A 71,575-nucleotide genomic window follows, 5' to 3' on the forward strand; every position below is an offset into this window, starting at 1 on the left:
CTTCCCACTTGGGTGTTTGTTGTATATATTCTGTATAGGAAACATTCCTGTATGTTGCACAGAGATACTCCAGAAACACTCCAGTGCAAGAAGAAAATGTGACCCTGCAGAGGAGGTGGTCACAGGTTCAGATGTTTCTGGAGTGGCACTGGCAGCATTTAAACCTTGAGGTGCCTGTGAAACTTCCATGGCTGTGGTTTCAGAGTTGAACAGCGTAAATGTGTTGCTTTTGTCAGCCCAGCTGGCAGGCTGCTCCATTTGAAAGCCTTTCTGTGTGCTTGTTCAGGTGTATGGATGGGGATGGGCCATGTCGTTGCTTTGGGAGTTTTTGTGGACTTGCAGAAGCTTCAGTGGGTGTCTTTAGGGGGGTTGGGGGGAGAGAAAAAAGAATGTTTTATTACAGCAATGTGTATTTGCAGGGCAGGGGCTGCTGGAGTGCTTAGCTGAGAGCTGCACCTTTTGAATGTTTATCCTGTTTGAATATAAATGTACTTTGTAGTTAGGTAAAAGTTACAAAAATTTAACATTAAAAAAAAAAATTATCCAGATGCATTTCTGTGAAGGAGAAGGGATGCAGAGTGCTGATGTTGCTTCTGGGACCAATTCTGGATCAGAAAGCAAAATAATTTATCCCCTGAGAAAGCATGTGACTGACAGAGTGAAGGTGTTTGCAAACAAAACCTGGAGCTCACCTGATTCTGGTATTTTGGTCTGCAGGAAGCATTGCTGTGTGTCTTGGTCCCTCAGCCAGTATCAAGGTGATTGCTGAGATACCAGAGAACAAATAAGGGGTGTCTTCAATGCTACCTTGTATTTCTGTGACAGGATATTTGCAGTTTTTTCTGCTGAACATTTACACACAGTAAGTGTGAGGCTTTAAGGAGTTAATTTTGAGGTGACTTAAAAAAATTACTTGTTCAATGCACATAATCAATATCAATATAAAACAGGATTTCATATCTTTTCCCATGCAAAAATTACAAAAGCTGTTGTACTGCCCTTCAAATTTGCTTTGGCAACTCTAACCCAACCCTGTTTTATTAAACAGCTCTCTTTCCTCCTAATATACACAGAAATGTTTGCTGTATAAACATTTTAACTAGACATCTGCTTTTCCCCAGATATAGAACACAGTTAACTTTTTGCCCTGTTCACTGAGGCTGATCACTTTTTTCTGCTGGCCAGATGAAATAAAATTGGGTTTTGCAGCAGATGCAGCCCAGTTCAGTTTTGCATGACGCAGGTGTTCCCCCAGCTGGGAAGTGTGGAATTGTGCCATTTTGCTGAGATGATGGGGAGGTTTAGATATGTGAGGGCGTTAAAAATAATTCTCTGTGTTAACAGTGGGCTTTGTCCCTGGTGGGCTCCATATGCTCAACAGCTGACTGGGGCAGCAGCTGTTCTATATTTTATTAGGAGACTTATAAAGTTAGAAACACGGATGATCACTCAAAACACAAGCAACTCTTTGCAGCCATGGAAACGGGATTCAACAACAAACTTGCATTTGTGAGCCTTCCAAGCAAAATAATCCCACTGCACTGTGTTCAGGTGGTCCTGGGGAAGTGAATGAACTTGCATTTTGATTTCCTTAAGTTCTGTTTACTCAGTCCCATTTTTTCCCTCTCTTTTCTCCCTGTTTTCTGTTTCTGAGAAGATACTAAACTTTGCATGTGATCTTGATTTAGATTCTTCTCCAACATTGACAGATTTACATGAGAATCCTTCCTGGAGTGTGCTTTTGGTAATGGTCATGGCAGTGGGACACAGAGAAGGCTGAGCAAACACTCTGCTCTCATATAATTTCTTGGGATTTTAGTGCCCCTTATAATCCAAGTAGCTCTTCAAACTCTTGTTACATGTTTGTTGCACTTGTGTACAATTTGTAGGGAGCAGGTGAAGCTCTGCTTGCCTGGAGAACCAGAGAACCTGTAGGTTTCCCTCCTAAAAACATGCAGGTTTTTTGGTGTACAAAAGCTCTCCTTGTTCAGGCTCTGAACCATCTTCTCATTCTGTGGGCTCCTTTCATGCTCAGTCATGTACCCCACCCCTACCCAAAACAAAACCAGCCACCCCCTGCCAGTTTCTGCTCAGCTCAGCTCCTGTTTTGGTTTGGAGGGGCTGCTGTTATTCCAGCTCCTGGCTCTCATGGAAGTGCTGCCCACACCCTGTGACCTCCTTCAGGCTCAGCCAGCCTGCAGAGCAGTGGCACATGGCTGGATCTGCCCTCCTGAGCTGTGTGACAACCTCTTTGGGATCTCAGTGGTCTGCTGGACACCTGGATGTTGCAGACAGACAGGGAACAGTTGTGTGTAAAAGGGATTGAGCCCAGAGTCCTGCACAGTGAGGTGTGCAGGACACTGCAGGCTGAGGATGACCTGGGCATGTGTGTGAGGTGCAGCTGCCTCTGCTGCTTCTGCCCTTTGAGAAGTGTGTAAATATTTTTATATAAAATGGTCAATTTTGAGTTACTGTCAGATGAGCAGTTTTAAAAGGAAAGCTTAAAAGGGCTGTTGGTGAAACTGATATAAAAACCGGTAGAGTAAATCCTTGGGGCAGAGTTTGGCAGCTTGGAGACTTCAGGGATGATTTGTGATTCCTTAATTTGCTCCAGGGACCAGACTGGTGCCCTTCAAGTCTGGGGTCTTATGGAGGCAAAGCCACATGAGCCTCTTCTTGGCACCTCTCAAGAGAGAATTGCCCATAAAAGCATCAAAACTGATTTTCTTGGAGTGTGGGAAATGCTGAATCACACAATTTGGAAGTTAAAAGTTGGTGTAAAAGAACAGTGCTGATGTTGGGGGTGGAGGGGAGTGCCTGAGGGGCAGCACAGCTCGTGAGGAGAGACAAAGTTAATTAAAGGATGTGTAGAGGTGAGCATGTGCCATTTGCCACGGGAATTGCATGGAGGCATCTTGCTGAGTGCTTGTGTGGAATGAGGAGCTGCCTTTCAGACCGAGTGGATTTGTAGCCATGAATGGGGAGGAAGGAGCTCCCTACAAGCCAAACTCTGTAGCAGAGACTTTTCACCATGGCACACCCCAGTTCAATCCCACTACAGAGCAACTGGATTTGTCCTGGTGAGCCCCTCCCTGCTGGGAGGGTGAGGAGTGCCAGGGGTCTCACCCACTGCTTCGGGCCCCAGGCAAAGGAACGTGACCCAGCACCAATTCCTGGCCTGTGCTGCAGCCACGTGCTTTGAGCCTTTTGGCAGATGAAGTGTTTGTTTAAAGCCACAAATGACTTCCTGAAGGAATGATCATTGGATAATGGGGTCCTGCTCTGCAGTCTGCCCGGGCAGGGGGATGCGTTGCCCCCAACCACGGTGGTTGTGGCCTGCTCTAAGTTTTGTTCTGGAGCGAACTTTTATCGTCAGTAAAACTAAATCTTAGTAGGCAGCAGGCTTGTTCTTCTATAAAGGAATTATGTTGTGAGTCTTCCAAGAACTCATCCTGTACAGGCTGAGATCTGGATCCCTCTGACTGCTCAGACCTCAACACGGCTTTGCCAGCTCCCACAGTACGTGACAATAACAGCAGTAGTAACAAACTTCCTCAGAAGAGACCAAATACAATATGGTAAGAGATCTTTATTAAAAATTTTGTACATCAAAGGATTAGCTACTACATTTTAAACAAGAAATAAGATTTTACATATTACAAAAGATGCTATTAGTTCTTGAATTAGAAATAAATTTTATGAACACTGTACATGATACATCTGAGTTGTAAGAGCAAGAACAGGACCGAGTGCCTGAAAGTGATATAACTTAATAAGAAAATGCACTCAATTCTTAGTATACAACATAATATTTCTGGAAAATAGTATGTTAACTTCAGTCTGAAAATGCTGCCTCCCTCTGAGCAGTAACTACCAACAGTGTTCTCATGGACATTTGTGCCCTGCCTGGTGATTTCCCATTTGGAATTTCTTTCTTTGTTGGAGATGTTTTCTTCCTATTTTTCTTGGAGAGAGCATAATGTTATTCCATGGTATGGTTAACACACTCTGCATACAAAAACCTGATGCAAAGCATTTCTCACAATGTCACTTTACCTCCAACCCAGATTAGAAAAACCAACTGTGATAGCACATAAATGTCTACAGAAATAGATTTTTTTATTTACTGTTACCTTTTGTTACAAAGTAGTTAAAAATGAGAAATATATTTTAGCTTATCAGATAACCGTTACTTTGTGTATCATTCATACTACATAATTTTTTTCTTTTTTGAGATTCAGTGTAGCTGCATTAGAATTTAAAATAAAAACAAAACAGAAGATCACTTTAAAATTGCATGACCTATTTGGCTAGGAAGGGTGTGTGAAGCTTTACAGGATAGTATGAACATACAGTTCTCATATAAAAGCATAGTATGTATCTAGTCCAAGGAAGGTAATAAAAAAAAAGATTTAAATCTTTATACAGAAAGTGACAATGCCCATGTTATACTATGGAACACATCTACTAATTTGGAATTACAGGTGTAACGTGTGAATAAGAGCGATCAACTTACTAAACAAATTCTTTTAAAAAAGAGAGCAAAATCTATAAATAAAAGTAGTGCGTGCTTCCTTTCCGGTGCTATCCTTTGGCCGCTGCTGCGGTGCCAGCCCTAGAAGGCGTAGGGCCCCACGATGATGGTTAGCCTGAGCACCGAGCTCGTGCGGTAGTTCAGGCTGTTCACCGTCAGCATCTCCAGGTCCACGATGTGCTCCCGGGGGCCCGACAGCGACTTCACCAGCACCAGCATGGCGCTCACCGCGCTGGTTTGCTGCAACAACAACCACAACAGCAGAGCCCAGCTCAGCGCAGCTCCAGCGGCATCCCTGCTGCTGTGGCACTGCTCTGAACACTTCCACAGGGCCATGGCTAATCTCACACCTGGCTGTGCTGCGGGGAGAACTCCACCTGAGTGAGGCCCACAGGAATAAACTGTGCTGCAGGATCTGCTCCTGATTAGGCTGACTCCCCCAGAGGATGTGGGAAGTGGTAATCTATCCCAAGATGGTCTTTGTTTTAACCCCATCTACCAGGTTTTAAAATAGAGAACAAGTAAAACAAGAGCCCTAATGTCTTTAACAGTGAGGTAGTTTGTTCAGTGGAAGGAAATTCAAAAGTCTGTCTTGTGGCTCATACTCCAGAAGTTGTGCTGTCCTTGTAAATGCTGGGGATTTTTGTTTGTGATGTGTGCCTATTGCCATCCCCATCTTGTTTTGCTTCAAAGCTCTTTTCCCAATCTGGGGTTATGCTGATGATTTGTCAAACAGCTTTGCCTTTTCCAGATGCTCATATAAGGGTCAACTCCATTTCTCCTTTTGCCCACTACAAATATTTTCTCCCCATGTCACATGAGTTGGGTGCACAGATGAATCCAATCCATCTGCTGCATCCAGCTCAGCATTTTACTACAACAGTAGGAATAGCTTCCAAGTAAGCTTTTGTTTATCACAGTCCCCTGGCAGGAATAAACATGTGCTTCCTCATTCAAGGCCTGTGATTTCTTGTTGGGTGGCAACAAGAGGTGGGAATTGTTACTCCAAGGGTCAGTCTGAGGGCCACGCTGAGGTCTAACCCAAGTAGGACCTGCAGTGATCTTGCTTTTCAGCAAACAGATGTTTGTATTTTGGGGATAGTTAGGGGGTTTTGATGTGTAACCTGTAATCCAGTGTTTTCCCCTGGATTTGTTATGTCACAACAAATGATATATGGATGAGCAGTTCCCTGTTCCCACCTTGGGTAAACATGGTGTAAATGGCAATACCACAGCTTGGTACACTTGTTGTGCTATCAAAAGCCCAGAATCTCCTGATTTGAAGGAAAATAATGAAACATTAAAATCTCCTAATTACTGTATTTTTGATAGAAGACTTTTGTGCTGAATCTGTTTTACTGCGTGTAAAGCCACATATGAAGGAAGGATTTCCCAGGAATTTGTAAATATTATAGGGGTTCAAGAAAATGAGATTTCTTCCCAAAACAACCCTTAAAAAGCAGATGTTCTAGACACTCCCATTCATGTGTATCTACTTGAAGGTGTCCCACTAACAGGAAATACTGCTATCCCAAGTATTTTGAACTTCCTTGGTTTTTCCTATGGGAAATAAAGGTTTAGTTACGTGTCAACACCACTCTAAGTTGGCCTGAGCTTAGCTTGGGATGGGGCAATGATTTCTGGAATGATTTTATTGATTTCTTCTTTTGCAAAATGAGAAATGTAACTAATGTAATTGTACAAGGAATCTTTATATAATTGTGTCCTAAATAGATTTATCTGAGGGGTTGGTACAGAGAGGTATTTTGTGTGAATCTGACATAGGTGTCCCAGGATTGCTAAATATTCCTGATTTGAAAGAAACAGTTGGAGTCACAGTTTAGGGTTTTCAGGTAGGACAGTAAAAGGTTTGTTAAAAACTGGAAATGGAGAAACTTGGTAAGGAAACACCAAAAAGCTGCTGAACTTTGGGGTGCTGTGGAAGCCTGATGGGGAGCTTGGGGGTTGGTGTGGAGGCAGGGTCTGAGTGCCCCCAGTACTCACCCTCAGGTAGAACTCCCCGTTCTCATTGCCAGACTTGATCCTGAAGGTGTTGATGGTATTGGGGTAGATGGTGGTGGCCTGGATCTGGAAGATGTCGGAGGGCACGGTGCGGTCGGAGCGGATGCTCATGTACTTGTACACCACCGAGTAGGGCAGCTCCCGGCAAATGGCGTTGGACACCGGGCACACGCAGCGGCTGCCACACACACAGGGGGAGGAGCACAGGGAAAGGCATTAAATACAGTGTTCTGCCTCATTCCATCGTGCCCCCTCTTCAGGATGAGCCTAAAACACAGGATTTAATTTTTCCCTTACTTCTCCGAGGTAAGGACGTAGGGCTCTTGGCAAGGATTTCTGGGGTAGCAACGGAACCCTCCGTGGTAATTCCAGCAGATTTCATCCTCTCTGCATTCATTAGTGGTCTCGCACTCGTTTATATCTAGGAGGAAGGAGAAAAGACTGTGCTAAAGCAGATGGAAACAGGGTTGCTGTAAAGGTACTACAAAAAACCTGCTTGTCTGTTGAAACCCATCAGCTTTCCTTGTCTTGTTTTCTGGGACCTGGCTATAAAGGGTTTCTCTGTGCAGAAGTGGAATAAACTTGCTTATTGGGTGTTGAGCGAGACTGAATGTTTTTAGCTGAGTGGAGATGCACATTAATCATATATAATGCAACTGTGGAAGTGCTGTCAAGTTTATAATTAGCAAAGAATGACTTTGCAGCCGAAGATGTCCTGGAGACAGAGGAAAAAGGTCTCAAGGAAGAATTGTGATTACCTGCCTTTTGCAGCTTCTCAGTTGTTACAACTTGTGTTTCATGGTTTAAGGTGCTTCATTAATGGCTACATTTTCACCAAAATAGCTTTAGAAGGAATAGTGAAAACTCATTTATTGTTCAAAGTAGAGCTTCTTTTGCCTGGGAAAAGAACCCTGAAGGGAGGTGGAGACTGTGAGCCTTGCACTGTATTAATGCTCTATCTCCTGTCAGTGCCAGAGCCCCACTGTGTACCCACACGGTCTCCTAAATTTCATACAGGCACAGAAAGGCTTTATGCAAATGTAATCTCTTGGAAGGCACAAACAGGTTTTTAGATGCTTAAATCAACCATCCTGCAATGCTCACTGTCAGCTGCTGTTCTTCAAAAGGGAAAGAAGTTAATCAGGATTTTGTAAGACAAAATACTGCTAAAGAAAATAACTCTTCTCATGCTTTCTGGCCCTAATTATCACACCTCTTTATTTCTAAAAACATGTTCTGTTCAATCCACTTCTGCTTTACAGAAGCAATAGCTCTTGCACTTAATATATTGTTCTCCAATATTATCTAATAAGATGCAGAGACTTTTAGCACCACTGAGAAAAAACCACAAACTTGAAAATTCTGGCATTTGACGGCACCTGGCCAGAACATTTATTTTTCTACACATGAATTATCTAAGCTGCTGAAGGCTTGCATTTTTTTCTCCTTTATCAGAAGAAACATATCTTTAATTTTTACTGTGACAGGATTTAGGAATCTCTCTGAAAAGAAACACGATATAAAGCCATGTTTCATGTCTGTAAAAAATGACCTGGATTTATTCAGGGACGTTGATCTCAAATTTAGAGTCACTACCTTGAGATCCAATGCAAGTTTTACCTGAGGGCTGCAAAAACTGAAATTTTGTCCTAGGAATCCAAAGGACTTGGAGTTTGAGCTGAAGGATTCAAATGAGATTAGAAGATATTTAATGAATCATCAAGAGCTTTATTAACATATCTTCTGCTATCAGCACAGTAATCCTGTCATGCAATACAACCATTAGCTAGCAATCACCCTTAGCCTGAAGTGGTGTAAATGCAGCAGGGCTGAGCCTGCCAAGGGGAGGGCACTCACCTTGGCATGTCCTGCCTCCTACTACCTGGTATCCTTCAGGGCACACGCAGGAGAACTTCCCTGGCTCGTTCACACACTGGTACTGACATAGGTAACTTGAGGTTCTGCATTCATCAGTGTCTGCAGAGAGCAAAAGAGCTTTGTGTTATTGGCTTTTAAAATGTACCTTGTTACAGAACTCAATATAATAGCTAAATGCTTGGGGGAAAAAGAAATGTAAAAAGAACTATCCAAGACCTGAGAAGTGCTGCTTAACCTTGAGAATGGAAGGGTGAGCTCTGCTGGGTTTTTGTTAGTAATCCTCCAAAAGAAGGAGTTTGGATTTGAGGAAGCAGAAGCTAAATTAGACTTCAGAACAGGTTTGGGAAAATAACTCTTGAAATTGTGTATACTTGCAGTATTCCAAAATGTGATGACTTTGAGGAAAAAACCCACAGCTGTGAGATTAGTTAGTAAGGCAAAAATGTTGCCTTTGTACTTATGCCCTACGCTCATGGAGTAGCTCTCTGGGAAAGAGGGAAAGGTTTTTTTTTTTCCCCCCTTCTAATAATAATCAGTTGATACCATTCTCCTGCTTCTTTATCCTTGTGTATCCATCAGTCCCTCGTGAGGGAAGCCTGGTGTGAAACAGAACTGAGCAGTGTATGCCATCAACAGGAAATGAATTTCAACCCATCAAGAGGAGGGGTTGGCTTGGAAAGCACAGACCTCCCTCCTCCTACCTCTGAGCTGAGCCCAGCTCTTGGGCTGGGCTCAGGGATGTCCTCAGAGGCTGCATGCTTGCTGTTCCCTGTTCTGTTCAAACAGGATTAGGTTAAGCAGCTTGGCTTAGCACAGGGAGCATCTGTAACAGCTCCTCCAGCTCACTGGGGAGGGCAGTGCTGAAGCAGGGACCCCTCTGCCTTCAAGGCTGGTAGAAAGGATGAGGGCTCTAAGGGTGAGGTCATCATGTGTCCAAAAGGAGATTAGGGCACCCCTGTGGAGCCTCTGGCAGAGGAAATAAAGTGTTGATTGTATAATGGTACAGGAGGCATGCTGTTTGTGTACACAGGCTGCAAAGCACCTCAAAAGCACACTGGTGCCCCCCTTAAAATCAGGAATTGGAGGTTTTGTTTTCAGAGGAGCCTAACAACACACAAAATTGCCCTTGTTTTTGGTGTGCATTCCTTTCCAATTCATTTAATGATCATCAGCATTAGACCACCCACAATTCCAGGGAGTTTGTGCAATCAGGGTTCAGAAACCTCTTTCTTCCCACTTGGGACCTGAAGTGCAGCAATCTGTCTTGTTTTGCACTTGCTATAGAGAGACCCATTCCTACCTGTACCTGAAAGCAGCTGCAGCTACTCAGGTGTGAATTAGGCTCCTTTGTACCACAAAAAATAAATATATTAAGGGTTTTGGCTACAAACTCTACCCACAGTGTGTCTCCACTTCTATTCTGTCCCTTAGTTCACAGAAAGGCTTCAGGGCAAACAAAACCAAAAAAAAATTGGTTTTTCAAGACAAATAAAAAGTCTCACCTTCACAGTTGATTCTGTCACTGCTTAGCTCAAAGCCTGGATTACACTGGCAAATGAAAGAACCCAGGATATTGTAGCACTGCTGTGCACATGGGTTGTTGGCATCACATTCATTTATGTCTGAAAGGAAAAATGAGATGTTTTTCTTGTGCAGGTGGTAATTAGGCTTGGTGGATTAGACTTTAGGCTGGGCCTGTTGCTCAGCAGAAGCTCAGTTTGCTCTATCAATATAGATCTGCAGACACTGGAGCAATGTTAGATCTGTCCTTTACATTCCATGTAAAAACCAGTATTTTTCCAGGAATGAGAGTTATTCTAATGTGTGATGAATTCTCCCAAAAATGTTTAATGTGGCTATTAAGCTCCACATTCCAGCGCCTTTTTTTCAGGTATGAAATGCCAAGTCTCTATAAATAATTGATATAAGGAACACATACTGATAAGACCTCTCAGCATGCAGTGGTTAAGATTTATTTGAGCTATTTATTACTCTGAAAATTTGTTCTTTTAAATTCCATTGCAATTATAACATGAGCCTTTGAGGCCAGTAGAGTTCTGCAGAGCTCTAAGGCCTAGACCATATTGGGGGAAGGTATTTTTCTGTGCTACATTTTCCATGGTGTTGCCCATCCCAAGAACATTTTGAGGACACTGGTATGAGAAGAGAAGCAATTTTTAATGGGAAGTTTATATAAGTCTAATCACCTCTGGAATCTATAGCCCTTGTTTGGCACAGACTGTTGATTAACTGCTGCTCCTGTCAGTCTGTGGATTTTAGTGTTTTCCCTTGTAGTTCCATCCTGCATGTTTTCAATTCATATTTGTGTTTATCAGATATTTCCATGAGCAGAGAGCTGTGCTTGGAGAAAAACCTTTGAGTTCATGGCTTATAAATGTCAACAACATTGTAAATTTACAGATACACCTAAAAACTGACAGAGATGAGGCACTCAGAAAAATGAAACCAATGAAGAGGATATGAATTCTCTGCATAATCAACCTCCTAGTCCTGAAAATGAATGATAACAGGGAAAACTCATCACAAAGTCTTTTTTTTCCTCTGAGTTCATTTCTGGCAACTGTGCAAAGGATGTACATCATTCCTCCTCCAATACTACCAGGAGGAGTAAATTCGGTGGCCAAAGCCCCAGTTCTGTTCATTTTCCAAGAAATATTGACCCATTTTCAATACAAGCAGAAGTCATGACACAAATGTAATAGCTACAGCTGTCAAGTGCTGCTGTGGCAGATGGGAGAGTTTGTCTTGATGCAGCAGCCATCCATTCATAAATCTTCTCCTCAAGCTTTCTTCCCCTTTACCTGGTAGAAAAGTGCCTGGTGAGGCTGGAAAGGCAGGAAAGGGGTGTTTGGTGAAGTGCTGAAAGAATCCACCTTCCATTTGAGCCATGGAAAGGGACAAGCCAGTGACTTTGTCACGTGGTTCTGTTGTGTCCATGGGCAGTTTTTAAAATCCTATGATTTGGTGAGAACCAAGCGATTCCTGTCTCAGTGCAGAGCTGTGCAGTGTGCCAGGGGCTTGATGAGGGCTGGCAATGCTTGGAAGGGGTGGTGGAAGCTGGAAAACACAGCCTGATTTTCCTATGTCTATAATATAGATTTTATATACACAAATGACATCTATAAAGAGCTGACCATCTCCAGCACCAGTCTCTTGATTTTATAGCCATTCCCTCTGTGCTTCTGCAGACAGAGTTACCTTTTGTTATTACTCTCATCCTTCTAGAACAGATGTTGTGATTTCAAACTGGACATCATTCTTAAAGTTTTACTGTGCAGCTTCCCTTAGTGTTTTATTTCTAAGGGCAACATCACAGCTGAAAGGTCACTCTTAGCGACCCTTGTTTCAATTTTTAATTTTTTCTAGATATTCAAATGTGTTCTAAAGACTTTCTTTTCCATGTGCTGAGGGTAATTACCTTAACTGCAGAGGTACAGTACTGATTCCTTTGATTCCCAGTTCTGGCCTGTGTTGTGTTAACTGGAAATAATATCAGGAAATAATAAAGCAGAACTGAAAGAATAATTCAATCTAGGATTAAATACTGAATATAAAGCTTTGGATGTTCCTTGCAAATCTGCTATGCCAACAAAATAACAGACATTCGAGAAAGCTCTAAATTCTTCTCCAACCCCCCTGTAACTCCCTGAGAGAGCCTCTCAGTGCAGTGTTTTCCTGGTTGGTGTTGATTCCCTTTCAGTTTGTGCAGGGCAGTGTGTGCTGGTGCCTGGGGCGTCCTTCCCAGCCCTTACCTACGCAGGTGTGGTTGTTGGATGCCAGCTGGAAGCCAGCGTTGCACTGGCAGTAGTAGGAGCCGGGCGTGTTCACGCAGCGGTGGTGGCAGTACGGGGGCAGGGTGCACTCGTCGATGTCTGGGGCACCAAAAAACACCAGTTAGCTCACATGGAAGCACAGCACTTCCCTGCTGCTCTCGTCTCTGAGGAGAGTTAATTGCGTTTGGTTAAAAGCAGGAGGAAAGCTTATGTGAGCTGGGCACTGCTTCCCTGGGTATTACAAGATACACTTGAACTTTTCCTGTAAGCGACTGTTTTGTAACAAGTTTTATGCTCCTTGTCTTCAGTGTGCATTCCAACTCTATTTTATTGACTCAGTCCTGCAGTAGTGCTTGGTCTGCTTTATTTTGTGTAGGTAAAACTCAGTGTTTTGTTCAGCTTTCCCTGATCCCTCAGGATCAGACATGGTGCTGACCAGCACAGCCAATGTGGCTTGGAGCTCATTTTCCCAAAAACTCGCATGCAGCACTTCTGGCACGTACTAAATCTTTTCAGCTCCATTAGGAACAGTCCAGATTTTCTGTGCAAGTACAGGGGAATGGCAAGGATAGAGAATTAATGGGCCTGAAAAGGAAACAGGTGGTTGTGCTTCCATAGGGATCCCCAGACTCTGCCTTTCTCCCCAAGGGTTTTCCATTGCTCCCATTCCCCTGGCTGCCTGTCCTGGATCCCTTCCCACCCAGCAGCACCACCCCTGGCTGTGCATCTCGGGCACTGAGAGCCTTCCACAGCCTCTCCTTGCAGGTCAGCCCTGCTTTTGAGGTGGAGCAGTCTGCCTTTCCAAGAGTCAGCATTCCTGGTGTGCACTGGAGCAGGGCTTTCACCTGCCTGCCACACAAAACGTGCACCACCCCATTCCCTCACCCCTCTGCATGTCAAAAGGCTTCCCTGTATTCTGGAGCAGATAGTGGCTCTGGCTTTGCCTGGAAAACATGTTTTATTATTCCATAATCGTGTGTGTGTGTGTGCAGTGGCTGCCTTGAGCCGTGGCGGCTGCAGCTCGGTGAAGAAATCCAACACTGTGCTCTGGGCTTGTACACAATGGGACATTTCAAAGGATCAACACTCACACAAATCAGACCAGCATTCACTGGAACAAAGAAAGGCACTTCCCACATCCATGCCAGATCTTGCATTTCCTACCTCCAGCTGTTTCCACCATAGATGTGTTTAAAAAGAGGCCAAGGCTTTTTTTTTTTTAATAACGAGGAAAGTGTTTGTTTTAATATCAAATGAAAAACTAATCTTTAGAAGCTAACCATTTCTTTGTCAAATTTAGGGCTGAATTTGGTGGAGTGTTTTGGATGATTCTGAATGAAAAGGCTTATGCTGGAAAATTCCTGGCTAATCCATACAGTAGCAATTGTCACTGTAACTCTTGTTGCAGAGAGAAATTTGGAAGTGGAAATGGAATAAATTAAGGAGGCACAGTAGATTTCCATCCTTGACTTTTACAGGACTAAGCTCTTATGAGTAACTTTAAAAAATAGGATTATACATATGAGCAATGCTTTGGTACTTTTATACACATAAATGCTTTCAGGATCTGGCTCTTATTCAGTGGGAATTTTCCTTGTGGGATTAGGCACATCAGCTCTGGGCAGATCTAAGGGCTGAGATTCATCTGATCAATTGGGCCAAATCTGTTTGAAGTGATGCTGGAAAACAATCATTCTCCCTGCTGTAATGCATTTCAGAAAAGATTCATTTGGCAGTATGTGAACAAGCAAATAAAAAAAATTAGAAAAAAAGTCAGAAATTGTTAGTGAATTTAGATTAAAATCAATCAATTGTTAAAAATGTGTCTCTTTTTCTCTTTCTACCTTCAAGCCAAAATAGTCTGGAAAAATTTCTTTCAAATTTGAGAAACATTTCCTCCCATATGGAGAACCTCTATCAAGATCTGGCCCCAAGAACATTTTCTGGCTAAGCTGTTATGAAATCCCTAAAGACAGGCTTTATTCTGAAATGCTGACAGTACTGACTGTTGGGATGTACTTGTAATTTAGGTCAGTGTGTAATATGTAACACAGGTGTTATTCTTGGTTTTGACCTAAATAGGAGAAGGGAAATTTTACTTTCCAGACTTCTTCATGGATAGATTTAGATGCATAAATATGTTCACATTTAGGTGTAAGGGTCTATCACTCCCATTTCTTCTCACTTCTGTCCTGTTTCCTGATTTTCATTTAGGACTATGGCTCTTGATATCAGAAGTGCTGTTGCATGGCAGTAATATAATTTACCTGCTATATAAAAAATCCAAACAAACCCCAGATATTAAAAAAGTAAATGCCTGACCTTTTGAAACTATTTATTTACCTACATTCCAAATTAGTCATCCTACTCCTGCACGGAGAACTGAGAAAAATCAGATACACCTGTGTTTACAGCAATTTGACAGTTTGAGGCCTGATCTATGTCTCTTAGGAAAGAGATAAGAATTTTTATTCTTATTATTTCTACAGTCCTTGGATTGGAATCCTGAAGAAAGAGCCATGCCCAGAAATTGAACTTATTCTAGGTCTCTACTAAAATCATCCCAGTTTCTTACCTGGAGCCTTAGCAAGAAGAGAAGAGATTAAGAATAAAGTAAAAACAAATTAAGAATAAAAATCCTTATACCCCTTGAAAGGCAGGTTCCCTGAAAGAGGAAAAACTCCCAACCTCAAATTCTTTTCTCCCAAGCTGCATAAAACCAGTGCAGTGTCTTAGAAGAGGCTGTCTTGAATATCCCTCCTGGTGTGTAGATGTGACTCTCTTCCTTCATAGTTGTTTTTATTATCTGACAAACCCAAGGCTTATGGCTGGAGTGGTTCTAGAAGCATTTTATCCATTGAAATGGTGATTAAAGAAGTGTTAAATGCAGGAACAGGGGATGGCACTTTGGCATGATGGCCCCACCTGAGGATGGGACAGGAGAGATGTGGTGCTTGCCCTGCACTTGGATTTAATTCCATGGCTCCCAAGGGTGCCAACAGCTTATCTTGGCATGGGGAATAAAGCCTGGTGGGTTTTAGAGGCTGCAGCTCTGCTGTACCTGCAGTCAGAGCTTCCATCTCTTTCCTTTGTGCTCAGGAAGCCGAGTCCTGGAGCAGGGCTGGGGGAGGGAGTGCTGTGCCCCACGGACCTGGAGCTGAACCTCAGGGAAAGGTGTGCTTTGCTGCCATCAGGGACTATGGCAGCCTCTGGGACACTGGGCAGTGCCCCAACACAAACAATCTCACACTGGGAACTATTAGCAGAACTCAGCTGGTGAACTCCAAGTGTTGATTATCCTTAAAATAGCTCCTCTTCCCATGTTTTAGTGATTAATTACTGTGGTAAAGTGACTATTCCATTGCATTCCAAAGTGAAACAGCTGTTTCACACCACACATACCCATCTGCTTTATGACTAATATGAAGTTTGCAACTGTAGATAATGAAAGAAAACCATTGGATGGAAAGCAACACTCACCAACACACTGCTCCCCTCGTTTCTGGTAACCTGGAAGGCACTGGCAGCTGAAGGAGCCTCTCAAATTAACACACACTTGGTCAGCTCTACAACTGTGGGTTCCAGTTGCACATTCATCTATATCTTTATAAAAAAGAAAACAAGTGCAATATTAGTCATTACATTTACTTAAAGTATTTAGCCTGTGGAAATGCTTTACACATCTTTCAGCTACCTATGAGTGCAGACAGAAAAGTTCAGATGCACTCCCAATGTCATCTCAACACTTGGAGCTATCAGAAATCTGGTAATGTTTTAATTCTCATATGCTGCCTTTGTAGATATTTTCAGATAAAGTTATTTTAAACATTTGTTTGTCAAATACCATTAATATTTTGTACTTGTCAGTCTAGAGTTTTCTGTGAACTTCTTGCAGCTTCATCATATTTGAATCATTTGCCTGTTTTGTTTTGCTTTGGTTTTTTTCCCACGCTGGTTGGATGTTTCATGCTGAATTACTCCAGAAAATTTCAGCAAATGTAGTTCAGCTCTTTCTCAAGGAGAGGAGTTAGAAATATGTTGTTTTGCTGGTACTGAAAGGACTCTGCTGATCTCTTGCATGGTTCCTGTGCTCCATGCCTTGGACAGGGACTTGGAACTTGGTATGTGGTGGCCTTCTCATCAGGAAGAGATCTGCCTCTTGTCATTCCCATGAAAATTCTCCTAATTCAGTCAATCTGTTCAAGTCTCTGGAAACAGTTTATGTGTGTTTGGATTTGCACAGCACAGCTCAAACTGCAAGTTCTAGCCCGATACTTTTCAGAGTAATTCAGGCAGCTTTTAGTTTGCACTCAATGCAGGTTTATACAAGTATAAAAACAGCATTTTCATTTTGCCTGCTCATTATGACTGCTGGAGGTACTTAATTATAATTAAACTGCATGTGCTGACAAATGAATTACAATTTGCTTTCTCATCTGAACATCCAAAACGTTGGAGAGCTTTTTATTGTAACATGACACAGTACAGTGAGATGACTTTTTAATTTTGGCATCGTACACAATTTGGAGACTCTAGGCTGAATAAACAAATTCCTTAAAACTTATGATCTCTAGTTTACAAATCTCAGCTGACCTCTCTATTTGTATAGGCACTGGGGATGTTAGAACATCACCAGTGGCAGATTCTGGGTGGTGCTTTGGAAAAAATGATGGATTCTTTCTCATAACAAATGAAAACAATTTCGACCACAAGATTAAATAAAAAATAAACCATCAACAGTTTGAATTAATTCCCAACGTTTACCCTCTCCCCAAATGTCCAAATATTTTACGTACATCTTCCCTTTATTCTACAGAGAAGCTAAAGGCCTCTTATGTTGGGCTGCTCTTTGCATTTCTGCACAGTGTCAGTCCTGAAGCTGCTGAGCTCACTGTTGTGTCCTGACACTGCAAAGCACATTCCCAGGTGTGAAGATGACTTTTGGGAACTACAACTGGCTACCTCCTGCCACCCCAACACCAGGCAGCTCAAGGCAAGTCTTTGCAGGGACCTCATGAGCTTTGCACTCCCAGTTCCCACAAAAGCTGGAAATAAAATACAATTCCAATCCTTTTTGTTGCAGACTGTGTCAGAACAAAGAAGGTTTAGTTGATTTTTAGGAGCTTCGTATATGAGTAAACATGAAGTTGCCTTTTAGGATGGATTAGTTAATGTATTGAATAATAAGCTACTCCAGCTAAAATGATTAATAGATTTACTTATGTACTCATGGTTTTTGGCTGTTCCTGATGGTAAGTTCAGCTGGACAGAAAAACTATTATTGCCTGCTTGCTGCTTCCCCATCTGGAAACCCTTGGAGGGTTTTGATGTTCTGGCCAAGATCTGGATTTGTAAAAGGTGTGGGAAGTGAGGCAGCCTCCTGCCTCCCCTAGGGAAGGGTGGTAAGGCTGCCCTGCTTGGAGTGGGTCTGCTCCCACCTGTGCAGGGAAATCCACACTGCTAGAGCAGGGCAGGTGGCCTAAAGTTGTGTTTGAGGGAAATAGGTTGGGAGGAGAACAGCAGGCACCTGGGAAGGTTTCAGTGCTGGCATCTCCCATATTGCAGTGGGTACAGATGTGTCCTACTGCTGTGACCAATGCAGGGGTGAGGAAGTGAGTGAGGATTTCCGTGCTGAAAGCAGTGCCAAATGTGGATTGGGTTGGTGCAATCCCAGGGCAGCCCAGCCCTTGTGGAGTATGGGAAGGAGCACTGGTGGATTTAGCACTGATGCTGCAGCTCTTGGCACTCAGTGTGACCCAGATCACCGTCCATTACAGAAATAGTGTTTCCTAACTGTCCAGAGAGTTACTGGAGAAATAGAGGTGTGGGAATCATCAGAGGGAAGCAACAGCAGCACTGGAGTTTCCTTGGCATGTGGCAGAGTGGCTCCATTTCTCTCTGAGGTGGTAGAGGCAGTTATTTATTTCCCAATGCACACCTACTTCTGGCACCACACCACACTGGGGTCTGGGGATTGATTTGGGATTCCCACAATGAGTCTGTGGCTCTTGGGTGAGTAGGTTGTCTATCTGCAGTTCTTCAGGGTCTGACCAAACTTAAGTTTCACAGATTGTTTTCCCAGTTCTGTCCTCCTGTAGGGAAATAATTCACTCCCAGGTCTTCATTGCATTGTTGAAACAGACTTTTCCAATCCATGAAATTCCCAGATTTACCATGACTCTGACAGTGCCCTCTGACCTGACAGTAATTTTGAGGTTTTGTCAAATCCTGCTTCTAGTCTGTATCAAATATGGGAAGCCCATGATCCTCCCTAAGTTCTACCACCTCATTCCATTTGATGCTTCTTGACAGAACCCCTGGGCTTAAGTGGGAACAGTGAATGAGGCATTGGGAATCCAAACTTTGGTTTCTGCCTGGTGCAGACACCCATAGAAATGATTTTTCTCTGAGAAGACACTGCAATCTGGGACAAGGGTGTGATGCAGGAACACCACAGAGCTCACCAGCTCTAATCCTGAGAGCAAGATAAATTTATTTGACCTTTCCTCCCTAGCATGAATGTTTAATAATGTGTTACGTGCATGTGTATTTATAATAATTAAAAAAAATTAAAACAAGGCTCTCCACTGCACACACTTGTCCCTCTGGGGAGAGGGTGAGAGAACAAACATGTGACAGATGTTTGTCATGTTGCTTAATGCACTACTGGAAAGCACTCAAGATACCACAGTGATGAGTGCAGTATAAGAAACAGATCTAGAAAGAAAATATGGGGCTTTTACAAGCTCATTCTTGAGCATCTTTCCTCTACATCCTCTTTTCCAAATTTAGTGTCATCATGACAAAGTTCATCTCCAGAACTGTTTCAGCAGCTCATTCCATAACTGAAGCTTCTGCCTTAAGCAAATATCTTGCCTGGTAAGAAAACACCTGAAAACACTCCCAAATCATTCCTCATCAACTTTAAATTTCATTTTTAGATGTTGTACAAGCATTTGTTTGTCTAGGTAAGCCATATAAATTACACCAGTAACTAGTAATGAAAGTGTTCTGCTCTTTTTTCTTTGTTTTCTAATCTCAGCTAACATTTCTAAAGGTTGTGCTGTTCACTACACATAAACAAGGGCTGTAAGTTTGTATTAGTTAAAAAACCTGAAGGGTGTTTGATTGTTGATGCATGCAACCTATGAAATACAGGTTAGTTCTTAAACTCACTGTATCTGAGTCTGATTGATGACTTTCTCAGATTTTTATTCCCAGACAGTTTTCCTCTGGACAGTTACATCCTGTGTAGGTGGAAAAATTCCTTTGAAATAGTCTGGGTGTCTTTAACAATCCTTTTGCAAATCAATCTTACTTAAAAAGGGAGCTGGGTTACCTTCAGTGTCTTGATCACTGTAATAACTGAACTGAGGGAATTATGTAGTCTTTCATTAGGCCACCCAAAATCAAACTTATTAAGGGATTTTTTGTACTTTGGTTAGAAAAACTATTTGCAAAATGGGTTCAGATTGAGTACTTCAGTTTCTGTTGCTTGTAAGTGTTACATCCAGAATACTGCACTGGAAGGATGTGACAGTTCTGAAGCTGGGGATTTGCAAAGCACAGAATTCAGGTTCTCTGAACACTTTGAATTCACATCCATTTAATTTCACTCTGTTTTTCCTGCAGGTTTGTGCTTGGTCAAACCTTGCTGTGCCCAGAATGGGTTAGGTGGTGTGAGCCTTTATCAAGTTGCTGAATAAAATCCTTAAATTAGAATCAAGGTGAATCTAAGGAGAAGTGGGGCAGAAACACAACAATTAGGGACACCATGTCTCCTTTAAGTGACGTGTGTGCTCCACTGCTCCTCCAGAAATGTGAATGGAAGTCCTCAGCTGTGGTAAGTAGGGCCTTCAGACCCCAGTGAGTCACCCTGATGTAAATACTGCCTTTTGCAGCAATTTCCAGGGCTGCTCTAGAAAGCTCCTTTTGGAAGACACTGCCATCCATAACTCTCTGTGAATTAAGAGAATGCTCTGAGTTGCACAGGCAAGTGCCTGAGGCTTGCAGAGTGCTACAGCCATGGTGTGAGAACCATGGAGGGCAGCAGAGCTCACTCCTGTATTCCTTCAAAATATAAATCAACTTGCATTTCATAGTTTTAATTCCACAAGCCTCACTAATGGCTATACCCAGTGATTCCCTCATTTTCCAAAAATGTGCCCACACTGCCTCTTGAAGTGATTTGCACAATTCTGTCCCTCCACTGCTGACTTTGGCAGCCTGCTCTGTATTTCAACCACCAGTTGTGTACAAAAATTTTGCCTGACCTGCTTTTTAGCTATAGCTTTCCCTAACCCTCGTGTATGGCTCCCTCTTTTAGAGATAGTTTTTCTGCTTCTCTCCTGCACTTCATTCTCTCAGGCCCTTATCTAGATCCTTAAAATTTTCTTGCGAATCTCTCTTTCTCAGCTCCAGCCCTGGCTCTGTTCCCTTCCCGCTGTGACTCACTTTTCCCAAACCCCCTGACTCATGCTGCTCGCTCACTTATGCAACAGCTTAATCTCTGCAATTTGCTTTGTATCATTAGAAGCAGCATAAAACCAGAGATGCATTTCACCAGGGCTTTGGACTTTGAGAGAAAAAAATGCTATCCACATCCACCTTCATCTTATTTAGGGCACTTGAAGCTTCTCCTCCTTTCCAGCACATACCTGTATGTTGTGCTCAGAGCTGCAGAAATGTTTTCTTAACTAACTCAAGTGTGTCTTGCTCCTGTGACTGAAGTGTTCAGCTTCTTGCTGCTTGCTGGTTCTCAAAATATTGCAATATATTACAGCATCTTCTTGCTCTCTGTGTACATCCTCCTCTGTCCAAACAAGATGTTTCCAGGTTGCTTTTCTCTATCCTGGTCCATAGCAATCTTAATATTCCACCATATAAAAAAAGAAAGCTCTTAAAATATTTTATGGGATTGAAATTCTTATTTCTGTCCCCACTGAGGAGCATCAGTGGAGCAGCTTCTGAATGGTTCATAGAAATCCAAATCCGTGATGGTCCCACTGATGTCAGCGTTCCACTTGTTATAGGCTGCAGTGAACCTGTTCTCAATTTGTTTTGAATGTAAACCATAAATATTTTACTTAATGGGTTTAAATTTTTTGAGTTCTCAGTGTGAGTGAGGCCAGAAAATGACTTGGTCTATTTTTCTAATGGATTCATCTGAAGAGCAAACATCAGCTCCCACATCAGCAATGGCACCAGACAGTCTGATATCAGACACACAGTGATCTGCACGGGGCTGCAGCACCACTGACAATTTACTTAACCTCAGGGTTCTGTCAAAACTTTCCCTTTCTGACCACTTCATTAACTTTTATTCTGTCTGTAAGGTGTTTTATACTGGCATCTTTCAGAAAGAACCACCTGAAGATAACATACTTGGAGAAATTAGACCTCTACACTTCATCCATGAGCATGGGCTTATTTTATTTGACCAAATTAAGTATTCTGTCCCTTATTTATGTTTCTTATATTGTTCTTGCAACTGAAGCCAGGCTCACTGCTATGTGGTTTCCTGGATCCTCCCTGATCCTTTCTTACACATAGGAACAACATTAGCAACCTCCAAATTCCCTGGTTCCCTCCCCAGCCTTAGCAAGCTATCAACAATTTCTGTCAAAGGCTTTTCTATTTCCCTTGCTACTTCCTTCAACATTTGCAATGTTATTCATCTGGGCTGGATGCCCAGACAGCTTTTAACTCATTGCTGTTGGGAGGTTGTGCTTTGTGGAGGTAGAGCCCAGCACAAGATCTGTTACATAACATCAGGGCAGGAGGCAGCAGGAGATGAAACATCTTGAGAAATTTCCCATTCCTGGAGTGGCAAAACCTGCTAATGCAGAGACCTTCACTCCAAGTACTGTCACTTCCCAGTGGTGTCATGAGGGACCCTCTCTAATGCTGCATAGCTCTGCAGCAGCCCAAAACCTCCCCTTTTTTTGCTGATTTTTCCCTTTTAAATTTTCCTTTGCCCTTTCATGTGAGGTATATTGGCCTGATTGCCCTGGTAACAAGTTTTCACAGTTGAGCGAAGGTAACCTGCACAAATACTTGTTTGCACAGGAAAAAGAGATGTGAGAGCCAAGACCTACATTTAAAGCAAATAGGTGAGGTAGAACGTTTAAATTAATGAGATTTTCCTGAAAAACGGCACTCCATTTGGTGTGCTGAAATGTTTTCCCTCTCCCATTTGAGAGTGCAGCAAAGCAAGTTCCTTGTGGATTCATCTCCTCCTGCTCCTGGGTGCAATGGGACAAGACAAGCAAAGCACTGGTGTGGTAAATGTGCAAAAAGAGAATTGAATGCACCACAACTCATTGTGTGATTTTTGTGTTTGGACTGCAAAAGTGTCCAGAGCAACCTCTGTGGATTTGGGCAAGTTACTCAAGCACAGAGATTCCAGGAATGGAAGGTACAGGAAAAGCATCCTTCTGTTACCAGGCCAGAGTTAACAAGCTGGCCTAAGTGAGCCTGCCCTGCAGTTTTCTGTCACAATTATCTATTGTCTCTGGTATGTCCAAAGCAAATTGACTTATCACCCAGAACAGCTCCATAAAGGAGTGAACCATGGCTTTCAGCACCAGATCATCTCCCACGTGCTTGTGAGAGGCAGGCAGCTGAGAAGGGAGAAAAGAATGAATGAAGCTTTGAACTGATGCATTTGAAAATGCTTTTCTTCCTTTCTCCTGCTCTTTCCCTCTGTGTGAGATGCTCCTTCCCTCTCCAGCACACACTAAGTACTCTGGGAGGTGAATTGCACATGGGAAATGGCTTCTAATTCCAAGATCCTTTGGAATTGGATGGATATTAGATGGATACCTCATTATCCAACCACAGCCACAGTGAATTAAATGAAGTGACACATAAAACATTGGTAACACAGGAATGAAAATGATCACTGCAAGTGAGAGTGGTGTGGCTGATATGGTGTTAGGCTGAGGCCACAAAGTGCTCCCAAAAGGATTTCCTATCCAATGTTACTCCAATGTTTATTGTTAAAATAAGAACCTGGACAATAATGTGTCCTTGTGTTTAAAGTTTCTCAAAGGGAAGAGCACTTTAATCCCCAATTAGAAGACTACATTGTTAACCATTAGTCTTCCACTCATGAAAAAGAAAAGTATTCCATGCTTTTGATGGCTCTAGATTCATTTAAAATTTGTTTTTTTGGCTTTATTTTTGCAGGAGCCATAAATGGAGTCATTACAATGCACTAATTCAGAGCAATGTATCTGTGGGTCTCTGAGTGCTTCAGAACATGAGTTGTCATAATGGTAAACTTTTTGATTTACATTTTGCAATAGCTTATTTTTACTTTCAATAGAGTATTTCCTGCTGTTGCTTTCTTGTGATTTTATGCTAGAGGTCTAACAACTTGTGCTTTTTGGTTCATGCCTGCCCAAGTGGGGATCACCCACCCATGATGACCAATACACTTGGACTGTGCTCAAAAACAACAAGGGTGGATTAAACTATTCCATTATTGCAGATGAAAGAGTTCTCCCCGACATCTGGCATATCATCTTCAAAACTGATATGGAACATTTCCATAAATTCAGCTTAACGTTGTTTTTGTGAGTGTTCCAAAGTATTTTTAACATGAAGAAATAGCATGCAAACTAATTTCCTATTTGAAAGTAAATGCCTTGTTCTTATTTCTAATTCACACAGTTATTAAAAAAGTAAAAAATAAAAAAAGGATGTTCACTTAACTTGAAACATACTGGTTTGTTTACTTAAGTTAATGGAAAAGCTAGTCAGTGTTTGATGTAAAGCTGCCCCCTTGCTTGAAAGAAAACCAAACAACTGCTTATGAATTATGAATATCTCCTAATACTTTCCAGAATTATCTGAAGGATGTATTTTTTTCTTAATTACGTACACTTGAAAGTTCCAAGTTCCCTCTTCATTTCCATTTTGTTTATTTCTCTCCTTGGAAACCTCGTAAGCATTTTCCTTTAGCTAGGCTTGACTGAACAAAATATCACTGCTACAACCTGTAATATTGGGGAAATCAAGGCCTGAAAGCTCATTGTGGTTTTTAATTAGGAAGTTGAAGCTCATTAAAGCTTTGCAAGCATTTTCACAGCACTTACACTGGCAGCTGCTGGATCCCTGCAAAGGAAAATATAAATATCTACCCAAAAAGTGAGTTCAGGGCACACTTCAAAAATCAACTTTCATTCTGAGACAGCTCAGAAAACAGCTCCTGCAAAAAATGTTGCTTATCTTGTATGCTGGCATGCCTTCCACTGCTTTAGTCCCAGTCAGAAGTACAGGAACCTGATTTTGGGGGTTTTTGGTAGTGGATGTGTCGCTGATCAGAGCAGCTCTGCTGACACAAGAAACAAGGGACCTTTGGAAGGAACTTCACATGCAGGACAAGTGACTTAGAGTATTTGATAAGAGCCCAATTTTATCAATACCATCTCATTCCCCTTCAGCTTTTGCAGGCTGAATGAACCTTTTTAGGAATTCCAGTTTCCAAGCTGAGAACATTTAAGTTCAAGCTGAGTTCAATAGCAGCTCTCCAAAGGAGAGGGCTTATCTAAATGATGATATTGTTTTTAGCACTAATCATCCTATCTGTTGGCAGTACCAACATGCTGCAATCTCCACAGCTCCCCACGTAAATAAGCAGATTCCTGATGCTGTTCCAGCTTCAGAAATGCCTTTGAAGGCATTATTTAGTTCTGAATTTTTCCTATGTGGTTATGTGATACTTTTAGCTGTGGCTGGATGCACCCACAGATGCCTTGTTTTGAAGAAATGAACCTAAAACCTATTTAAAGTGTTAGTGGCAGGCACTGGGCTGTGAAATAGAAATGGTTAAAAGAAATTCTCACTTTCATGCCTCCTACAACTTCTGAATGATAGAAGAATAAAAGCAAGCTATGGAAATAGTACTTAAAAAAAGACACATCAGTCGATTTGGTCCAAAATATACTCTAGGGATGGGAGGGGACTGGAAGAGCTGGGATAGAAAAACACAATGTTCAGGTTGCACAGTTCAAGTGCAGTGAAAGGGTGTGCAGAAGTTAAGGTTTCTGTGGCAATAGAAATTTGACTGTGCCAAAAACCAGCAGTGTTAGTTCTGATCTAACAAAACCATCAGGAACTGGATCTTATAAATTTTTGTTTGTCTGTTTTTCCCTAAGAATTCTTATTAACTGCCTCCTCTTTAGAACTTAAGTGGAAAATTCAATTTTCCATGTAATTCTTCACATGAAGAGGGCTTAAAATTGAGTTTGAAGTTTTAAAAATTCTTTGTTTGCAAGAGAATAGATACAAGAGGCAAAGCCAGGCAGGATCAAAAGTGAGGCAGAGGCAGCAGGGGAAAAGAAATCAATCCTTTGAAGGTAAAATTACCAAAAAAAAAAAAAAGAAAAAAAAAAAAGGAAAAGCAGTATGGATACTAATGAAGGAAGGAAAATGAACATGGGAAAAGCAAGACAGGAGCCCAGGGGAGGTTTTGGAAAAGGGGAGATGGATGAGAGGGGTAACTGAAATAAGCTGAGGGTGTGCAGTCCACTGGAGTTAGTAAGCTACAGCAGTGCTTGGGAAGTATTTGTTGTTCTTTCAAAAACTTGACAAAAAAATTCTGAAAACTGAAAATTATTATTATTTTTGGCCCCACTCTAAGATTTTTCTGGGGTTTAGCCACATTTTTTTTTCTGTGTTTGGGAACATAAAAAAAGGAAAAAAAGACACCAAAAAATACTTTGTTCTTTCAATGAGTCAGTAATAAATAAAAATGAACATTCTAAAAACCAGAAGTTTCCTTGGGAAGAGAGAGCTATTTCTTCTTCCAAATTTCCTTTGCCTTAAAATTGGGATGTGCTCTGCTCTCAGGCTGAGGATCTGCCTTCCCAGCTGCCTTTAAGCAATCAAGTAGAAGTAGCAATTGAAACAGCTTTGCTCCTTTCTTACTTTTTTTTTTCCCCTGGTGTTTGGCTGGGAAGTTGCATGGGTTTGCCTCAGAGTAGATGCTGTGCTACCATAATCCTGGCACTTTTCACTGCAAATGAGATTTCAGCAGTGTTTCCTAGAGTAAGTGGAGAACTCCTGAAGCATTCTGAACATCCAGCTGCAGGGCTGGCGGGAGGGGGAAGTGCAGCAACCTGCTTTGTTTGCCTGAGCATGTGATTTTTTTTTTTTATTTTTCTTTTTTTTTAAATACCTTGTGATCTTCACAGACTCCTGGCGAAGCTTAAAAGGTTAGTTTGAGAAGGGAGTGGCTATCATTTGTTTAGAAAATAAATAGCAAAAAGTAGGCCAAATACCAGTAAAGTTCCAGTTTTAAAATATTAAACTAACACACAACATTGCTGACCTGGAAAGGTCACATGAAGTGGGAGAAAGGATGTATTTAGAGTGATTGCCAGGCAGGACGTGGGATCTCTCACTGACTTGGCAGTAGACACTTCAGCTCTATTTGCTGTTTCTAATGCTCCTTATTTGCTAAGTTCTTAAGTTTGACAAGATCCATGCTTTATTTGTCAGTATTTACATGGTATTAAGCAAGTGTGTAAATCCATTCAGAGGGTAACCAAGGCCTGCTTTTCCTGCTTCATCTCTGGATATAGACAGGATGCTCAGAAACCTGGGAGAAGGGAGGCTTGGAGGGGTTTTCCTCTGGGGAGTGCTATCGGATAACAAGGTTATTTGTCACAAGTTTAAACTTGCTAAATCTGGTGGAATAGATTCAGTGCTTCCAAATCTATCAGTGTGAGAGTGAGGAAAGAAATGACTGCTGAAATGACAATACAGCTGTTAGAATTCCTGCAGAAGAAGCAGGAAGATTTAATGGAAATGTAAAGATGTCAGCATCCCTCTCCATGGCCTGACTTTAGGGCTCTTGGCAAGCGTGGAGGAGAAAACCCAACGCAGCAGATAAATAATTGCTGCCACATCATCCCAGCACATCATCATCACTGCTGGATGAGATGAAAGGTATTTACAAACCAGAGGCTGCCAGCAGAACACAGGCAGCCCCAGCTTGATCCAGCTCCAGCTGTAATCAATAGGAGCCTTCAGCTAAACCAGAGCCTGAAGAACAAACTGAGTGCTTTTTGAAATGTCTTACACGGTGAGCTCTGTAAAACAAGGCTGGAGCTCAGCAGGAGCAGGGCATGGAGGGATGCAGTGGAGTTCTGCTCCACACATTGTTTGGTGGGCTTCAAAATTATACTTTGCACTGACAACTGAAGCCCCATTTTTCCTTCTCCCCCTTAAATCTCCCACTCTTCTCCTGTTTTTCTTTCCCTGTTCCTTTGGGTTCTGCCCTTCTGATTTTTCAAGGCAGAGCATGTGCCTTTGTTTGTGAAGAGCAAGGCGAGTTTATGGCACCCTATTTATTATATTTATGAATCATATCTAGCTGAATTTTTCCCATAGCCCAAAGGTGGCTGATTGCCCAAAGGCACTGCTCCTAATGCCTGTGTTTTCTATTTATAAGGTGTATTTTAGTTTACATCAGAAGCTGAGGGAAAGACTTCTGCTTGATATCACTTCTGCCAAATGAAACCCACAGAGAAACTGTGGCCAAAGGAATTCTGTACAAAAGTTGTCCGGGCTCTGTAATTTTGTTCACGTGGCTGCATGGTAGTATACACCAGCTGCCAATAAAAACACTAAAATAGATACAGCCCTGTGCAAGTCTCCAGATGATCTTAAAATGTACAGAACACAGGTAAGGGAGCACAGAGAGACAGCCAGGCTTTGTCAGGGCACAGCCTGGTGAGAAAATCAGCTTTTGCAAAGTGGTTGTGAGAGGAAAAGCAGCTCCTCCAACAATCTCTGCTACTCTCTGAAAGTTGATGAAATTCCTGAAAGAGCACTTTAGAACCAAATGAAAGAAAATTGTTGCTTTTGAAGCCATTTGTGGTTGTGACCAAGTGTGGGTGCTCCCCAGAACGTGTTGATGCTCCGTGAGCAGCAGAGCCAAGGAACATTGGCCTGGGCCATGGCTCCACCTCAGGAGAGCCCTGGATCTCTGGCAGGGGTTGGAAAGATCCAGCAGCAGAGTCCAGGACACAAGGAGATCTGTGGGACAACCATTAGTGCTGATGCCTGTCCAAACCGAGCTTTTTGCCTCCGGAGAACGGCAGGAATAAAAGGAATTGGCTTTGCAGCTACCAGGGGAAGGGAAGGAACAAGCCTTGACAGATTCACTGGACAAGTTTGTTTAATACTTTGTGGCTTGAGATGCTTCTCTTGCTTTTGGCCCCAGGAAGAAAGATGAGTGGGAAGCTTTAGAATCATTGAATGGCTGGGGTTGGAAGGAGTCTTAAAGCTCATCCAATTCCAACCCCGTGTCATGGGCAGGGACACCTTCTGCTATCCCAGGTTGCTCCAAGCCCAACCTGGCCTTGGACACTGCCAGGGATGGGGCAGCCACAGCTTCTCTGGGCAACCTGTGCCAGGCCTCACCTCAAGCCAAGAATTTTTTTCCTGATATCTGATGTAAACCTGTTTTCTCAATGCAAAGAAATAAATTGCAGAAACTTCCTCTCCATCTTTCTTGTAGCCATCCTTCCTGAGAAAGCATTGAGGACCTTTTTAGTCCTATTTTTTTTTCCCCCAAAAGCTTTTTGCTCGGTTCTCTGTGTTCTTTTCCCCTCTTTAAAAGGCATGAGATCCCAGATCTTTATGCTGTTGCAAATGGAATGTATGAGCCAAGTGCCAGGGATGCCTGTCTGCATCCTGGCACATCTGAGGGATGCCCAGGACATTGTCAGTACATTGTTTGGCACTGCCTGGCTGTCTGGAGCTATGAGCAGAGAGCCATGAATGTGTGATTAAAATCCACTGCAGAGGTTAATGGCTGGGCAGGATCCACAGGGAAACATGAGGGCCTCAGATGCTGCTGAACACAGGCCAGTGGTGGCTGGTCAAAAGAAATTCTGCTCATAAATTCTTACAGGATGGGAGAAGAGATTTCTCAATTTAGATTTCATCAAAGCTATTGGAAAAAGCAGTCAATCACACTTAGGGTTCCCAGAGATGCCTGCCTGCCTGAAATGCCTTCCAGATGGATTTAATTCCAGTGCATTGATTGTCCTCTCAGCTTTGCAGTGCAGCAGGTAAGGGCAGGTCCATGCCATCCTCACTGAGCTGCTGGATGGCAACACAATTGACTGGTGGCTCTTTCCTCATGGAAGTGCTGCCTTCCAGGAACTGATGAGACAAGAGGTGAACTGGCAAAAGATGAATCTAGGGAGGCTAATTATATCCAAGTAATTAATGCCAAGAGCAAGGAATAGAATGAAAAGGTGAAGGAAGGAGAGATGTAGCTGAGTATTAGGAAGATAGTGTGTTTATAGTGGAGAAGGAATAAATGATCTATGAGCACATTCATTTCTTACCTATAGGATCATGGGGGGGATTGCTTAAAATTTTAAAGTTGGAGTGATTTAAAGTAATTTTAAAAAGTAATTTACTAATCCTATTATTTGTGCAATTATAGTTGTTAGCTGGAATAACCCAAACCAATGTGTGCAGCCTTAAGCCTTCTCCCAGGCTAATCAACCTCAAATTCCTTGTGTGAGTTTGGGAAGTCCAACCTGGATTTCTCTCTGCTCTTGGCTTTCAGAAGCTCTGGCTGTGGAGAAGGATTCCCTTGTTGTGGTTCAGGCTCCAAGCCCTGAACCAAAACCCAGGAGAATGTTCAAGCAGCAGAGAGGACAGGGGGGCATTTCAGGGGACAGCAAGAACCAGGTAATGAAAGTTGTGGATTATAAAGATTTTTTTTTAACAGCTTTTTCAAGATACAAGGTTTCCAGACAGGGACTGCTGAAGAGGAGGGGAAGTTTTTTAGCAGACTGAAAACATGTGGGCTTCAGTAGCTTGGAAACTTTCATAGATAGCATTTAACCAACTGCCCTGATTTAGAGGCTGGGTTTAATTAATCAGATGGTCCCAATAAATATGCAAAGCACCAGTGGAAGACTAATGACAAGATTGGTTTCTAGCAGTTAATTGAACATCCTCTGTAGTGAGATCTGTATCTAAATTTATTTAGGCTCTAACAGACTCTTAGTTTGCTTTGGAGGTTTCATGGACAGGCAAAAAATTCAGCACAAAGAAATAATGTCTCAGCTAATAACCACAGGGTGTTCTGAAGGGATTTCAGAGGTTCAAAAACACCTCTGACAAATGAAATCCAAGTAACGAAGGCTCTTGTACCCTGTTTTTTTCTTGACTGGGAAGTGTTGAGTGTGTTTTAGGATCAAGTCCAAACAATTTTTAAGGAGTTAGGTCTTGTTTTCAATGAAAGGAAAATAAAAAGGAAGCAAAGTATAATAGATAAGTAAGGCTAAATACATATTAAAAACAAAATTCTTTTCAAAGCAAAGAACAATGACCTCTTATCTAGAGAAGGTTCAGCAAACAGGTTAATTCTTCATATTGCCTTAAAACACTTGGGCTTGATTTATTATTCCCCTTATTTGTGCAGGAATTTTTATTTACCCCACAAGGCTCCACACTTATTACATGTACATGTACTTGCCCAAAATGTTCAGTGGTGGAGAGCAAGGCCCCTTGAGCCAGAAAAGCAATCTGAGAGGTTCCTGGAAAGATCTCTGTGGATGCAGTTACGTGTCATGGTGTCCCAAACCAGCCCCTGCATCCATCTGTTCCTCAGAAGGGACAAAACTGATCTGGTTTGCAGATCATCAACAAGTTGGAAATTCAACTTCCAGAAGGGATAAGATTTTACAGAGAAGATACTGAGGAGCTGGTTCTTGTAACCAAGCCAGGCCTCATTTCCTAGAGAAGTGGCACGATGTATTTAGTGAGTAGAAGTGACAGCATGGCCTCATCTGGCACTGCAGATTCACAGTCCTGTTTGGAGTCACCATAAATCATCAACTGTAAAGTATCTGGTTTCCTAAAGCAACAGCTTTATTTCATTAACTTTTTGAAAGTGACGTTGCTAATTGTACCATAATTTATCCAGGACCACAGTGTGAACTGCTGTTTTCAGTCAGGTTTTGGCCCTCGTTGCCACGAGTTTAATAAAGAAAAGAGTGAGGAATTAAAGAGAAACGAGAATTGAAGGGTATGTAAAAGGGGCAGCATTGGTAGATGTGAGACAAGCTGGGATATTCAGCAGAGGGATGTGAAAGCTGTCCCAGCAATGGAACTCAAGCTGAGTAAACAGCCAATTCCTCCAGATCAAGGCTACTCCCTCCGATACTCTCAAGCATTTCCTACCCACCCATGAGTAGGATCAGCGTGTGCCTGGTATTGCAGGCTTGCTCTGGCAAGTTTTTTAGTGAGGGGTTTGAAAATAAAAGTTCCTAGCAACAACCTGGTTGAGGCCAGCAGTGAGCAGTTGTGTAAACTGAGGCATGTGCAAAGGTGTCAGGGAAAATACTGGGATCTAAACGTGTGCTTTAAGTGCTGGAAGCAACTGAAGGTGTCTTAATATGACACTTCAAAGTACAAACAGTGGTTTTGTTTATTCAAATCAGTCTTGATATTCTCTCAGCACTTTGGTGGGCACTAGCTATGAAAATATCTGCAGTTATTCAGTGTTCAAGTAAGCACAGTCACAGATCAGTAAAACTTCCCTTCTTTCATTGTTTGTGGATACACATTGATTTTTTGTTTTTAACTGGAAATTAAAAAGCTGTAGAGATTCACTTGTAGTGGGAGTTGGGTCATGGGAAGTTGGGAATGACATTCAGCCAGTCTGCTCCTCAGAAAAATGTTTTCATTCAAACCCAGCGCTGCCCAGAATTGTTACCTCCCCTTATGGGGAACACTTTTTCACTTACACATTTGTAAGGAAACAAACCTGTTTTCCCCCCAAGTCTGAAATTTTAGCACATCTCTTTCGTGTGTGTCAATCCAGGGTGAATTGTAAGGAGGGATTCTAGGTACAGGGAAAACTTTTTTCACCATTAGTGCAGTCAAGGTGTGGAATAGGTGCCCAGAAAAGTCCTGTGCTCTACTTCCATGGGGTTTTTCAAGCCCTGACTGGATAAATCTCCCAGGTCTGATCTCAGAGCAGGATGTCAGGCTGGAGACCTTCCAAGGCTCCTTCTCACCTGGATTGGGCTGCTCTAAACATACTCTAAGCTACTAACCAGAATGGAGAACTTTGCTACCTTTCTTTCCTCTGACTTTTTATAGTGTTCTTCAGGCAGGAATTGAGTGCAGTGAGGTTTCTGATTAAATCATGTGGGGACTGTCACACAACTTCTTTTTTTTAATGCAACCTAAGTAAGTGAATTCTAACCAAGTAAGTTCAGCCCAGCTGTGAATTAGAGAAGAACTGTAAGGAAACCAGTTGGTCACCACTGGGCTAAACTGTGAAATTACTGCTAAGAATAGTTAACAATGGGACATAAGCATTTAATTTTTCAAATTAAGGACAAATGATAGGAATGGAAAAACCTGCATATTATCATTCCAGTTTTTAAGGGCTGTTGTCTGTGCAGCCCATCCCAAGTGCCTCCCAATGGGACAGTAATGCTGTCTTGAAGCTGGCTTTGTGTGACAGAGGCAGCTCTGGAGCTCTGGGCTCTGTGTGATGGTGTGTTCCATGGGGATGGGCTCCATCCAGGCACATCCCACGGAATGTTACAGCCAGATGAAAAACCCTTCTTTGGTTCCTGCTGCCTTTTTGCTGTTTTTCCTGTTCTTACACACTTGGGGTTTTTCTTGCTGGCTGAACCCCCCAATGGCCAATGAGTGAAAATCCCAAGCAGTCCCTTTGGTGTCTTTAATGCTTTGCTTCCAGCTTGCTGCTCGGGGCTGTGGCAGGAGTGGGACCCCACCCTGAGGACCAGGCTGTGCAGTGGCTGCTCAGCCCCTGCTTGGTCACACACCAGGCATGTGAATGGAGCCCCCGGGGCTCCCTCAGCCTCACCAGCCAGAATGTGCTGAGGCCACTTTTTGGCTGGCTGGGATGTGACAGATACTAAAACAAAGAATCAAATGCAAGGAATGATATAAGCTGCTCCTGCTGCTGCTGTTGTCCCAAATGCACCACTGAACACAGCAACTGTGGGGCGTGATGTGCTGGCTAAGTCACACATCACGGAATATTCCGAGTTAAGAGGGGTCATGGAGTCCAGCCCTTAAGGTAGGGAGGTGCATGCCCCATGAGGCTGTTTTCAGTGGACAGTTCCTTCTCCATGCACATGTTGTTCAGGAGAATGGGACCTTGGAGGGCCCCTGGAAGCTGTGCCAGTACTCAGTGTCGCTGAATTTCAGTATTGCTTGCTCTGCCCCACAATAACAAACCCTGATTCCTATGATGACAATGTTCTGATATCAATACCTGATTTCTTTTTGATATAGAAATAGCATTTGACAGCTAACAATCAGATTATTTACATACCACTTTGTCGGAATTACAGAAACTTTTGTCTGAATTTCCCAATGGTTTTAATTTTTAACAGAACTACACTGGTCTGTGCTCTCCCAAAAAAGGCTCAGCCTTCTGCAGCCTGTAGGGCCAGGAGTGGTTCTATTATGGGACTGAACATCTGATGTCCACCAGGCTGATTAGCCAGAGCTTTGGGGAATGGGCTTTGTGCTCAACCTACAGATAAAAGCCACCAAATCCAGAAAGATGGAAAACATACTGACTCTGCTTTCTGAAACTGGGCACTGAGAGACACCTCAGAAAAGTACAGATATCACCAGTCTGCTCTTCAGCAGCCAACCTCATCCTGACATGAGCTAAGAATTGAGGACTGCCCTAAGCATAAATTAGGTTTGTTAACCTTTGCAAAAGTTGCTGCTTTTTAACTTCTGCTCTCACTGTATAAAATGTCCAGACCTTTGTTTGATCAAGTTCCTAAACTGTTGGCCTCACTTCTATCCCATGGCAGAGGTTTTGGGAAGTGTTTCCTTTTGAGGGGCTTCTCCAACCATGCCACCTTCCAGCATCACAAACACTCAAACTGTGAATTTCAAAGTGGGGAAAAGCAGCTACAAACCTGCCTTGGTTATTTCTGCATGGTTTTGCTACACTTTGATCTATGTTAAAACCTCTCTGCATCCCCAAGCTGCTGCTCTTGTTTTTCAGTATCCCCCTGTCTCAGGCTCTGCAAACAGCTGCCCTGCTCCTGAGCTGTTTGAGAGGGAAGGAAACCAAGGAAGTGAACTATTCCTGCATCCCAAACAGCCCTTGCATGGCTCTGGAGCTGGGGAATCCCCCAGGAAGCTTTTAGGAGGGTGGAGAAAGCAGAGACAAGATCAAGAGCAGGGCTCTGAAGCTGTGCTTAGGGGAAGAGCTGAGGGTGTTCGAGGGTGTTGCTGGGTGGATCTCCTTGGCTGCTTTTGGGGTTTGGCTCTATTACATGGCTGTGCTTTCAATTTATTTCAAAGGTGCCTGGAGCCTTATAAATCTGCATACATAGTAAGGAAGAGATTCTCCTCACAGTGGATACTGAACTCTGAGTGTAACCAGAATGGAGAGAACGTTTTGATTTAAATACATAATGAAGCAACATTTTTGTAAAAATGTCTTGTCTAGAAATGGGGAATTTTCCTTTTTATAGGCACAGAGAGCCACAGTTTCTAAGAGAGGAATACTTTGCTTTGGAACGCTCACAAAAATGTTTTTGCTTCCCCAAAATCATCCTTTTTCACATGCTCATTAAGAGATTAAAATCTATGAATAGAATTTCTGGATTGTTTAAATAATGGTCAGTGTTTGCAATGGGGAAAATGGCTGGGTGTTTTTCCTTCACCCAAATTTTCCTGCACCCAATTTTTCCTGCACAAATGCTCTCAGGAGTGTGGTTCTAACTCTCTTCTAGCTCTGGTTAATCCAAACTGGAAGGTTCTGCTGCTCATGCAAACACCAAAAACCCAAGAGGTGCTCAGTAGTGTTAAATCTATAATTTTTATCTGCTTGTACAGTGCTTTCTGCTCCAGGGAAAAAGTGCTGGAAATGTCAGCAATGTCTTTGGGTATTGCAACCATTCCCAAATTATTTTCTACTCCAGTAACACATAAGGAGAGAGTGGGAAAGAAAATCTGTCCTGATGCTTCAAGTTAAGCCAGATAAGACTGAGAAGGTCTGGATGCAGAGTACATACAGGCAGGATGATGTCAGAGAAGAACATGTCTTTTCTTTCCCCTTGGGAAGTGGGAATGACTTTTGGATTCTGCACTCTTTCCTGATTTAGACTCCAACAACTTCTGGGAGGAATGAAGTCAGGTGTCATCCACAGCCCACAGGGGCAGAGCAGGGGTTGCTCTGAAGCCCTGCTCATTTCTGATGTGATTCTGTGCTCACTGCCCTGTGAAATACTCCTATATTCCTTCTTTAACTCACCCCAAGTCCTTGTTTTACCCAGTCCTTGTTTTATCGTCTCCAAGTTCTGTGGAGAACTGGCTCCTGATAAGAAAGTCCCTTGAGAGCAAATTCATTTATGGAGAAAGTGCTTTAAAAACTACAAGCAAGTATTTGTTGCTTCTAAAAGTGTATTTAATTCTACCTACTCTGTATACCAGACACTCAAAATTCTCTCCAAGTTTAGATAGGAGAGAGATTGTTTCTCCTGGTTTTTATTTTTATAAGATAGGTCATGTCAGCTAAAAATCACACTTACATTTCTGTTCACTTTGCCAGGTTTGATTCCTTTGCTCTGTGTAAGATTGTTATTAAATGTTAACTTGTTGGCAACCTCTTTAAAACCACACAGAACATTGTTGTTACCTGTCAAAAGCTCTTGTATTTCCCACTTCTAAGTACTTCTGACAACAGTAGGCAGTTACAGTATTGATAAGGATTTCTTTCTAAATTTATAAAGCTACAAGATATTCAGGAATCAGTTGTCCAAATTACTGCTTTTCTGGAATTATGGGGCTTTATATCCCACAGGATGGTTTTTTCTTTGTTTGTTTGTTTTTTTTTTCTTCCCCTCCTTGAATTTCTTTAACCCTGGTGAATTTCAATTGAAATTGAAACCCAAACTAGCTCTGCTTGTCCCCAGGAATCCCCATGGAACAGCTGTTCAGGCACGGGCTGGACATGCTCAAGTGCAGGGTCAGATTTGCTTAAATCATCTCACACTGCTCATGCACCAGACCAGCAGTTTCCTTCTGGTTAAATCCAGCTCATAAAGGAAGGCTCAGCAATATCTTTTCCTTCTCAGAGCTGATCAAAACAGGCTTAATTAATTAATGTCCACTCAAAGGCACGAATTTAAAATCAGGAGTTAAGAAAGCCAGATTGAGAGTTTCCCAAAGTAAACATCTCTTCCCAGGAGATAAACCTTCACACACTGACTCCTTTGTCTTTCCATTGAAGAATTTTCCTTTGGAGTTATTTATTTAAGGCATTCAGTAACAGCAACAGGCAAAGGGCTACTGAATATCTAATTCTAAAAATGCTTAATTAAGAGCTTGGGATATATTTTGCCAGGAAAGGTCTAATTCATTTCTGAGCCTCAAGAACTTTTTCTTAGCACTGTAGCTTATAAAAGTGTGTGTAACAAATGTTTTCTTAGTCACTTTTTTCAGCTTTGATCATATAATTATACCTAACAAAAATTAGACATTACTCTGCTTACAACAGGACCAGCCTTTAACATGGTTTCAGATTAACAAATGAGACACAAATGGGAATGAGCATTAAAGTATTTTATAATTACTACATGTGTGTTAAAATAGTTCAGAGCTCTGTAATTTGCAAGTCCCTCTTGTATTTTTAGTAAAGTTAAAAGGTAGATGAAAGAAGGTACATGCAGCATTCCTGTGTATTTAGTACAGGTTTTTTTTCAGGTTACATTTTGCTTTCTATTGAATTATGGCAAATAACTTTCTCTCCAAAACTGTTGCTATCTGGCTGCTATGAAAACAAAATGTAGCAAATTAAAGATGAAACAGATATTTCTTTGTGAAATTTTGTACTTTTTACTCATGAACATTATATGTCTGATTACCTATCCCATGAACTCTTGTCATACAGAGAACAGAGATCTTACAAACCCAGTTCAGATCTTCCAACCTTGTGGCTAGAAGCATCTAAACCCTTTGACAGGTATGTGGCAAAATTCCCTTTGATAAGAACCCTTCAGCCCAAAGGAGGCTTACATTTCACATGACTTATTCTAGACCATGCATAAACGATGATAGCCCAGAAAAAGCAGCTCAAAAAGCATCACAGAGGGGAAGAAAAGAAGAAATATTCTTTAAGTGTCATGAAAGGAGGTGGTCAAGCTCAGCTTACACTAATCCCAGTTAACACAGACACAGCACAAAGGGGTTGCCATGACAAAGTGCTGCACAAGAGGAGCTGACTACACCACAAAAAATGTGGAATGTTTAAGATGCAACCTGGTAGGTGAACTCAAAAATTACACTCTCCTTGTGGTTTCTACCAGACCAAAAACATCTGGCTAGAAGGGAGTCCTGTAACACTCCCACTGGTTTTGACAGTAGGAAAATGGCAAACCAGGAGGTCTAACCACCACTCTGAATGAATTCCTGCAGTGCTGGTGTGCTTGGCTGCAGGGCAGCAGATGGGATTCCCTAGCAAAGGACAGGGAGAGCAACACAGACATCCCTGGGTGGTGCAGGGAGTCAAACAGGCCTCTGCAGGAAGCTTTGTTCTTCCTGTAGGGCTGTTTTGGCACACAGAAACAGCAGCTATCATCTTCCCTGGCCAGAATGGGAAGGGAGATATCACTTGGAAAGAGAATAAAATGAGGAAAATAAGTTTCAAATTTCAGCTCTTGAACTAGTTTTCCAGCTTCCTGAATTTGTGTCCCATCATTGGAGATGCTCAAGAAAGATCTTGGAGCTTTGAAAGATGTGTCTGCAATGCTGAGATCCTTCAGAAATGTTCTAGCAAATGTGACTCAGTAACCCAGACTACAAGAGTGAAAATAAAACACAGGTAAGAGCACTTTATACACTAATTAATCTGGATAGGAATCGGGTTTGAAAATGGAGGAAAAAAAGTGGTGATTGAGAGAAAATCATCCTGAGAAAAAAACTGGGGAGAGGAGGAGCAGAGAACCTTTCTCAGGAGGCTGAGGAGTGACAGTGCAGGAGACTGGGAGGAAAAACTGCTCAGAGCAAGCACAATGAGAACATCCCAGTGGCAATAGTGTCACTCTAAAATTACCTGAGACAGGTGCTAAAAGCAGCTGCCAGGGTGCTTTGGCCCTGGCTGGGGGCCTGCATCACTGTGATGCTGTGGGATGTATTCCTTTGAGAGCAGGTTTTGGCACAGGGAGCACAGCCCATGCTGCCCCCAGGCCTGTTTTGTGCCCTCTGGTGCTGCTGGGTGCAGCAGGTGACAGCCCTCACTCCTGGTGTGGTGTTCCTGACCTGTAGGATGCACAGATCTGAGTGTCTACAACAGGTACAGGGGATTCCTCAAGAGAGAAATGAGTGCTCTGAGCTGTTTAATGGGGTGCCAAGTGCTCTGGGATGCCAAGCCAGGACCAGGCATGAGCACATCCTTCCCCTTTGCTATCTGGTGTTATTCCTGATTGCATTGTGAGAAAGACCTCCTGCTTAGAGAGAGGAATTCTGAAGGAGGACAGATGGCTGGAGTTTGGACTTTCTTCAGGCCATGTGCCTTCTGAATCCATTTGCTGTGTTTTGTCTGTCAAAACATGAGCCTCCTCTGAGCTACTAAGGCAACAGGCTTCAAAAATCAACAAATGCAGCCCACAAGGATGACAGCCGAGGTGACTACTGTGTGATCCCATTCCTCTGCTGCAAGAAGCCATGAGAACTGCTAATGAGTTTACTTCAACTTGAAGTCCAGGGCTTGCCTGCATAATCCCAGTTCAGGAAGCTAAGGTAAATACAACTCGGGGAAGCTTGCTTGCCTCTAGCACGATGAGCAAATGGGAGGAATCTTTATCTGCAACACACTGAGTGTATTCCTGCAGGGGTCAGGACAATGGGAAAGCAGCAACTAGCTCAGGAAAGGAAAGCAGCTGCTAGTATTTATGCTTGTGATGGATGTTCACAGTAAAATGGTCAGACAGAACAGAGACTATCTCTCCAAGGTCTTGACTTGACACCCACAGCTGTGCAAATAGCACAGATGGGAAGATGATTCAGAGTGGCCTGATTTCAAAAATGCCCAAAACCAGGCCCTCAAAACAAGATGGGTTTTTGTGAACGCCCCTGTGGACCCTCAGGGCTACTAAAGAGATGCTGCTTTGCAGCAGAATGCAGCAGTTTCACAGATTAACAGCTTGGACAGTTGGTTTAGGATGGGCTGATGAAAGATGATCTATCTCTGCATGACTTATCCAAATGTACAAAGAATTAATTGAAGGCCATGAACAAAGAGCTGTGAAAGTGTCAGCTTCTGACCTTCTGTGCATCCTCTTAGACCTGCAGAATTCCTCTGGCTTGTCCCAGTAATGAGTATGGAAGTGGCACATGTAACCAGATCAGTCTCTTAGAGTGGCTACAGCTGGCAACAAGTGTTCCCCACTCACTGGAGTGCTGCACAAACACACGGCCTGAGGGAGCACTTGGAGCTACTGCCATCCTAAACCACCTAACCAGGCCTTATTTTTCCTGCCATAGGCTCTGTCCTCACCCTACCCTCAAACTCAACAGGCCTAATGCTGTTCACAGAATCACAAAATAATTTGGTTGGAAGGGGACCTCGAGGATCATCTTGTTCCACCCCTGCCGGGGGCAGGGACATTTTCCACTGTCCCAGGCTGCTCCAAGCCCCATCCAGCCTGGCCCTGGACACTTCCAGGCATGGGGCAGCCACAAGGAACCTTGAAGCATTTTTAAAAGTACTTCTTACCTACAGGAAGGGGAAAACTTGGGATGGTACAATATTTTACAAAAAGCTTTACAAAAACCATTTCTGTGGCTAAGGAACATCTATAGCTGTATTTTAGGCTGTGTGTGTATTAGAAAATGGGTTGGGTCCATAGGAGCAGATCCCAGCTTTGTGCAGAGGCTCCAAAATCCCAGTCCATGCACTTCTGGGGCTCCCTGGAGTCTGGCCCTGAGGGCTGAGTGCTCGTTAGTGGTTGTGGCACATTAGTGGCACCCCTGGGGTGCATTTCAGGTTGAGTTTCAGCTGGGCTGGATGTGGCTGCAGTTCCAGGAGTTTCAGGGAGGGGAATCAAAGCACAGCAAGTGGAGCTCATTAGGAGCTGCAGTGCCCCAGCCAAAATGCCAAGGAGGAGCCTCCTGCCAGGGCACAGCCAGGCTCTGCCAAGGGCAGCCAAGTGCACCTGCACTCACACACCTTTTATGTTCTTTATGTGCCAGCTGCACATCCCTGACATTTGTAAATATATATTATACAAAGTGATTTTTCTATGGAAAACATCATGAACTGCTTGCCCTTGTCCCTCCCTCCTTAACAGGACAACAACAAAAAGGATTCTCCAGATGCAAAACTTAGCCTTATTTGACTTATTCACAATTAACTTCTTGAGTCAAAAGCATAGCTTGAGTATGATAAGTTACTTTGAAAAGTACCAAACAACAAAATAAAACAAACCCTTAACCTCTACCAATGTAAGGATACTTAAAGTGGTTTTGCAGGAGGAAGAATAACCACACCACAGAAAACCCAGAGGAGGATAAAAGCAACCAGTGGCCACCAAGTCTGGACAAAGACATTTTTCCAGAGTTTTCTCCCACAGAAGCAAGCACTGATCTCTTGTATTGCAATCTGTCTCTCTCCTGTACTTGACATTGCAGCAGCACAAAGGGTTATAGACAGGCTGGAGAAATATCAAAAGCTAATCTAGCTGAGGAGCAAAAACGTTTGCTTACTTTATTGCTTGTATTGCCAACATGATAGGAATTTAGGAAAGTAAGTTCTTTTCCCTTCCAAGTTTTACAGGTTATTTGCTACCTTTTTTGGTCCCTTTTTTTCATTCAAATGTCATTAACATTCTAGGAGAAGCCAGTATTTTCTTGCAGACTAGGTTTGACAAAATTGAATTAATTGGGTGATTTTCTTTTGAATTCAATAGGAGCAGACTCAAATCACAGAGAGCCTAACAACAAAGTAAAATAAAACTCAGGCCTGAGTGCAGGCACAGAGTGCAGCCATTCATGGTTTTTATCAGGGAAAAAATGCCTGGGAACCTGAGTTAAGAAATAATTTGAAACAAATTACTGAGTTATTCAGTTTTTTGCTCTTCCCTGTTAGAGTGATACCCTCACAGGGACAGGTTCAGTTTTTTGAGTTAGAGTGATACCACTGTTAGAGTGATACCCTCACAGGGACAGGGCTGAACATCCAAGTGGCTTCCTGAAAGTGTGACCAGGTGCCATGTATGGGAATCCCCCTTAGGGACCAAATTTAGGAGTGACAGTGGAGTGGGAGCTGCTTGGGATGGGGATGGAGGGGATTAGGCAAAGTTATAAACTCAGAATTTAAAGTTCAAGTGCTTATGTTGAAGCACAACTTCTTCCACATCAGAGCTCTTCCTCCAGAATAACCTCCCTCATCCTTGTTTCAGTTTGGGGGTTCCTGGCACCACTGCTCATAAAGAGCATCTTAAGAATGTCCCAGGAAATGTTTGCTACCCCCACTTCTAACATCAATGTGATGTTAGAAGTGAGGATAGCAAACATTTCTGCTCACTAGTAATTATAAAAACGTGTATCAGCACATCACTGGAGTGAAATCCTCCAGGACCAGTGTTGTTTATGGGCATTTATTCCAAGCACAGGAACCACAGGAGTGTGCTTGGCCTGTCATTCCCACACTGTTCCATGCTTCAAAAGGGAGTGGACACTTGTGTTAAAACAGAAGGCCCCTCACACTGCAGCATGATGTCAGCAATTCAGCTCCTTGGAGCATGTTATTGTTTGAAACAGAGGTCTCCACACTTTCACATTGGTTATAAAATACTTAGTGCTGCTGGACTGGAAGGAAAATGTCATACATCTGCAAACAATTAGAAGGAGCTGGACTTCATATTTGATTTACTAAACAATAAAACAAGCTTAAGTGTGACTATATCTGTAAGTTACACTCCCTAGGAGCCTCGAGCAGTTATCATAGCAAAGTCTTTTAACCATAATTAAATAAATCCGCAGCGGGACCATTGCTGATCAAGATTATCTTTTATAAGATATTTTCAGCAGTGAAAAGCATGAAGATCATGGAGCTGAATGCATGCTTTAAGTGCTCCAAAACTCTTTTATCCTTCATTTCAAGCACACTGTCCACTACCCTTTTTCCAGCTGGAATACATTCAATACATTTCAGCTTTCAAACACTAATATTTCCATGCTTTCTGCATTTAGATTGAAATGTTGGCACAAGGAAATGAGTAGCTTGATGCAGTCAAGCCCAAGATTTCACCACAGTTTGCCTGCTGGTTAAAACTTCTGGTACTGTAACAACACTTGTTGTTGTTATAAATTAACCAAAGATTTGGTAATTTAATAGAAATACTTAGTTGCAAGTTCCAGGAAGCCAGAGCATGGAGTAAAGTAATAGTAATCTATCACCACCAATTTCTCCTCAACAAAACAGAAACCTTAACCAGTTGTCAGTCTCTCAGTTACACCTAACCCTCAACCTTTGTTTGGAGCACAAAGTATGGGTACTAAATGCTGTCAAACTGCCATACTGTATCCCAAATTTATACATCTAAAGCCAGCATAGCAAAAGGGATAGTCATGTTTTGACATTTTCTAGCATGACTTGCATTTGTTATCAAAATAAAAATGTTATGTGCTGAAGTTGGAACAGTTTATTACAGTTCACCAGTGAAGAGTAGTGCCAGGAGCATCACCTGAAGGAGAGAGTACCAGGCCAAACCCAGCAGCTCTGCTCCTGGTTTTGCTGCTGCTTTGCCAAGTTAAACTAAGGAAAAAGCCAATTTGCCATTTAAGGAAAATTTGGATTTTCCCTTGATGACCCCCAGTGAACGCCCAGGGTTAAGGAGATGTGACCTCCTGTGGTAGGTTCTGTACTTGACATTCTTGAATCAGAGTGACAGAAATGTTGGACATGAGCAGATAAGCCAGAAATGCAACTCTGAGGCTTTGCCTACAAAAATAACTCCTCCAGCCTCCATGATGATTACTGTGGTCCAGAATGACAGGGAATTTACTTACTAGTGATAAATAATGTCCTGTGTACATGAATACCAGGGAGAAGGAAACTACCACAGTGTATTACAGCCTGCCCTGATTACAGTCCCTAAAGTACTATTTTATGTGATTATACTGCTACAGGCCACAAAGTGGAAAAGATGAACCATGGGGTCAAGTTTTGCCCTCTCCTTGCACGGGTGTCCCTCCAATGTGCTTGAAAAGCAAGTTTGTGAGCAAGGGCTAGAATATATTTCTATGAAAGAAAACAAAACAATGGCCAAAACATTTGTTACTTCAGCAAGTAGAAGAGTAAACTGTTTATATAAAATAATAAATGAAACAGTCTTAGTTTACAGAAGTGCTTGTGAGGCTGGTTCCTGAATGCATACAATTAACATTGCTAATGCCCTGAGAATTTTTGGCACTGTGTGTGGTGTATGTACACTCAGATGAAAACTCTTCATTGCCATAGTTTCCAAGAGTGCCCAGGCCAGCACTGGAAGTAAAGTGGCAGGGTCTGCCTAGGGCTACTTCCACAGAGATCAGAAGAGCATGGGCTGTTCAGAAGTTGGTACTGCTGGAGGAATATTCCTTATCCACAATACAAATACAGGACCCTTCTGCACTGCAGCCTGCTCTAAGCAAAAGTTCATCCTGTGGTTATTTTTTGTTCATTCAGCATTCACTTACTGAAAAATACAGAGTTCTGCAAACCCTTCCAAATTGCTTATGCCTTGCTGCATTGCCCGCTCTTTTCAGAGCACTTTCTTTCCTAGACATACTTAACACAACACAAAATGCTTCACTAGAGTAAGTTTTAAGACTTTTTTAGGAGCTACAGACAATGAAATGAATTCAATTTTTTAGCCCAAAAGCAGATGGAACAGACTGTAAACGCTGCAACAAACTTCACATTTTGATGCCTTGAACAACACCAGCGACATTTCCGTGTTTTATTTTTGCATCTTTAAAGGTGCTCACGGAGCACCAGTCCCTTCCAGTCAGTGCAAGGGCTACAGGCTGTCACCCCCCTGGCTCTGTGGTCACCCCCACTGCAACAGCACCGGGGCAGAGCCGTGGCAGGCGGCGGCTTACCTTGGCACACGTTGTGGTCACTTTGCTCATACCCAGCTGCACACTGGATTTGGTGGGTTGGGTTGGGAGGGGCGCGCTGGGGGTCGGCCGGGGTCCGGCGAATGACGCTGTTTCGACCACTTGTGGATTCAGCTGCTGCTTCTTCTCGCTCATTTACAATTATTTGCGCTGTTCTGGGTAGACAGAGGTATCCTCCATAGTGGTTAACACATTTCATCCCACCTTTACATGCATCTGGGACTATTTCACATTCATCAATATCTGTGGTTAGCAACAACACACATGCTTTTAACAGTCGAACCTTCTGCAACAGCCATTAACACAAAGAACACGACGAGACATGCACGCACACCTCCGTGTCCAAAACAGGGGTGTGCAGTGAGAATACTTAAAGAATACCAGTGACAAGTCTGTCTTTGAAAATTATTTACTGTACCTTTGCACCGTTGCCTAACAGGATCCCATTCATAGCCATCTGTGCATTGCTGTGGAGAAAAAAAATAATAATTTGGTTACTTGGGATTCTTTGTTTTGGAAAAACAGTCGAGTGTATTCAGTGAACTCAAAGGGAAATGCAGTACCTTTGTAGGCTAGAAAAATGGCAATTGGTACATCACTGCTGTGCAGGAACAGTAAAACTTGTGGATCTCTTCCCACAAGAATGCTCATAGAGCATTCATAGAGCATTCCCACTTGGAATGCTCTATGAAACACAGAGAGCACCTCGGTCTCAGGAAGTTCCCAAGATATTGTTTGTTGTGAGCAGGCTGGGGAGCAAAGTGACAAAACCATTGCTTTCTCCTTCCCTTGTCCCTGTGTTTTACCATCTCTCCTTGGCTGAATCCTTGGATGATCTTTGGTGTGACCAAGCTGACCAGAATGAAAATCATTTTATGAAAAGCAGCAAGTTTTTCTGAATTTGGATCTCATTCCCTGCCTTCCAACAGGTGAACCTCTTTCATACTCAGACTCTGTTTGCCAGAGGGACCAAGAGGACTCTGTGGCCCTGGACTTCATCCTCTCTCCCATTAGCACTCTAGCAATGGGGGAGGATCCCATGACAGCTGGAAATTCATTCACATGCTTTTTCATCATATGACTCCAGGAACTGCAGTCTAGGAAGGACAATTTATATTGTGAGACACACAATAAACGGTTGGAGTTTATAACAGCAGGACTACTTATTTATACAAGACTTTGCAGAATTCAAACAAGGCTATACTCAGCAGCTATTCATATCAATGCACACCAGCAAGTTCAGGAAAGATTTTAAATAGTCTGCTCTGCATCTTCATTATTCCTCTGCCCAAAAACATTAAATTATCCAGAGGGCAGTAATTTTAGTCGCAGGTCACAGTTACAGAGACTGAGTAACAAAATATCATGGTGCTACCAACTGCAGCAGGAACATTTAAAATATTAAAAGATCATTGAATCAACCAGACTGTGCTGTGTAGGTGCATCTTGGGCTGCTCAGGGTACTACTTTAATGGCCCCATACAAAAAAGGAATGGAGTTGACTAATGTAATTAGTCACAGTCAAGCAAGCTAAATCTCATTGCAACTCCTCTGCTGCTGAGGGACTTCCAAGTGGCAAACTTGACTTTCTGATGCAAAGATCCACTTGTTGCAGGTCCTATCCTCAAGTTATTTTAAGAGATGGACTCTGACTCAGCAGGAGGATTGAAAATATTTTCTTCTCTTGCAGGTGACACCAGTGATTTGTCAAATGTGGCAGTGAGCTGTAGCTTGGAAGGGTTTTTCTCCCCAAGGGGTAAGTGGACACTCTCTAAAGGATTGACTACATGCTGAGTTGACAACTCCAAAGTTACTGTAGCTATGAAAAGGCAAACCCAAAGGAAAACAGCTAATTCATGCATTTACTGAATCACCCAATTCCTGTTAATGCACAACAGAAGTACTGTCTGTTTAACTGCAAGGAGCCAAGTCCATCTATTACTGCAGCCAAAGGCTTTTACAATAGCAAAGGATTTGGCCCTCCATGGATACAATGTGTGCATGAGAAACAGTAGCATCCCAAGAGCAAAATCTCCCAAAGCTGGGGGTTTTTTGTTTCATTTTACATGATCAGCATTTAACCATCACTGAAGCACCTAAGGGCTAAGACCTCCTTGAAAATGGAGCATAGGTGCCCAGCTCACATAGGCTTACAAGAAATGTTCACTTAGTATAAACAGAACTATTGGAAATGCTGCATAATTAAACCCCCCCTCATATAATAACTGTGGGAAAGGAGGAGGCTGGGATCCCTGTTTAGTCCAGATTTTCAAAAGGTACTTACATCTTCAGTTTCCACTTATATACGGAGACTTTAAAACAAAAGTAAATCACAGAAGCCTCTAAATAAAACTACTTCCAGCCTTCAAAACCCTAATGCTTCTAAAGCCCAGTGTTAAAGTATTTTATTACTGACTTCCTGATGCTCACTTGAGGCTTCTTTAAGCCCTGACTTCTACAAGAAGGTCCAACTCTGCAACATTTTCTTGCTTGAGCCATCCCACTGACTTCAGTGGGATTACTTGTATAAGACACAATCCTGGGCTTTGGCTGTGGTTCTCTAACTTTTTGCATGTGTGCAGAATTTTCTGCTTGTGTGGCATTGGGCTGATGTGTGTGCACATATCCAGAGGTCCACCCATATGAAGCAAGTTGCAGGGATTACAACTGTAATCAGATGTGAAAATGCGGGTTTTTCCCCAGCCCAAGCTGGGGTAATTGCCACTCCTTCCATGACATGCATTATGCAAGCCAAGCACTGAACACAAGCAGATTGGAAAGAAAAAGCCTGAAAAAAAAAAGGCCTTTAAATCTCTTAGCCTGCCACTTGGTTGCAAGCAGAACCTATTCCCAGTATTCTTGAACAATTTTATCAAGCCATGCAAAGCCACTGCTCAAAACCAGCTCAGAAAAGAACAGTCCCATGATCACTCCGGGATTCAGATGCTTCATTAAAAGCCCCAAATTTGGAAGTACTTACATTTTGTTAAAAACAGCTTGAAACATCCATAAGAAAACACAAAAGAATGTTTGACCTAATTATCTGTCAAACTCCATATATTTCAAATGAAGGTCCTAGGGACCCTGCCTTTATGAAAATGGATTAAAAATATATTAAAGCCTCCTAATTTTGTTCAGTCCGTACACAGATAAACTTTTCCAAACAAGCAGTTGTAATGCATTTTGCTCAATCTTGTCATCTTGAACTTTTAAACACTCTTTGAGTGCAGGAACAGCTTATTTTATGGTTAATATTCGAACTCAGCGACCTCTGTAGCACATGCTATACATTGGCAAGAAATTCGGTTTTTCTTAAGGGTCATTTAGCAAAGAATCCCCGCAAAGCAGTAATTATCTCCAAGTCCATTAAACCTTACCGTGTACGTTATGGTTTCCTCAGTTTCCTGCGAACGTACTGCAATGAGAACGAACGCAGCCAAGAACATAGCTGTCAACATCGTGAACCTTGAAAGAAAGGAAAAACAAATCAAGCAGGAATGCTTTTAGCGGTCTCCTTTGCTGGCAGCGGCCGCAGCAGCCCCGGGACCGGCTCCTGCCGGGGAGCCCACCCAGCCCCTACCTGGGAGAGGCGGCCCGGCGCTGCCCGCTCGCTCCCGCAAGGAGAGGGTGAGGCTTGGCCGTGCTTCCCAGCCCGGGGGTTTTATCCAGCTGGGAGAGAGGGGCGGAAATAACCAGGCAATGGAGCTTAAAACACCCCAGCGCTCACCGGGAGCAGCGCCGGACAAGGCGCGGGCAGCGGCACTGCCCGCCCGCCGCACGCTTTGGGGCGCAAAAGGAATTTTTCGGTCAAAGCGAGGCGTGGGGGGCACTCCCCACCTGCCGGGCTCTGCCAGGGACCCGCTGGGGCAGAGCCGTGCCCGGGGGCGGCGGGCACGGAGCCCCGGCGCTGCCCGCTCCTACCTGCGGGGCCGGCACGGCGCCGCGCGCGCCCCCTGCCGGCCCCGCGGCAGCGCGCGGGGCAGGTGCGGCCCCGCCGCCATGTTGGGGCCGTGAGGGCAGCCCGTTTAGAGCCTTCGGTGGGTTTGGGTGAGGAGAAGGTGTCCAGGAACCTGGTCACTGGATCTTTATTTAATTCCCCAGTTTTGCTTCTGCGGGTCCTGTGGCACGATAGAGCAGCTCTGTTCTGTTCCTGAGGGGCCGGCGGCCGCAGCCCTGGAGCCGCTCCCTCACGCCGCTCGGGTGCCCCAGCCCCGCGGCGGCTGCGTCCGCGTTGGGATCTTCGAGGAAGAGCGGCACGGCCATCGTTTTGGCGTGTGTCGTGAGTCAACCTTAAGGGTGGGGAAAAAGAGCTTCGAGACTAGCGGGTCTGTCGCTGCAATGTTCTCAATTGCAACCGTAAGCAGATGTGGAAATGAGAATGGAAAACTGGGTTTTTCCTCAGTCCATGCTTTTGTAATTTCCTCTCCTTCCATGACATACATGATGCAAGCCAAGCAGTGAACACAAGCAGGTCTAAAAGAAACTCACAAAAAGGCCTTTAGATCTCTTACCCTTCACTTGGTTGCAAACAGAACTTCCAATATTCTTGCCCTCACATGGAACTTCCAGTATTCTTGCCCTCACGTCCCACATCCACACATTTTTGGACATTTCCATGGGTGGTGACTCCACCACTGCTTTGGGCAGCCCTTCTCAGTGCTTTGCAACTCTTTCCTTGAAATTTTTTTGGTAATATCTAATCTAAACCTCCCCATGAAATTTAAAATAGCAGGACTATTGATGTGTTGTAGCTGTTAAAAATTTGGTAGTTAAAAGCCATGAGGAGCCCTCCACAGGGCAATGCCTGTTCCTCAGACACCACTGAAGTTCAGCAGCCATCACTTCTAAAAACCTTCCCAGGCTATGGAATGCTGTTATTTCCCCACCCAGGGGGAAAGCTCATGGACAGAAGGAAGGATGAGGAGGCTTTGCAGGGGTTTAGAAGCTTTGGTGGGTTTGGGTGAGGAGAAGGTGTCCAGGAACCTGGTCACTGGATCTTTATTTAATTCCCCAGTTTTGCTTCTGGGGGGCCTGTGGCACAGTAGAGGAGTTCTGTTCTGTTCCTGTAGTTCAACAAGAGGTCTCTAGTTTTAAAATAAGTTTTTGCCTCCTTAATGTAGACCTTGAAGGGCCTGGAGAACTGGAAATCTGAAAAAAATGTCTTACTATGCTGCAGACCTTTGGCACTGCTGGCCTAGAGAATGGCTTTCCTATACAACCCCATAATTCTTAACATTAAATTATAGTTGATCTTACATAAAGCATGAGTTCTTTTTTGGACAGCCATACAGTGCTCATTAATTTTGTCTCTGAATCAAATCACTTCTTATCTGTTCTAGAATCAGCCAAGCTGGTAGTTTTAGAATACTTGTAGCTGCAACCATATGTTGCCTATCTTTTATTTTTTAGGTGAGAGGAGGCAGGATTTTCTCTCCCTCATTGCATTTTCTGTGCTTACAGATAAGTGGGACTCCTGAAAATGCACTTACAATCCACACACCTCTCTGGTAAGTAAAGAACAGAAGCAACAACATGGTGTAATGAAGAAAATCTAAGTTGACTACATTATAGGACATTTTGCATGTACTTTTTTGTGCATATTACTTTCATATTTAACAGGCTGTCTTTTTACATGTGTTCTCCTGCTCCAAAATGATTCCTTTAAAGCCTACATTCCATTATTTAGGAATGCAGCTTCCCAGTGTTAGGTTGCCTCTGAGTTGTTCACTTCTGTTGGTGTAAATTGGATTCCTGTTTGTGATGTGGTCCCTCATGTATTTCAAACTTTACTGTTTCTTGCTTATAGAAATAAATGCAGGTGTTTCTAATAACCTAATGAATGCAAAATAACATCATAATTGCTTTTATCTACTTGGCAGCACTACATAGTGAGTATTGAATTGCCATTTGAGTTATGGCATTGTCATCCATGCCACGCAGAGAACAAAATTTAAGTTGTTGGTTCTGGATTAACTAAAAATTTTTAAGTCTTGTCTTAAGCTACCACATAGGAAAACACTGCCTGTATTACAGGACTGCAGTTGGTTTTATTGCCTCTGGAAGGATGTTCTGCAAAGCAGAGAAGAGCAGGAACATAATTTTGGAGGGTGTCTGAGCACTGGCTGAGCAGGGACCCCTTCCCTTGGCTCCAGCCAGAGTTACACATTTACTGCAATGCCTCGTGCTGCCAAGGATGGTTGTCAGTCCTTTAAATGGAGGTAGGAGACTCAGCCCATGGTTTGGTAGTTCAGATGTTCCCTGCTGAGACAACTGGAAGCTTGCCTGGTGTGGGAGAGCAGAACTTAAATGCTTGGAAGTGCTGATGGGAGTGTGAGGTATGTGAACGAGCTGAAGGACAGCTGAGTTACATATCTGGGGTGTCTGAAGATGTCCCTGTGGTCAAACCATCCCTCCTTCCCTGCTGACCACCAGCAGCCTGGCACTGCTGAGGCCAACCCCTGCAACAACTGGAGAAGCCCTGTCAGGCTGGTCCCTAATTTTCCTATTTTTCCTTACTTTTGGCTCCTTGTGAAAATTGTGCACTCTATTCCCTACTGTTTTAGTGAACTCTTTGCCACATCTCAGTTTTTTGCTTTCTTTAAACCCCACAGTTTTCATAAATTCTTCAGCTGAAATGTGTTTACAACTTCAGTGTTCACATTTTTTCTTCCTGGCAGGATGTGTTGCCACCCCCCATTGTCCTCAAAAACCCAAGGATAGGTAGGCTGAAGGAAGACTGTGTGTGGTTAAAATGTCACTGCACTCCCAACTAATTCTGGCTGCTAGAATTGTCCCTGGGGGCAGCAGACAGCTGGACATAATTTAGAGCAGGCTGAGATTGATACTAGAGGCTAGCCCAAAAAGGAGGAAAACAAAATTGCAGTTTAATCTCTTCTACTCCCAGATCTGACCCCCTTTTCCTGTTTCAAACATCACTCCCTAGGACAGAAAATGGAGCAGAAGGAGAATTTAAGCAACTCAAGTTTGTCAGCTCAGGGACCATCGGTGTCAGTTTAAGATGGTTTCTGTCCCTGGCTGTGTCACATGGAGTAACCCTGGAGTTGTCTAAACTCAGAGCTGGAATGGTGGAGATGCTATTTTCATGTTGGACTCACAGGAATTTCAGAACATAAATTATTTTGATAACATGGCAGGCTGCCTTTCTGCCACGCTGCCTGCAAATGTCAAATTTTTTTTTCCATGTTTCAGCTTGGAAGTGACATAATGTTGGTGAAGGATAAACTGTGAAGAATTAGGTGTCTGATTTTTATTGCCGATTAAACATGACAAATGTTAAACTTTTATTTGAGGTAATATTTTACAAGTTTATTTATCTTCAAGGGAGGTATCCTGAGTATATTGTATGTGCCATGAAGTGTTACTGAACTCTAAACTTGATTTGAAAGAAGGTCTGTGTCAGGAAATTACTCTCACTTTTCATAGAAAGGTGACATAGAGGTAAAAATTCACCATATCAGTTTCTTATCACAGGTGTTGAAGTGACAAAAAGTTAATAAGGACCAAAATATCAGTAGCAAGGCACAGAGAACAAATTCTCTCCTTCTGCTTAATCCTCCCATTCAATCTAAACATATATTTATTGTTGTTCTTTGTTTATTGCTTTGCAGTAGAGTTCATAGGTGACAGATGATGCAAACACAGAGAAAACTGACAAAGAAAAGATACGAGAGTTGGATTAGAAAAATCTAGTAGTAGAATTTCAGCCTTTATTTTCTTCAAGTTATCTCCTGTATGAGAGATCTTGTGTGAGTTTTGTTATGCTGAGGCCTCTGGCTAGCTTGGGCAAACCGGTGCTTTCATTTTTAAATGTCTAACAATGCTCTGAGGATATGAAAGTATAATCTTGTTGCCATTTTTTATTTTGATTTTTGCTAAAGATCAAGCCTGTGGTCTGCATACAATTTGTCAAGCATGCAATTTGCTTGTCTGCTGCATTTTATGGGGATGTGATCCTGTGTTTTGTGTGTTTCTGTGGACTCCAGCAGAAATCTGGATGCCCAGATAAGGTGGTGACTATTCCCACTGGAGTCCTTTGTCAGTAAAAAAAACATGAGGGAGAGAGTGAGTGAGTGGGAAAGGCATTTCCCAGAGGTTGTCCATCTTTTTTGTTGGTGCAGTTGTGCAGCCCTAGTAAATTGGGAATTGAAGGGCTTTGGAAAGATGAGTGATTTGCAGATGCAGCTGACAACAGCACAAGAAATGAGGGGGTGATGGTGTGTGGGAAGGATGAGCCCATTTCACTTTCCATGTGTGGTTCATCACCTCTTGCATCTCAGGGAATGAGGATTTTCCAGGACTGCAAATCTCTCCTGGTGATAGGGTTAATGGGTGTTTTCTCAGTGTTTTCAAGGCTGTAACTTTGAGGTCTGTCTTACACAAGTTTAGTGACAACCCCAGAATATCTGTTTTTATGGGTTAACCATACAGGTAAAGACCCTTTGATGTGGTAAGAATTTCAGATATGGCAAATCAGGGCTATAGCTGAAATTGCACTGTGACAATCTGCAATTTAAATATCCCTCCTCTCTTTAGCTTGTATTTCTGACTTCTTCCATTTTTATACTGTGCATTTTTAACTCTTTTCCATTCTCTAGCAGTGATTTTCTTTATCTTTTTTTTTGTCTTTCTCATGCCAGATAAGAGAGACAGCATTCATCAGTGTCAATGCATGGTTTTTGTAGCACTGGAGTTGTCATTTCTTCTCCTTTTTCTTCTGGAAAACCAGCATTGCTGTGCATAGGAGTTGAAGTCTGAGGCTGTACTAGGTTTCAATCAATTTGGTTAAAATGAGAACTTTTTCCCAGAAATATAACCCATCTGAGGAACAGACAGCCTTTCTGATATTCAAAATCCCAGCTTGAATATATACTGTTGTTCTGATTAAACTGTGCCAGTGCAGTTCCTTGCTCTGGCTAAGAGGCAACATAGAAATGCCAGAATTCAAATCCAGCATCACCCAGACTTTGTTTGACACAGCTTTCAACTCTAGTTTTGGCTTCCTGTGAAGCCTTGTGCAGATCATTTAATCTATTTCTTGGTACACTCTCTCTGAAATGAGGAAAAGGTGTGACTCTTGCCCAGGGAGGTGGGGTGGGTGCATTCACTTACCTGTCTAGGATTCCCAAAGACAGCTGATTGCCTTGGATGCTCAGATCCCATCCCAAGTGCAGCAGTTTGGATGCTTGTCTGTGAGGCTGCCTTCAGGCCTGCTGTGGGCACCTCAGCATCCCCTCAGCTGAAAGGAGAACCAGGCAGAACTCATCTACTGCAACTGTAAAACCTCTGTGCCCTCTCTTCATCCTCCCTCCTTGTAGGAAATCCATTTCCCTTCCTCGGTGAGTTCTGGGAAGGGTAAGTGTGTGCTGATATGAATGGAATACCTTTGTATGACCAGCATGGATTTCTGACTAGCAGCTCAACTCCAGCAGCTTGTTCAAGCCCTAGTTTTCATTTTTGCAATTTCCCAGCATTGTGTTTAGCTCCAGATTTTGGGAATTAATTTGAATAATTTAAACTTTCTTAAGAGGATTTAGAGTATTCCTGATGGTCAGAAGGTGCTAAAGACCTTCAAGGCAGACATCCATGTTTAAAACCCTTAGCCCAAAGCTTTCTGCAGAGCCCCGTTCGTGGGCCTAAAGCCGAGTGTGACAGTGCTGTGATCTTTCAGCACAACCAAACTGAGACCTCTCAGAAAAGCTGAGTGTAGGAGAGCCTTAGAGGAACAGATTTGGGAGGCAGAGCTCTTGCTAAGGACCATTTTGCTTTTTACAATTCAGGAACATCAGGATCAGTAGGTATACTAAACAGTAATTTGGTTCCAGAGGCATCTTCTGAGCTTTCTGAATTTTCCTTTCTTTCTCTTTTGAGAAGAAAAGTCAGTAATAGGGGAAAAGCAGGAACATTTCTTGTTTATGTTGTGTGGGGGTGAACTTGGCAAACAACCTGCCTAGTTAACTTATTAATTATTGTCCAGAGACACAACTTTTCTGCTCAATATCTGCATGTTAATACTACAGGATGTATATCTGAGTATTTGAATTCCCTGGAATATTAAGCTTAGTGCTTGTCTTTAAGCTGTCATACAGCAAGCAGAATCCAAATACCAGTGGGGATTTTCCTCTCTATGAGATTGATGGGGTTATCCCCTCACCCCTCTTTGCAGATACCTGTGGTTGAAAGGGATCAAAATTCTGGAAAAGGCTGGAAGATGATACCACGAAAAGCTGGCACAGAAATGCCCATAACCCTGTATGCTCCCAAAATATGCTCTGTAGGAGTTGAACCACATCAGAGAAAAATTCAGTTTTGGGAGTGAGGCAGTGGGAACACCACATCTCCAAGTCATTGAGGTGGAGAGGCTGCAGAACAACCCCAGCATGTCATTTGTGTCATAGTCTAACACGTCACATACTGTATATTCATTTTAAGTCACGTGTAACACAGGGATTCTTCTTTTAATTAATCAATCAGTTCAAGTTCTCATTCTCTGGAAGCCCAAAGCCCTGGCAAATTAATTCCTGCTCATTCACCCATCCCTGTGCTTGAGCTGTTGTAATTTAGAAGTGATAAAGGCCCAAAATAACCTGATGCATACAAAAACCCCCAATCCCCCTCTCCACCCCAGTGCAGAGCAGTTGAGTTCTCTCTCCTGTGTCACTCCAGAAACCCTGGAGCTCCCTTGGCCAACAATAGTCTCAGTGTGTGGGGGGCCATGGGCCTCTTTGGCACCACAGCTGCAGGTCGTAAATGCAGTTCTGGAGATTAAGATATTAAAATGTGCCTCTCTGGGGGCTGCACAGTACAACAAGGCCTGAGGTGTGCCTTGTGTCCCCACGGCAGCCTGGTGGCTCCCAGGGCTGCATGGAGCACTCACCAAGAGCTTCCCATGAGGATTTGTCCTCAGCAGTGGGGTGCTTTGCCATTTCCTCTGCCAGCCAGGGAGTGTTTGCTGCTCCAGGCTCCCACTTCCTGCAGAAGGCTCCACAAGGTTGGTGACAGAGGTCTGCAGAGCAGGAATTCAGTGAACATCAGGCAAAGGAGATGTAGATGCTTGAAGAAAATCATGGATGCTTTGTGCAGACCAGGCTGCAGTTGGAGCACTGCTCTGTCCTTGTGGCTTTCTGTGAATTTATAAAATCCCAGCTAAAAGAGCAAGAGGCATGTGGCAAGAGCCACTTGCATCAGTGCAGAGGAGAGGAACGGATTTACCTACTCATTGTTTTACTAGCACTTACTTCCAGACTTCCTATTTATTACTTTTTATCCCATTTTATGTAGAAAAGGTTTTTGATTTTCAGCTCCCTTACTCTTGGAAAAAAATGCCTTTCTCACTGTAATGTTTGACAGCACTTTAAACAGTGAGCTGTGGTTGAAAAAATTTTGACTTCTAGAGGCAGTACTTAGAATGTGTCAGAGTTTTAGGGCTTGGTCATTTCTGCTCACATTCATCCTTCATTTTTCAGATGTAGACCTCTTAATAGAGCTTTTACCATAGAAATTCCACTTCTGCAAGAAAACACTGGAGCAGAAAAAGCAGAATTGATTGAGCTTAAATCAAAGGAGAGCCCTTGGTTCAACATTTTGTCAGCAAATTGTGGCTGAGTTATTAATTATCTGTCTCAGTTTGTAAGTACCTGGAATCTGTAAATCTTTCAGGAAGGCCTTTAATATACAAATCTCTACATGTTACTGGAGCTCCTGACTGGTATCTGTGAGGAAGCTGTGGACACATGGAAATATGTCATCCTGAAGATGGATGATTTAAGTCTGTTGAAGCAGATTGTTAGATTGTGTGATTGTAAAATAGCTTTTTTGGCACTTGTTTCTGTAGGACTAAGGGTCAGATTCTTTCTCTGCCTTGCACTGGAGATGCATCAAAACTTGTGTGGTCTGACTGCTGTGGGTTGGGAGCCTGTTCCATTTTTGTGGGTAGCTGTGCATGTGGCTTTTGGGGACAGGTCCTGTAGTTGCTGGTAAATTCCTCCTTGCTGCTTTAAAAGGAAGTACACAAAAACAGGAGGTGGCTTTGGCCTCAGGACTGTGGCACTGCAGTTATTAAGAAGGGTCTTTCAGTGTTTTTCCCATGCTTTCCTTCAGTGGATTCAAAAGGACATTAGCTAAAAGCACAAAGAGAAATATAATTTTGTTTCTCTGAAGGCAGAGGATTGAGGAGGGCGTTTGCAACATTCCTTTAGAGCTAATAGTGATTCAAAGTTAACAGTCACATAATATGTATGCAAAACACTTCCATGTAGACAATGTCAGTGGTATCTATCTTTTGGATAGAATGACTCCAGATTCTTCACTCAGCTGACTTTCACCTCCAGCAGGGCTGTCACTATTTAGTAAAAGCCTTCAACAGTGCAGGAGATGTACCTGTGAGGAAGGCACAAAGTGTGGCAAGGTGTGGTATTCAAAATGAGTTTCAAGTGCTGGAACACACTTCATTTAGCATTGGTAGGCAAAGGGGAAGGACAGGATCCTCTCCACTGCAAAACACATCTTTGCTTGGTGTGGATTAACAGTTTCTCACTGTTAGAAATTTGGGATTTTTAGTGTGAATCTTAGGAAGGGAAAAAAGTGCTTCATTTAGTCAGGAGGCCTTCTCTCACTTTACTGCTACCTTTTCAGAATGACTTCCAGTGTCAGGCAAAAATACCATGGAGACGTGGAAGAAAGTGGAGTGGACTTATTTGCAGTAGTCTTTGTTAGAGAAAACCTCCTAATTTTTCTGGAGGAAATGAAGTTCACACACATTTCCTTCACAAAAAGGTAGGGTTGTTTTTTTGTCCACCTTGAGATCTGAATGAAATCTTTATTCCCAGTTGGCAATGTGTGACAAAGCATACCTTTGGTGACAGGCTGCAAAGGGATTAATCATCTGGTGAATTTATTAACAGCAGTAATAAATTAGAGCTCTCAGGGATCCTCAATGATTTTACTAGCCTGAATTTAAAAGTCTTTGAATGGTGTAAGTGAATTGCAAGATAATACTAACTAGAGACATTTGCTCACAATTGAACTTGTGCTTCTCAAGCTATCAGTTGTTTACTGGTCTGGACCAATGAAGTGCTAAAAGCTAAATACTGTAAAATGTTAAACTTTGATGAAAGATATGAAGACAAACTGTTTCTTTTGCCAACACTGTGGTCAACAGCAGTGCCCTGACCTGATTACTTAAGCTGATGTTTTTCCTAAATCTGTCATGAATCAGTAATTATCAAGTTTTGCAATACTCAATGATTCTCTTGTGAATAGCAAAATTATTTGTTATTGTAGGTTGGTATTTTTTGAAAAGAAGTGTTCAACTCTTGCATCTGCAGCCTCTATATAGTATGCTTGGCTATTTTTTATTTTTTGCCTGGAGAACTGTGGAATGCCACAACAAATCTCCTGAAGAGTTGTACAAAATGTGAGGAGAATTCAATCTGGTCTAATCTGGAAGTGACCCCCCTGGTGTCTTATAAAATAAACTTTGGTGTCAGCGTGTTTTTCCAGTCATGGTTGGAAGATTTCCAGTACAAGTATTTAGTTATGGGGCTTGACTTGTAGGGCTTCTAATAGGAAAAGGAACTTGTACAACATATTGTTTTTATTAGTGGGTTGTTCTCATAGCAATTTAATATGGCAATGCCAGAAAAAAATCCCTTTTGCCTTGCACCAAGTGCCATGCAGTTGTGTGAGGTCGGTGTGCATGGGGACAGAAGTGGGACCAGGTCCCTGAATGAGGCTGGAAATTCAATCCATGCTTCCCAAGACTGTGGTGGCATAATACCAACAGCTGGCCTTGGAGCCCTAGTAATCCTTGCAGCCTGGCAGAGTTTTCTGAGAAATAAGAGACCAGAATTAGGGGAACTTATAAGGTAAGTGAGAGATGTGGTAAGTGGTGCATTGTCTGTTCAGTCATTGCAACAGAAAAGGTGGGATGGCAAAACCTCTGTGTGGGGCTTATTTGGTGCATGTTTTGGGCTCTGTCCATGCACATCTGTGGCTTTTCCCCGTGGAAATTGACTGCACTTCAAGCCATGTGTGAGGGCACTGTGGGGCTGCCATCCCTGGATCCTTGGCCAGGGAATGCCACTGAGGATGTGCTGAGTGGGACTGTGCTCTGCCCTGGCAGCAGGCAAACAAGAACGTGCAAACAAGCAAATCTAAATGCAAATGTTCACATCTAACACTGGTGGAGATTTATCCTAATGATAGGGGAGTTGATAGCAGGAAAATGGAAAAGAAGAAAAAAACGAGGAAATTTGAGCCATCCAGTTATTTTCGGGTGAAAATTGCTTAACTTAGATTTGTGGTTTTAAGTAAACGTGCACATTAAAAGAATGCTGACCTTTAAAAACGTGAGTTTAGATGATTTGCTATTGTTGCATATACACTTACAGGCAGCAGAAAATACCATAAGCCTGTGAGACTGGGAATGCACCATGGAAACAAACAGCACCCTGGCAAAATAAAGAGATGTTTCCTCAATGGAGCTCCATCAAAAAGCTCAGCAGAGTTCCTTCTGAACCCTGCAGAAAGGGATACTCCAAACTTCTCAAAGAGAAATGCACACCGAAGTGGGGAATTAAACGGTATCACCGTGCTTTGCTGTAAAACAAAGAAGGCTTTTAGGAGAGTCTTGAGTGGAAGTGGTAAGTTGTGGATCCATTGTGTTGGAATGCGATGAAACTCATTCCTCTGGGAGATGAGGAAAAGGATGTAGAAATGTAGTGCTGCCCTCCAGTGGCGGCAGGACGGGGTTTGTCCCCAGTGCTCGCAGGATGTTGGCTGGAAGGCAAACAGAAACGGGCAAATATTTCCGAAAGGACTCGGTAGTTACAGTTCAAATGTCAGGGCAGCAGTGGAGAAGAGGGGATGTGAGACACAGCCGAACTTGCCCTAATCTGGAACTGCTAAACTGGTGGTTTGTCCAAGGTTATTCTCAGCCAGAGGAAAGAACTCCTCCCTGCATGCTACTTCTAGTTTGCAAAGTCTTCTGCTCTAGTTCATGAACGAAGGAGTTCATGGATGAAATGGGCCAAAATTATGAATTGTTTGAGACTCACCTTAAAAAGGGGGATAATGTCTTTGTGGAGAGTGCCAGCAGAGTCTAACATAGGCAATTAAACTAATTTTGTTCTTGCTTAAACTGTAGTAATAACTCCCCTCCACACCCCTTAAGTCAGTTTGCCTCTTTAACATGGCATGAAAGAGAAAAGAATAAGTTATGTAAGTCATGCAGCAAGCTGCTACCTACAAACACTGTGTCCTGTGTGAGGCTTCAGCAGTTGCCTTTCCAAAGCAATTACCAGTCCCTCTATGATATTAGGGAAGCACAAGTAGCAGAATATTAGGGAATGTCTACAGAGGTGTCTTTCTTTGTGGTCTTAGCAGCAGCAGGGCTGCTTAGTGAGGGTTAAACTTTTCTGTCCTGGAGTGGTGTTTGCTGAGACTGCTGCTCTATCTTCATCTTCCCTACAGAATGTCTTTCCTTGTGATCTTATCAGCAGCAGGGCTGCTTAGTGAGGGTTAAACTTTTCTGTCCTGGAGTGGTGTTTTCTGAGACTGCTGCTCTATCTTCATCTTCTGTGCAAAATATGGTTTCTGTTTCCATTTGGTTAAAGTTGTGTAAGACAAATTCGAGAAAAGAATCTGAGTCTGGCAAGACTAGGAATCCTAAATACAATCACTTGTCTTAAGGTTCAGGTTCTGGGAATACCAGAGAGTTTCAGATCAGAGTGCACCACAAGGGAATCTGGGAGGGGCTGAGATGACAATGGATACGTGTGAGGGGAAAGAGCGAGATCCAGAGGGGAAGGGTATGAAAGGCTCTTGTTGAAAAGTTTCTTTGTGTGTATTAATATCAGTGGAGGTAAAATGAGAAGTAAAGATAACATTGATGGCAAAGAGTTTTCATCAATGTTTGTTGCCTGTGCAGAGTCTTCAAAGGCCCAAATGAGAGGGAGGACTTCTGCTGGGGAGGTCAGTGTACTAGGCAGAGTCTAAGGAGCACTGATGAATCAAGCTTTCCTTTATCCATGCTTATGGGGCACATCTTCTTCATGTTCATGTTTCCTACAGTCTCTTTTGTTCTACTCTTCATGAAAGCAATGCTGCTTGGAAGACAAAGATCAGTTTTGGTGGGTGCAGAAGCCCTGGAAGCGTGGACTGACCTATGAACATACACGTACCTGCACACACAGAACAATTGCAGCTGTGTGGGCCTTTCTGGTGGCACCTGCTCTGTTTCCATGGCTTCTGCAGAGGCTTCTCTGTAAGCTGCACAAAGCAGGTGCTGCAGGTTACCTCTGGGATTAGGAGTTAGAAGGAGCCCCTCTGAACACAGACCCAGGAGCTCAGAGCATGGTGCTGGAGTCCACAGTCAAACACCTCACTCCAGAAAATCCTGTTCTTCTCTAAGTTGCTGTGAATGAGGCAAAGTCTTTTCCTTGGTGGGCCAATGTTTGACTCATCTCCATGGCTGTTCCCCTCCAAAGAATACTCCTTTCTATTAAGGTAAGATTGTGGCTCAGTTCCATTGGTCACTATATTCTTCAATCTGTCCTGGATCTGGTTGAATTCAGAGGCTGACTGTAGTATCTGATGCTGGTTTTTGATGTAGAGAGATGTAGATGCTCTGCAGAAGCTGCTTAGTGATTTTATAGACACTTGGAGGCAAGTTGGATGGAAACTTCTATCCACTTTCAGGGATAACTGAGTCCAGCTAGTCAGTTATGGGCAGGGAGTAAAATATCATGTCAATTTGTATAGATGTTACTTCATATAGATGTTAACTCATAATCCACTACACTGATGGACATGTAATATTCTTATAATGACAGCCTGAGGCTTTAAACCTTATCAGACTTTTGAGCATAGAAGATTGGACTGAAGCACACGACAGCTGAAGCTACTACATATGAAACAACAGTGAAACAGTAATTTGTTAATATTGTGTTACATCTGTCTCTTTATGTGGGATATTTTGTCCCACATCACACAGTACAACATATCCAGAAGTAGGTGTTGTTTTCCTGATTATGTTACATCTGTCTCTTTATGTGGGATATTTTGTCCCACATCACACAGTACAAGTTTCCAGGAGTAGGTGTTGTTTTCCTTGCTTTTCCTATCACTCCCATCCCCCTAACCCCACCTGGCTCTCCAGGGTTCAGTGTTGTTCTTGTGTTACTTTGGTTCAGTGCTTCTCATTTAGGTTTTAGTTCAGCAGGTAGTGTGGGATATCAAACAGAAGAAAAGCACTCCACACTCAGAGGAGCCAACAACTGCTCTGTGCTCAGGGCCATCTTCACCTTTCATCAACCTTGCAGAACTGCTCTGAGGCTGCAATGTGAAGTAGTTACCGGCTCCTCCGCTGTCTGTTTTATTTGTGTGAGATACAATGTGTGTCAAGGATGTTCCCCACACTACCTGCGAGGTTAATTTGCTTGAGAACCACACTTGCAGCATCCTTCAGGCCCTGGATAGAAGACAGAGCAGTTGGATCTCAGGAAGTTCCTGCTGCCCTGTAGCTACAGAGCCAAGAACATCACTTTGCTTCCCAGCACAGCCATTCCCTGTGCTGCTCCAGGGGGAGTGTAACCCCTGCAGAGGAGCTCTCTGCCGGTTCAGCAGCACAGAGCTGCGGGCAGCAGGAGCCAGGAGCTGTTTTCTGACAGGCTTGGCAGACCCCCACAAACACCAGGTATCTGTCGAAATGAATTTGCCAGTTCCTCCCGCTGCCCTGGGGAGCTTGTAAGTTCCTTGAGCCTCATTCCTGCCCACATGGAAGTTACAAGACGTGACAGCTCTGCCAGCAGGGCTGGTAAATTCCAAGAAGCCCAGATACTGGATTCACAGAAATTACAGCCTTGCTGACCACACTGGTCGAAGCAGAAATGTTTTGGAGTTCCGTGAGCCATAGCTGTTTCTCCATGTAATTTCCAAGTTCCAGTTGTGCATCTGCGTAAAGCGCTTTGGCACAGGCAGCCGGAGCTGTCGTTGGCTGCAGCTGCAGCCGGCACAGTGCACAAGCAGCTCTTGGAGCCCTTGCAGTGCTGATGGCTTCTCTGCAGACCTTCTAAACCTGGTGCTCTCTGGCCAGGCTGATGTGGAGCATGTCCCTCCTGTTGATTTAGCAGCTTCGGGGATGGGATAGAATCTAGCACATCACTAATGGCCTTGTACTTTTATTGGAGCCTAAAATGAATGATTTAGGAGATAATAAATTCTGCTTCTCAACCAGCAAGTTTGGAAAGTTCTCTGTAATATCTTGATGTGGAGGGAGATTGGAAGTAAAGTCAAGTTATCAAATAATGAGAATATGGTGTTTGTGATTTTTCTACAGAAATATTTAGATGACATTTTCTAAATTCTGCTAGTGTTTTCCTCTGGTGAGACACCAGATGTGATGGATTTAGATGGCAAAGAGGGGGGGGTTTAGTTTTATAAAGTCAGGGTAAATTGGCTAAAACCATGTCTTACCCTTGTGTTTTGTCTCTCAGAATTTACAAGTACCCTATCAACTGTAGGTGCTGCACTGAGAAAGGAAAAACACTCCAGTTTTCTTAAAATAAATGACATTTGGAGAATTTGTTAGAAAAAAATATAAAAGTGCTGAACTTTTTTTTTTAATGGATAGTGGGCATTATATTACATCAGCTATTTGGATCAAAGAGTTCTAAATAACCTTGATGTCTTCCCCCTTCATGTTCTGTAGACACCACTGAGGTAGAAACAACTTTTTTCCTAATTGTGTAAAATGTACAAGTTGAATCTTGCCACTTCATGACACTTGGAGCCTGGACTTTGCAGCTTTAGCATTCTTTCAGCATTGTTTTTTAGGGGTGTAGCTGTAAATGTGAATGTTCATCTACAATATACATTGATGAGAACCAATATAATATGTGATATATATTTAAAAATAACATGGCTGTCACAATAGATTGGAAAATGGCAGGAGGAAAAAAAAAAGTTTATATTTAGTATTTATATAGTGTATATACCAAAAAAGCAGAATAAGAAAATTTTATCCAGATGTGATATTACTTATGTCTGTGTACATTACCACCCAAAACTGTGTCTGTGTCATCAGGCAAACAACAGTAATGATGGAAAAGGAGATTTCTAGTTGAATCTGCATTTCCAGTGCCTTCCTTTGTGTTCCCTTTGCAAACACGAGCAGTTTTGCTCCGGGGGTATCTCAGTACGGTGGGGAGGTCAAAGAAGCTGATCAATCATAGAAAATATTCTGGAAATGCTTCCCTTGGTAGCTGACACATGGGTTGTTAATCATTCCCCTTTCCCTGAAAAAGGGAGCATGGCAATATATCTTTATGTCAGAGCAGTTTTCTGTGTGCAGGGCCTCTCACTCTGGCTCTGCACAGCACAGGAGTTGTGCCAGTGTGGCGTCTTCCCTGCTGATGTAACTCTTCCTTCAGGATGTTGTGGGCAGCTCCTCTTCTGGGTGCCTGCTCTGCACATGTTTTTTCCATTATATTAGTAGCAAAGTGAACTGGCACTTGTGAATTTTCTTGCACCCTGCCCCCCACCTTTGACTCTGCCTCTTGTAATTAGGCCTTGAATAGAATTTGCTGGAAGGAGCAAGAGGGCAGATTCTGCTGATTTAGAGGTTGGCCTTGATGTGTGTGACTCTAAAGTTAATTTTGTCAAATCCATTGATGAATAAAACTTTCCTCATGTTTTCCCTTTTTGTTTAAAGTTAACTCCTATTTTATAACCTTATTACTCACCTTGTATATATCTCAAGTATAATGGTTGCAGCTGCTACGAGAGTAATTAAACTTCAAAGCTTTGTTATTAAAGACTCAGCATGGACACCCCAAAGCAGAAGAATTTGCAGTTAAGACTTTACAAATCCATCCTTAACAAGTCCGTAGTGAGTAGGGATTATGTAGCACAGGAATAGCATTTTCTGTATGGAGGATCCTTGCAAAATCTGAACTGCATGGAGTACAGTACACAGCTGAATGTTCCAGGATTATGATTTTGGGATTTTCTGTATTTCTTTTAATAGATATGGCTTTGCCTTGAAGGGCGTAGCTGAATATAATTTCAGATAAGCAGGACTCTGCAGTCCAGGATTTTGCCTTGACAGTCATGTGTAAAAAATGTTAGTTGATGTTTCATTCCAAAATAATGAACAAAAGCCTTGATTCTGCTCTTAGATCTGGGTTTATGAATCATCAAAAAGTGCATTAACCTATGTGTGTGGGTGGCTAAACTGCAGCGTGTGCCCCGAGCTGTTGCTCCATCAGGACTGTGGAGTCATCCAGAAGGGTGGACAGCTTTGTGCTCTTCCCTGTCTGTGCTGAGGAATGGGACAAGTGGGAGGAGGATTAACCAAGACTGGGAGCCCGTGGACCTCCGTGCTCGTTCCTCAAAGCCTGCAGCCTGCAATGGGCATCTCTGGAGCACAGCCCTGGGTGTAACTGATTGCAAGAGCCTGATGGAATCAATATGGCATCTGAACATTTCCAAGCATGCAGTCAGGGGACAGGGGGCTGTCATTTAGAACATCCTTTACTTGCTGAGATACTTGAGCCAAAATTCAGAGGATGTGTAAAGTTATCTGGAAGTCTTCTTTGGGTCCTTAAAGGAGGAATTGCAGATTCTCTCTTTTGGTACCATAACCAGTTTCACCACAGTCACCTTATTTTCTTTCCTCATTGCCAAGGCTTCCTCCCCCCACCAATGTTTTGTTGTTTCTGTGTTACTTCTCCCATTTAAAGCAGGAATTGTGGAATAGCGTGGTGAAATTTACATTATTTTTGGGAGGAATTACTGTTTTTCATATGCACACTCAGTTAATAGATTTTCAACTAAGGTAAAGCTTGAAGGAACCCCTACTGAGCAGAGGTACAAAAAGAATCTCCATTACTACATGTAGTGAATCTGCAGAACTCCTACCCTCAGGCATTATGGATGCTGCAAATTAGGTGGGTTTGGGGGAATATTGGACAGGTTTGTGAAAAACCAAATTTTTAGGGATGCTAAATGCATGGAAACATATGTCCTAGGGAGTTCATGAGCTACAAATTGTTGGAGAGCATTTGGGAAAATACCACTGAGTTTACCTTGTACTTGCACCTTGTTTTAGTTGCTGCCAGGTGAATTAGTTGGATCTTTGGTCTGTTATCATTAAGATAAATTTTGTTGTAGGGAATGCCCTACCTCAGATAATTTTTTGTTTATATAGAGATTCCTAGGAAAAACCAGTCTGGTTTCTATTGCTTCAAAAGCAGTGACAGCAGAAGGGGAGATTAAACACATTAGTATTTAATTTATGCCTTATCAAATGCTTCCTCCTTGTTTTCTCTTCATTTTTCTCCCAGGTCATCCTGCTGTAAGCAGATGTGGTGCTCTGTGGTTGAAGTGCAGCATCTCATTTGCACACCCTTCTCTGGCAGAGGCTGAACCAGGGAGTGGCAGCAAGCAGTGGAAAGGTACCTTTCCTCCTAGGGAGGCCAAGGAGTCCCAGGGCAAGAACTGTTGAATAAGGGGAGTAAGGAGAAATACAGTTAATGCCATTTTCTTGTGGCTCTCACTGCAGGCTGATTGGACAGTAGCTGAACTGGGATAGAAGTGTGAGAGGGGAGGAAAAAATACGGAGGAGTAAATGGTCCCTTTTTTGCCTCTATCCTTTTTCCAGAGAGGCTTCAGTGAGGGAGCTCTGAAGCTGGCCATGAGCACTCAGCAGGGAGGAGGGAGGCAAAAAAGTTGTGGAAAAACCAAGTGTGAGGACCCCATCACCTTCTGCAACACTCTGCCCTGACATTTCTCTGTGAAATGTCATTTTCAAGTGGCGTTTCCAACCACACATCTTTCTGTTTACGTTTCTTCCCATCTTTCTGCAAATCCTCCCTGGAGAATGCATGGACATTACTGGGGTTCTGAGAAGCCTGGTGGTTTGTTTTCCCTGCGAAGCTGTTCCCCTCCCTCCCTGAATCAGCTGCATTCCCTCGGGAATGCTCCTTCCTCCCCCTTTGCTGCCGTGATCTCTTTGGGCTGTGGCTGCTCTCAGCCGTGTGCTGCAGCAGCCGTGGCTCTTCTCTGCTGCAGCAAGTGCTGCCTCCTGACACTGCCTCCCCTGGGGGATCATTAGCAGGGTGGAGGCTCTTTACTTTCCTAGAAACAGGAAGAGAAGAAGAGCCTGAGAGATGGGAGGCCTAAACAATCTAGAATTAGATTACAGTATGAACTCCATGACATCAGCTCCCTTCAGTCTTCCCACCCATTGCCTTTCTCACGGCATTTCTGCTTAGGCTGATCAGCATCTGAAGATATCCATAATAAAATGCTAATTATTTTATGGTCCACAGGGCCAGAGCTGTCAGTCCCACTCCCCACAACTGACAAGTCAGGAGTATGGGGAGCTGCATGTTGAACCACACAGGTAACTGCATTCATCTAACAGGCCAAAATTCAGAGCACTTCAGAACTACTGTCCCAGTCCCACTCCCCAAAATTGACAAGGAGTATGGGGAGCTGCTCCATATGTTGAACCACACAGGAAACTGCATTCATCTAACAGGCCAAAATTCAGAGCACTTCAGAACTACTGTCAGGTGATATAGTCACCTTCAAGCCTTGTAAATTTAAATAAAACCTACAAGGAGTAATGAGGTTTTTTTCCATCCTTTCACTGCTAGCTCTTTTCTACAGCAGTTATTTCTCACACTTTGTGTGTGCTTGGTGTCTGTGGAACTGTGCCATTCACTCATGAATGATGTGCTGGATGCATTTTTGGCTGTAGTAAAGGTCAAAATAAGTAAAACAATAAATAAAAATGTTTGGTGTATTTCCCCTTTAATACAACTGTTTAAAAATTATAGGCAATAGCAGGGAAAAAAAATAGTGAAACACCAGTGTTTCTAAGTCTTGGTAGCCTTGAATTATTTTTCCAAGGAGGAAAAACAGGGGCTGAGGAACCACTTTGGTTTCCTTTGCAGCCTTGGTGCCAGCTGGAGACAATGCAGATCTCCATGTGCAGGAATCCAGGTTCTGTATGGATGTTGTAGGTCCCAGTTCCATGTGCTCCCAGACAAACCAAGGTGTGCATTCTCCAGAGGGGCTGCAATGAGTTCAGAGTCACTGCAGAGCTGCAGTGCTGTGAAACTGGCACTTACCTTTCCAACCTTGCAGACAATATCTGCTTACTCAGGCTCCTTGTCTCGCTCCTGGAATTCCTCTTGCCCCCAGCCATGTTTCCTGCCTCTGGAAGGTGCTCCATGTCTCTGCACGTTTGGAGGCACCTCCAGACACTTGGGATATGCAAATTCCTCTCTCTGGGGAATGGTTCACTCTGGATTTAACCTGTGCACCTGTGCCAACACTTCTCATCTCCAAATACATGGATTGAGGATCTGAATACCCATTTAACTTCCTACCAATGGAACATAATGAAACACGCCTTTGGCTAAAAAATGCTGACAATTTGTGGGATGGAGATGAGTTCCAGATCCTCATTCTTATTCAAAGCTTGTGGCCAGACTCATGTCTGTGTAGAAGAAATGGGTAAAACTCACGTGGAGACAGCCAGGAGGTTGCATTTAGTTTTTAAGCTTCAGGTCTGAATAGGAATAATGAATAAAACAATGTCTTTGACTCTGCTATGTGCTAATTATGTTCTGAGACATCCCCATGCCCCTCAGAGAGCTGTGGAGGTGATGTTCTGTCTGTCAGACAGGAGGTGAGATTTGCAAGGTTGCCTTTTGGAGCAGTTGATACCAGCAGGTTCTGTGATAGAGTTGGTATCTTGCTGCTTCCTTCAGCTTCAAGGTCACAAATTCACATGGGCTGGGATGCTCAGAATGGAGATACAACATATCCCTGGATGTACTGGAGGCCCCAGGTGCTTTGCTCTGGGCCAGTGCTTAGCTGGAAAGCTGCTGTGAATAGAAACTGTGTTGGTGAGGGCTGTGCTCTGCAGGTGAGGCTCAGATTTCTTTTGGAGACACAAGAAGCCAAAGTCTGTCAAATTAATATCTTGCACTTGCCCAGGTGTCACACCCATTGAAATGAGATAGCTTTGTTCAGTCCCTGAGGGAACTGTTGCATGTTAATGTTACATGCTGCCCTTTGCTGTGCTCCAGTTCCATGTGGCTTCTGCTCCATCAGCAGACAAAGGCTTCTTCTCTGTTCTTCCATTTCATACATACAAATCCATAGGTGTATTTTTGTGCACATATTATAATAATACAAAGCAGATTGTAAATAATTTTGTAATACTTTGAAACAATTTTAAGTAATTTGGAAATCCTTTGGACAGAAGTGACTCTTGCCATTATCACTATCTTTACATTTTAGGTATGTCTTGTAAGTCTTGTATGAAGAGAATACTTTTTTGAAGTAATCACCTTCGGAAAGGACAAAACTCTTTTCCTTCCATTTTTTTTCCTCCCAATCTGGTTAAAAGTCTGGCAGCACTCTAATCTGGGAAGGAGTGAGGTGTCCCACTCAACAGCACCAGTACCTTTAGATTTCCCCCTTGAGGTAAGGCTCTGTTTTTAAGCTCTCTGTAGGAGAGCTGTCAAGGTTTTGGTGGGATGACATTTAGCTCCTGTCTCACCACCATAATATTGCAGCTGTTCCTGCTGGGCACTCATGGATGCTTGTTTAGATGCTGAAGGCAATGCATTAGGAACTGATGGTGAGTGATTATTATCCAATCAGTTCCTGATGCAGTATCTGCGACATCAAAAACTCTGCAGTGGTTTTGGTTGCCATTTTTTAAAGTTTAAACTTCAAATTAAATCTTAAGATCAGCGTACTAGGAAGAAAAAAACCTCAAACTTAATTGCACTGCTCGGTTTTTAAAGGAAATTGATACCTTTTATCTAAGAAATGCTAAGAATAAATATTACCAAGAATCACTCTGGGTAGCACTGCTGGAGAGCATTATGCATCTTGTGCAAGTTTTACTTTTTAGCTCCTCAAACGTGTTGTTTGGTGGTTGAGTAGTTGAGCACAAATTAGTCAGCAAGTGTGTTCTGCTTCTCAAAAGGGCAGGAAATGATGTAGGCCTGCAGCAGGGCGAGTCTGCAAATTCACTGTGTGTGAGCTGTGAAATTCAGGAGAAGCTCCAACCCAGTGCCAGCGTGGGTGGGCTTTCTGTATGAGCCCTTTGGCAGTGGGAACTACAGACCTGATGTTACTGTCCCATTTCTCACACTTGGGCTGGATCTAGAGAAAACTCTGCATTGCAAAGGACTAATCTAGTTCCAGACCTGAGCCTTAGGCCTGACAGTTAGTCCTGCTCTGATGGGTGTGTGCCAGGGATGTTTGTCCATTTGCTGTAGGTCTGGGTGTACTGAGAGCAAATTGCACACCCCACTTAAGCAGCATATGGTCATCACAGCCCTCAGACATCAGCAGTTCTGCTTCTGCCCACTTCTGTTGGAAAGTCAATGATTCTGGAGACAGTTTGTGTTTGTATTTCTGCTCCAGGCCTAAAAAGAAATCTGAAATGTGTCAGACTGACTGATTTAATGAAGCTGCTCATCCCACAGGGGTGCTCTGGTTGTGTTTAACTGGTAACTTGTTTTGGTACTGATTTCATGGCACACATGGTCTGTCCTAAAATACTCTGCAATCACAGATATTTTCACTAACTTCAACTTTGGGTATGGAAAACAGATGCTTACTGTGGATAAGGGAGTGTCAGGTGGCTAATGAGATGAGAACCAAGTCCATATAAATGTCTTGCAGAAGCTACACTTTTACAGGGGGTATTTCTGTTAGCAGTTCCTGAGGCAGCAATGGTGTCCTTTCACCAGGGCTGTTTCAGACAGGGAATTTTATCTTAGAACAATTTTCTTCTAAAATTCTGCAGGACTGAAAAGGACTCAGGTCATACCTGGTCTTGTTGAGCATCAACTTCTGTACATCAGAGTGGGCCATCTTTTAGCAGGTTCCTTTGATCCCTACTATAAAACAGGAATATTTTCTGGCAGGCTACACATGCTCCCTGGAATCTCACACATAAATAAAACTTAGGGATGTATCTCTAAGGATTTGCCATCTGGAGCTTTCAGCCACAAAACTGGGGTGTAATAAATATATTTTATGTGCTCTGGCTGTATATAGTATTTCTTTCTGCTATGTATCCATAGGCTGACTAGAGCCATCTAATGTTAATGGGAATCTTGTATTGATTTCTGCATCTTTGGATAGTTCCTCTTGATCAGGGGATCTTCGACTGCAGACAAGTTAGAAGAGTTCTGACTGGTTTGAGTTGGGATGTTACCAAGGCCATAAACATGAGGAAAATGGATTGTAATTATTTGGGTAATGGAAAATTCAGCATAGAGGGTGGTTCTGGTGGAACAACAGCCTTTGAACTTGTGAAAAGTCTGGACACAGAACTGTGTGTATCTTAAAAAAATTGCAGATGCAAAAGATTGAACACAGAAAAGTCATTGTCAGCCCTATGGTTCAGGGCTAAATCAGTGGCTTCCGGAGATATTTTGACAAGTAACAGTTTCAGGGTGGCCAAAATGAGATGTGATTTCTGAAAAAGCTGTGAACACAGTTAATGAAGAGATTGTTCTGCTGCTGCAGGGAAGCTGGGAAAGGCAGGAGGCAGCAAGGCAAAGCCTGGAGGTGGGTGTATGGTCTGGATAAAGCCATGAGGTTCCTCTGTGTGTGGTGTGTTTGGGGTTTGTGCACTGCAGAAGTGTCTCCTGGGTCTGTCCTGAAGGTGCCATGCAGGTCTGCTAATCCATGAGAGCCAAGAAATTGCTGTGTTTAGCATAATCCCAGCTACAACTGTGAGAGAGTTATTAACTGCTCACAGTTGCCAGCTGAGATTAAGCCAACTCACAGCCATCCAGGTTAGGCCTGCAAGTGGGTTCATGTCAGCTAAATTTCTTCCCTGAATGTCCTACACAGGAAAAAATGGCATAATTCCACAGACAACACCTGGTGCTGTGGATATCTGTCATTAAAACATTTAGGTTCTCTCTGCATCTTCTCTGAGAGAACTATTATTGAGCAACTTGCTGAATAAACCTGGTTTATTTGGTGATCTTTGGCATGCTGCAGTCTGGGTGTGAACTGATAAAGCAGACTTGTTCTTTCTGGTTCAGCTTATTTGGCTCCCCTTGAATAATGAGGAATACAATAAAACACCCATTCAGGGGAGTTCTCTGACTTCTGA

At 42.9% G+C, this 71,575-nt stretch overlaps 1 protein-coding gene across 2 annotated transcripts; it reads right to left on the reverse strand.

The window, feature by feature from the left end:
* Window positions 1–3,569: 3,569 nt before the first annotated feature.
* Window positions 3,570–48,336, reverse strand: EFEMP1 (EGF containing fibulin extracellular matrix protein 1). Of its 2 annotated transcripts, none has more exons than XM_039717102.1 (11): window positions 48,310–48,336; window positions 47,766–47,853; window positions 44,807–44,855; window positions 44,371–44,631; window positions 15,709–15,831; window positions 12,208–12,327; window positions 9,937–10,056; window positions 8,414–8,533; window positions 6,854–6,977; window positions 6,539–6,734; window positions 3,570–4,774 (listed from the first exon to the last, which is right to left on the reverse strand). In XM_039717102.1, the coding sequence occupies exons 2-11, from the start codon at window positions 47,844–47,846 to the stop codon at window positions 4,616–4,618; spliced, it is 1,353 nt and encodes a 450-aa protein (XP_039573036.1). In that variant the 5' UTR covers window positions 47,847–47,853; window positions 48,310–48,336; the 3' UTR covers window positions 3,570–4,615. The 2 variants fall into 2 exon arrangements, with proteins under 2 accessions (XP_039573036.1, XP_039573037.1); XM_039717103.1 differs by lacking the exon at window positions 48,310–48,336 and adding an exon at window positions 47,969–48,111.
* Between the last annotated feature and the right edge of the window lie 23,239 nt (window positions 48,337–71,575).

The sequence above is a fragment of the Passer montanus genome, unplaced genomic scaffold, assembly GCF_014805655.1.
Source record: "Passer montanus isolate IOZ18808 unplaced genomic scaffold, ASM1480565v1 scaffold37, whole genome shotgun sequence".
Lineage (NCBI taxonomy): Eukaryota > Metazoa > Chordata > Aves > Passeriformes > Passeridae > Passer > Passer montanus.

What these genes read in the sequence shown, in the direction of transcription:
- EFEMP1 (XM_039717102.1), bottom strand. Translation starts at nt 47,846, where the DNA reads ATGTTGACAGCTATGTTCTTGGCTGCGTTCGTTCTCATTGCAGTACGT. An exon ending in AGGAAACCATAACGTACACG is followed by an intron (nt 44,856 to 47,765) that starts GTAAGGTTTAAT and finishes TTTTCTCCACAG; the next exon opens with CAATGCACAGATGGCTATGA. An exon ending in ACGAGGGGAGCAGTGTGTTG is followed by an intron (nt 12,328 to 15,708) that starts GTGAGTGTTGCT and finishes TTGGTGCCCCAG; the next exon opens with ACATCGACGAGTGCACCCTG.